Genomic DNA, 72,089 nt, shown 5'->3' on the forward strand with positions numbered 1-72,089 from the left:
TGAGTAACCACCACGCCGCATTTTGGTCCGACTCTCCTCTTTCAACAGACGAACGCCGTTACAGAGATCTGGTGACAGCTGCGCACACACCCTAAAATCTCTTCTTCTAGCCATGGTAGCCAAAATAATGGGTAACTGGGCATTATTATACATGACCCTAGGCATGATGGGATGTTTTTAATTGCTTAATTAACTCAGGAACCAGACTTGCAAAAAAAAGCACAATCTTTCAATATACTTTATCCTCATTTACAAGTGTTTCCTTTATTTTGGCAGTTACACTTTTTTTTGCGGCAAATTCCCAGAGCCCTGCATATGTATAGTGCACAAGCTGTTAGAGTTTTTATGAGGTGTGGGTTATAAAAGCGAGTCATTTCCCCTCTCTCCAGCATGGCAGTACTGCACAGATGCAGAAGCTTGGCAAAACAAACCTTTTGGACAGCAGGAAGCTGGCGAAGCAAAATCTTTTCACACATGGTAATGGAAAGATACCCTGATAGGTGGGGGGGCAGTGGGAGAGAGGGGTCAGGGAGAGAGGCTCAGGAGGGCCATGTGGGTTCTTCACAGGGAGAGGAAAGCTAGAAATAGACCCATCCACAGGAGGGACAGCATAGATCAGCCAAGCACAGAGCCCTAACCTGTACTACAGCAACACACGAACAGACACCTGACAGCATAGATCAGCCAAGCACAGAGCCCTAACCTGTACTACAGCAAGACACTCACACACCTGACGCACTCACCCTCTACATCAGGGATGGGCCACTGGCGGACCCGTTTTGTAAGCCCATGGACCAATAAAAATCGGAGTTTGGTTTTGTTGTGGCCGCCACCTCCATAAAAGTTGCCCCTCGCTGCTCTACATGATAATCAATAGCTTTCCAACAGAGACGGACATGGTTCACTGGAACATCAGTTGGGAACTGCATTCTACCAGAATGAGGTGATTTTTAATGATGCCTAGCTAAAGCATGCTGGAATGAAGGCAACATGGTGCAGATTACATGGCTGTCTAGCCTTCCTCCTAGATATGTGGAAAAACCTACTGCAAGCTGCTGGTGAAATGGCTCACTTAAAGTAAAGTGTCACAGCTCACTGCAGGAGCTTCAAAAACAGCTCTTACCCAATGTTCCCTCTCTCATCAGATGCTGCAGCACTGTTAGTCATTTACTACAATGGCATCTCAGCGCAGAGGAAAGGGACTAATCACAGAAACACAATAATGAGTCATTGATTACCATTACAGAAAATGCTTTATTCAGCAAACTTTGTTAAATGACTAACCGTGTTATTCACACACACTGCTCAGCTAGGCTTGGTCTCTTGTCACAGTGTGTTGTTAATCTCACAATGGTCATAATGTCTTTACCACACAGAGGAATAAAAAGGTAACAGAAAGGTTTGAATTTCTTATTCTATGGAATATTATTATCTTGTATCTTATGGTACAGTGTATTTACAGACAGACTACAGTTGACATGTTGACTTTTGTAAAGTTAACTATACAGGAGACCTTCAACTTGAAAGATATCCTTGTTCAGGAAAAATGTTTCAGAATAGTCTCTGGGGATGGTAATGTCTTAGGGCTGGAATAAATAGATCTGTAGTATACTGTAGTCCAGGAGGTCAGAGGTGTGATGGGGGCTGTAGTTTATCAGCGGCGTTGGTCTTTATCCAGCAGGTCCTTGGCCTCGTTGATCTTGGCGGCCATGTAAGGAGATCCACCTGGAGAGAGAACACACATCCGCTTCTCATCAATGCCTGTCTGTTTAATCCTCTTTTTTCCTCCCATTGTTCCCCCCCATCCCATCCCTCTCACCCCTCTATCCATTCCAGGTAAGAACAATATAAAACAGTCTACACATGGCATGCAAGCTGTTTCCCCAGGCATGAAAAAAACAACAACTCAGTGACATCTACTGTCTGGAGTAGAGGACTTCAGTAGGCTCAGTCATTAGCAGTCTAAGTCACATCCAATCACCTTTTATTGTGCTTTAACACACAGTGGAACACTAATCACTATGGAGCACAGGAAATGGGTGTATGCTGAGCTAGCACAAACTGAGGTTGGGTCGCATACTAATAGTCTTAAGTGACTTCCTCTCCTCGTCTCCTACCCCCACCACACTGCTCTGAAAACACATGATAGAAATTTGTGTGTGTTCTGAGGCAGAGTGGTCTGCTCAGCTCACAGGGTCAATGAGTACAGCATCCTGGGAGTAGTAGTCTGCTGTGTGACACTACCAAGACAGCCTGAGGGCACAGGTGTGTGTGTGTGTGTGTGTGTGTGTGTGTACAACACTTTCTTAGTAGCCATGTGTGTATACTGCCCCCCCCCCCGGTGGTGTGTTTTGTGTCAGCAGAAACAGAACTCTATGTGTGTTTAGGGTAATAAATGAGTGTTATTGTTTGCAGTGACAGAGAGCAGGGCCTGACGAAGGCCTCAACTAGTCTGCCAATCAGTCACTGACAAACACAGAGCCGGCCTGGCACGGCCTTCAGCACACTCACAGGGAAGGAAAGACACTAAAAACAGGGCTAGAGGCCGAGAGAGGCATAAATAGAAATTCTGAAATCGCGTCATCTTGCTCACTGGACCTTATTGGCTCAAATACAGGAAATAATGAGAGGTAATTAGCCAATCATTCCAATGCATTACTCTGAACAGGAATCGGTCCACTCTTCCCTGCCCAGACCTGGCTGACTGACAGACAGAGAAGCTGTGGGTTATTGCCCTCTCTTCTCCATCGATGTCCCAGTAACCAAACACATGAAAATGAACTATAATGGATACTGTGCTACCTCCTGGTACAGAACACAAAGCCATATCCAAGGATGACAGTATTGATGGATGTTCCTACAGGTGACCCTATAGAGCTTATAGCCCCATATTTCATCCCCTATTTATTCTTTGTCCCACTCTCTAACTCCTCCCTCTCCCTCTCTCTGTCACCTCAGCCCTTATCGCCCAGTCAGAGGAATCCCACAGGCCATTTCTCATTTCACACTGAGTAAAAACTACACACTGTGTGTGTGTGTGTCTCTCAGGAGAGGGAAAAACACTGTGGACGGGTATGTAAAACTAGCTGCTGTGTATGAGCGTGACTGTGTGTGTGTGTGTACACACCTCTCAGGAGAGGGAGACCGAGGGAGGCCATTAACCTTGATAGAGGAGAGGGGGCGAGTGCACAAGCCTGACGCTGGGAAAAACACCTTGTATATGGGTTCAATAAAGACAGGTGATATGGTGTTCACACAAGAACCAGTAATAGGAGATCATCACTGTATAATTAACTCAGTTGTCTCCAATCTGTTTTTTCTCATGTCCAGTAAATTGGGATTAAACTGTCAACTGACCTTTATCTGGGTGGTTGAGGACCATGATCCTCCGGTGGGCATCTCTCAACTTGGACTTGGTGCTGGTCGGGCTATAGGGGGGAGAGATACAGGATTGGGATTAAAAGAATGTACAAAATAGAGCTACACACAGATTTAGCACAGGATTACAGCACCATCTAGTGGTCAAATCACATTCACAAGTTGCAGTAAGAACATTGAGTTCTTCTGACTACTAAACTATTCAGGTGTTCTGCTCTCTTCTCCCTGATTGACAGTGTGAAATTTAACTAAACCAAAAAGAATGATGACTAATATAAACCCATCAAAGACACAGAGAAATCAAACACATCCTTAGCATGAACACAGACTGAAATAAACCATTGGGTACACACCCGCACAAACAGGCGAGCATGACACACACTTCCGCCAGTCTTACCTGATACCAAGGATGAGGCTGGCTTCTCGCTTAGTCATCTTCTGGTCAAACCCTCCTTTATAGTAGTGTGATGAGAAGGTCTGGAGAGAGAAGAGATGTTAGTACTGAAAGTGTAATATGCTTAGAGTTAGTGTAAATGCTTAGATGTTAGTGTAAATGCTTAGAGTAAGAAGGGTGGAAGTGCATTCTGTGGTACATAGGGTTCATTAACTCCCTTCGGTCAAGCACTGCCTCATTGTCACACAGTACACACTGGGAGAAACTGCCAGACACACGCAGTGTGAGGTCTGATCACTCATCCATCTCACGTCACACACTGCTTTATTTTCACACACACACACACACACGTACGTGAGAGAGGGCAGTGGGTGCATCACCCTGTCTGGGAGCCTTTGGTCTGTGGAGCCATAACTCAGGTGAAGCAGGGGAAACTGAAGACCATGAGTCAGTCCACCAACTACCCACCCTACAGACAGTCAGTGGAATAAGTACTATACCACAAACATTGGTGCTTGGTGACTATCTTATGGGGCAATTCATGAATCCCCCAGATTTGCAAATATGCGTCTGTAGCGTGGTGGGAGTTTTCAGCAAAACCAGCGGGTGTCATCGTTGATCATGCATAGTTTCAGAATACAGTGTACCAAGACATACTAACAATCAGTTGGAGTTCATTAGAAGTTGCTCAAAACAAACATATAGGTCTACATGGTTAGACACGTTTCAGGATTGTGATGAAACACATAACCAAGTTTGTGGGTTACTTACAGAGGTGGGCATCTTCTTAGCAGTCTGTGACAGGACTTGTCCTAGAGGCTTCCACAACTGGAAGGCATAACGACCTGAAACACAGTACATAATTATTGTCCTACACAAACAGACCCCTTTCTACTGGTCACCACAGTTATGTTCTTGTCCTGTATTATTTTTTTTCACCTTTATTTAACCAGGTAAGCCAGTTGAGAACAAGTTCTCATTTACAACTGCGACCTGGCCAAGATAAAGCAAAGCAGTGTGACACAACAACACAGAGTTACACATGGAACAAACAAAACGTACAGTCAACAACACAATAGAAAAATCTATATATAGTGTGTGCAAATGTAGTAAGATTAGGGAGGTAGGGCAATAAATAGGCCATAGTGGTGAAATAATGACAATTTAGCAATTTAACACTGGAGTGATAGACGTGCAGAAGATGAATGTACAAGTAGAGATACTGGGGTGCAAAGGAGCAAAAAAAACAAAAAACAATATGGGGATGAGGTAGTTGGGTGGGCCATTTACAGATGGGCTGTGTACAGGTGCAATGATCAGTAAGCTGCTCTGACAGCTGATGTTTAAGTTAGTGAGGGAGATACAAAAATCACTGAAGCTGGATTCATATCATTTGTTTGTTACGCCGGTGCTGGTTGAAATAGTTTTTTTTTTTTTATGGGGCTCTATCCTCAGATAATCGCATCGTATTCTTTAGCAGTAAATCCTTTTTGAAATCTGACAACGCAGTTGGATTAGCAAGATTCTAGGCACTTGTATTTTCAGGAATGTTTAATATGACAATTTATGTAGTGATCACGGTCGAATTTCAGCCCACTACCGGGTTCCATGCGCAGAGAGGTTAATATGAGTCTGGAAGGAGAGTTTACAGTCTAACCAGACACCTAGGTATTTGTAGTTCTCCACATATTCTAAGTCAGAACCGTCCAGAGTAGTGATGCTAGGCGGTTCGGTTGAAGATCATGCATTTAGTTTTACTTGCATTTGAGAGCAGTTGGAGGCCACGGAAGGAGTGTTGTATGGGATTGAAACTCATCTGGAGGTTTGTTAATACAGTGTCCAAAGAAGAGCCAGAAGTATACAGAATGGTGTTGTCTGCGTAGAGGTGGATCAGAGAATCACCAGCAGCAAGAGCGACATCATTGATGTATATAGAGAAAAGAGTCGGCCCGAGAATTGAATCCTGTGGCACTCCCATAGAGACAGCCAGAGGTCTGGACAACAGGCCCTCCGATTTCACACACTGAACTCTGTCTGAGAAGTAGTTGGAGAACCAGGCGAGTCAGTCATTTGAGAAACCAAGGCTGTTGATTCTGCCACTAAGAATGCGGCGATTGACAGAGTCGAAAGCCTTGGCCAGGTCGATGAAGACGGCTGCACAGTATTGTTTTTTTTTATTGATGAAGGTTATGATATCGTTTAGGACCTTGAGTGTGGCTGAGGTGCACCCATGACCAGCTTGGAAACCAGATTGCATAGCGTAGAAGGTACAGTGGGATTTGAAATGGTCAGTGATCTGTTCGAGAGCTACCCCCCTACTTTTTTCAATTTCCGCCTGAAGACATACCCGAATCTAACTGCCTGTAGCTCTGGCCCAGAAACAAGGATATGCATATTCTTGGTACCATTTGAAAGAAAACACTCTGAAGTTTGTGTAAATGTGAATTGAATGTAGGAGAATATAACAATCAATCTGGTTTACAATACAATGAAAGAAAAACACTCAGTTTTTTATTTTTATTGTTCTATTATCATCTTTAAAATGAACAAGATAAAACAAACATTCAGATAGGATGATGGGGACAATTTCAGTGAAAAACATAAGAGGGCAACAGTACTTGTGCAAAGTTTCAGAATGATAACTTCCAAAATGAGTGTGCTACATAACATTTATCATTAAGATTCTATTGCAACTTCGTATTTCGTCGTCCTAACGTAGTCTACACTGCTATCTGCCCAGCAGCTAGCCAGCTAGCAAACGTCCACCGTCTACCGAATAGCAGCACTGTAGAAACTATTACACTCAACTGAACGACTTGATTAGTGTAGTGTTAGCTAGCTACATAGTTGTCTTTGCTGTCTTCGTATCCAAGATAATTGTGTAGTTTAGAGCGTGTAGTCTTAGAGTGATTATCTTAATTTACCGAGGTTAGCTAGCCAGCTATTTGTCGTCCTTAACGTAGGAGACACTGCTAGCTAGCCAACAGCTAGCCAACGTCTACTGAATAGAACTTCCGCACTCAACAACCCGGTCGCATTCCGCTTCGCTCCACAGGTAGTATCACATTTTCATTTCATTTCATTACAGCACAACGGTTTGATTTGTTTGATCGTAGCTAGCTACATAGCTAGCTACATAGCCATCTGTGTATCAAAGATAATTGTGTAGTCTAGAGCGATTTTCTAGGTTAGCTAGCCAGCAATTGTCGTTCTTTTAACGCAACGTAACGTAATCAACACTGCTAGCTAGCCAGCTAGCCCCTGAATAGCAGCACTGTAGAAACTATTACACTCAACGGAACGACTTGATTAGTGTAGTGTCAACAACGCAGCCACTGCCAGCTAGCCTACAAAGTCAACAACGCAGCCACTGCCAGCTAGCCTACTTCAGCAGTACTGTATCATTTTAATCATTTTAGTCAATAAGATTCTTGCTACTTAAGCTTAACTTTCTGAACATTCGAGACATGTAGTCCACTTGTCATTCCAATCTCCTTGCATTAGCGTAGCCTCTTCTGTAGCCTGTCAACTATGTGTCTGTCTATCCCTGTTCTCTCCTCTCTGCACAGACCATACAAACGCTCCCACACCGCGTGGCCGCGGCCACCCTAATCTGGTGGTCCCAGCGCGCACGACCCACGTGGAGTTCCAGGTCTCCGGTAGCCTCTGGAACTGCCGATCTGCGGCCAACAAGGCAGAGTTCATCTCAGCCTATGCCTCCCTCCAGTCCCTCGACTTCTTGGCACTGACGGAAACATGGATCACCACAGATAACACTGCTACTCCTACTGCTCTCTCTTCGTCCGCCCACGTGTTCTCGCACACCCGAGAGCTTCTGGTCAGCGGGGTGGTGGCACCGGGATCCTCATCTCTCCCAAGTGGTCATTCTCTCTTTCTCCCCTTACCCATCTGTCTATCGCCTCCTTTGAATTTCATGCTGTCACAGTTACCAGCCCTTTCAAGCTTAACATCCTTATCATTTATCGCCCTCCAGGTCCCCTCGGAGAGTTCATCAATGAGCTTGATGCCTTGATAAGCTCCTTTCCTGAGGACGGCTCACCTCTCACAGTTCTGGGCGACTTTAACCTCCCCACGTCTACCTTTGACTCATTCCTCTCTGCCTCCTTCTTTCCACTCCTCTCCTCTTTTGACCTCACCCTCTCACCTTCCCCCTACTCACAAGGCAGGCAATACGCTCGACCTCATCTTTACTAGATGCTGTTCTTCCACTAACCTCATTGCAACTCCCCTCCAAGTCTCCGACCACTACCTTGTATCCTTTTCCCTCTCGCTCTCATCCAACACTTCCCACACTGCCCCTACTCGGATAGTATCGCGCCATCCCAACCTTCGCTCTCTCTCCCCCGCTACTCTCTCCTCTTCCATCCTATCATCTCTTCCCTCTGCTCAAACCTTCTCCAACCTATCTCCTGATTCTGCCTCCTCAACCCTCCTCTCCTCCCTTTCTGCATCCTTTGACTCTCTATGTCCCCTATCCTCCAGGCCGGCTCGGTCCTCCCCTCCCGCTTCGTGGCTCGACGACTCATTGCGAGCTCACAGAACAGGGCTCCGGGCAGCCGAGCGAAAATGGAGGAAAACGCGCCTCCCTGCGGACCTGGCATCCTTTCACTCCCTCCTCTCTACATTTTCCTCCTCTGTCTCTGCTGCTAAAGCCACTTTCTACCACTCTAAATTCCAAGCATCTGCCTCTAACCCTAGGAAGCTCTTTGCCACCTTCTCCTCCCTCCTGAATCCTCCTCCCCCTCCCCCCTCTCTGCAGATGACTTCGTCAACCATTTTGAAAAGAAGGTCGACGACATCCGATCCTCGTTTGCTAAGTCAAACGACACCGCTGGTTCTGCTCACACTGCCCTACCCTGTGCTCTGACCTCCTTCTCCCCTCTCTCTCCAGATGAAATCTTGCGTCTTGTGACGGCCGGCCGCCCAACAACCTGCCCGCTCGACCCTATCCCCTCCTCTCTTCTCCAGACCATTTCCGGAGACCTTCTCCCTTACCTCACCCCGCTCATCAACTCATCCCTGACCGCTGGCTACATCCCTTCCGTCTTCAAGAGAGCGAGAGTTGCACCCCTTCTGAAAAAACCTACACTCGATCCCTCCGATGTCAACAACTACAGACCAGTATCCCTTCTTTCTTTTCTCTCCAAAACTCTTGAACGTGCCGTCCTTGGCCAGCTCTCCCGCTATCTCTCTCAGAATGACCTTCTTGATCCAAATCAGTCAGGTTTCAAGACTAGTCATTCAACTGAGACTGCTCTTCTCTGTATCACGGAGGCGCTCCGCACTGCTAAAGCTAACTCTCTCTCCTCTGCTCTCATCCTTCTAGACCTATCGGCTGCCTTCGATACTATGAACCATCAGATCCTCCTCTCCACCCTCTCCGAGTTGGGCATCTCCGGCGCGGCCCACGCTTGGATTGCGTCCTACCTGACAGGTCGCTCCTACCAGGTGGCGTGGCGAGAATCTGTCTCCTCATCACGCGCTCTCACCACTGGTGTCCCCCAGGGATCTGTTCTAGGCCCTCTCCTATTCTCGCTATACACCAAGTCACTTGGCTCTGTCATAACCTCACATGGTCTCTCCTATCATTGCTATGCAGACGACACACAATTAATCTTCTCCTTTCCCCCTTCTGATGACCAGGTGGCGAATCGCATCTCTGCATGTCTGGCAGACATATCAGTGTGGATAACGGATCACCACCTCAAGCTGAACCTCGGCAAGACGGAGCTGCTCTTCCTCCCGGGGAAGGACTGCCCGTTCCATGATCTCGACATCACGGTTGACAACTCCATTGTGTCCTCCTCCCAGAGCGCTAAGAACCTTGGCGTGATCCTGGACAACACCCTGTCGTTCTCAACTAACATCAAGGCGGTGGCCCGTTCCTGTAGGTTCATGCTCTACAACATCCGCAGAGTACGACCCTGCCTCACACAGGAAGCGGCGCAGGTCCTAATCCAGGCACTTGTCATCTCCCGTCTGGATTACTGCAACTCGCTGTTGGCTGGGCTCCCTGCCTGTGCCATTAAACCCCTACAACTCATCCAGAACGCCGCAGCCCGTCTGGTGTTCAACCTTCCCAAGTTCTCTCACGTCATCCCGCTCCTCCGCTCTCTCCACTGGCTTCCAGTTGAAGCTCGCATCCGCTACAAGACCATGGTGCTTGCCTACGGAGCTGTGAGGGGAACGGCACCTCAGTACCTCCAGGCTCTGATCAGGCCCTACACCCAAACAAGGGCACTGCGTTCATCCACCTCTGGCCTGCTCGCCTCCCTACCACTGAGGAAGTACAGTTCCCGCTCAGCCCAGTCAAAACTGTTCGCTGCTCTGGCCCCCCAATGGTGGAACGAACTCCCTCACGACGCCAGGACAGCGGAGTCAATCACCACCTTCCGGAGACACCTGAAACCCCACCTCTTTAAGGAATACCTAGGATAGGATAAAGTAATCCTTCTCACCCCCCCCCTTAAAAGATTTAGATGCGCTATTGTAAAGTGGCTGTTCCACTGGATGTCATAAGGTGAATGCACCAATTTGTAAGTCGCTCTGGATAAGAGCGTCTGCTAAATGACTTAAATGTAATGTAAATGTAAGTCACCCAGGTGTCTCACACAAGTAGCCCAAATGTACCCAAGTGGCCAAATTGGTGAAGGTATACATTTTGAAAGAAATAACTATATACAAAATGGTATTCTAACACACACACAGTACAGGGAACATAAGGTTGAAAATATTATTATAGACCTGCTACACCTACTGTCTCTATTATATTATGACAGACCAGCTAGATCTACTGTCTTTATTATATTACAACAGACCAGCTGTATCTACTGTCTCCATTTCACTTCGGCCATTGTTGTGGGCCTGCCCTCCCCTCAACAGCCTCAAATAGGCTATTTCATTTCACAAATAATATTTTATATTACCAGTCCAAAACGGTGACATTGTTCCTCTTCTGCAGGCACGTTACAGATTATACACAGTGGCTACAACGGTGTCCTCTCCGTTCAAAAAATATTCCTATATTCGCTAAATGAATCGTCCTACAACAATCTCTGTCTCACTTTTCCGATCAATTTCTTCTAATATTGTGTGTACATCTGTATATCTAGACTTAGATTTAACTTTCCCTGACTTAGTCGCCATACTGATTGATATATAAACAGCTGAATCTGCACTGTGCGTAAAATGCGGAGCTCCTTCCGGAATAAAACTTCAATAGCGAATGACTCTCTTTACGCTTGAGTTTACGACATGGGTTGGTCTTCCAACACACAACCATTGCATATTGCCGCTTACCTCAGCTCATTGGCCATCTACCCAGCTAGATTTAAAGACGATCAGTGGTCATTGGGTTAAAATTACAGTCAATCAACGAAACAGTGGTCATATCATTGGTGCACAGTGATGTCATTACTTGTTGTCTTCAAATCTGTTTCTTTCAGTCAATACATCCCGCGAAATGGCCCATCAGGTTTGGTTGTGTTACAAACAAACCAGTTGATTGCAATGAAACCAAACATGACTGGAAAAGTCATGTTCTGTGTGGGATATTTACCTGGAATGTGTCGTCGAAAATGGAATGAGATGGAATTCACGACACAAGCGGTTCACAAAATGTTTCGTGTTAGGCTATAAAAACGTATTTTATCAAACAAAAGATCATTCATTGTGTAACAATGAGCATTGGAATTGCAAACAGATGAAGATCGTCAAAGGTAAACTATTTATTTTAATGCAGTTTGTGATTATGTTACGCCTGTGCTGGATGAAATAGTTTTTTTAATGGGGCTCTATACTCAGATAATCACATCGTATTCTTTCGCAGTAAATCCTTTTAAAAATCTGACAACGCAGTTGGGATTAGCAAGATTGTAGGCTTTCGATACATGTGAGACACTTGTATTTTCATGAATGTTTAATATGACTATTTATATAGCGATCACCGTATGTTGTGGAATTTCAGCCCGCTACCGGGTTCCGTGCTCAGAGAGGTTAACTCGGCTTTCGAAGATTTTAGAAAGGCAGGGCAGGATGGATATAGGTCTACAACAGTTTGGGTCTAGAGTGTCTCCCCCTTTGAAGAGGGGCCTGACCGCGGCAGCTTTCCAATCCCTAGGGATCTCAGACGATACGAAAGAGAGTTTGAATAGGCTAGTAATAGGGGTATAATTTTTGAAAAGAGAGGGTCCAGATTGTCTAGCCCAGCTGATTTGTAGGGGTCCAGATTTTGCAGCTCTTTCAGGACATCAGCTATCTGGATGTGGGTGAAGGAGAAATGGGGAGGTTTGGGCAAGTTGCTGTGGGGGGTGCAGAGCTGTTGACTGTGGTAGGGGTAGCCAGGTGGAAAGCATGGCCAGCTGTCAAAAAAATGCTTATTGCAATTCTCAATTATCATAGATTAATCGGTGGTGACAGTGTTTCCAAGCCTCAGTGCAGTGGGCAGCTGGGAGGAGGTGCTCTTATTCTCCATGGAACTTACAGTGTCCCAGAACTTTTTGGTGTTTATGCGGCAGCGTAGCCTAGTGGTTAGAGCGTTGGACTAGTAACCGGAAGGTTGCGAGTTCAAACCCCCGAGCTGACAAGGTACAAATCTGTCGTTCTGCCCCTGAACAGGCAGTTAACCCACTGTTGCCAATGTTCTTAACTGACTTGCCTGGTTAAATAAAGGTAAAATAAAAAAAATAAAAAAATAATTAAATGCTACAGGATGCAAATTTCTGTTTGAAATAGCTAGCCTTTGCTTTCCTAACTGCCTGTGTATATTGGTTCCTAACTTCCGTTAAAAGTTGCATATCGCAGGGGCTATTCGATGCTAATGCAATACGCCACAGGATGTTTTTGTGCTGGTCAAGGGCAGTCAAGTCTTGAGTGAACTAAAGGCTATATCTGTTCTTAGTTCAAGATTTTTTGAAAGGGGCATGCTTATTTAAGATGGTGAGGAAAACACTTTAAAAAGAATAACCAGGCATCCTCTACTGAAGGAATGAGGTCAATATCCTTCCAGGATACCCGAGCCAGGTATATTAGAAAGGCCAGCTCGCTGAAGTGTTTTTGGGAGCGTTTGACAGTGATGAGGGGTGGTTGTTTGACCGCGGCAATGAGGCAGTGATCCTGGTTGAAGACAGCAGAAGTGTATTTAGAGGGCAGGTTGATCAGGATGATATCTATGAGGGTGCCCGTGTTCAAGGAATTAGGGTTGTACCTGGTAGGTTCCTTGATAATTTGTGTGAGATTGAGGGCATCTAGTTTAGACTGTAGGATGGCTGGGGTGTTAAACATATCCCAGTTTAGGTCACCTAAGAGTACAAACTCTGAAGATAAATGGGGGGCAAATAATTCACATATGGTGTCCAGGGCACAGCTGGGGGCTGAGGGGGGGTCTATAACAAGCGGCAACAGTGAGAGACTTAATTCTGGAAAGGTGGATTTTTAAAAGTAGAAGCTCGAACTGTTTGGGCACAGACCTGGATAGTATGACAGAACTCTGTAGGCTAACTCCACCCCCTTTGGCAATTCTATCTTGGCGGGAAATGTTGTAGTTGGGGATGGAAATGTCAGAATATTCAGACACGGCTAGGACATCAGGGTTGGCGGAGTGTGCTAAAGCAGTGAATAAAAAAACTTAGGAATGAGGCTTCTGATGTTAACAGGCATGAAACCAAGGCTTTTACTGTTTCAGAAGTCAACTAATGAGAGCACCTGGGAGTAGGAGTGGAGCTAGGCACTGCAGGTCCTGGATTGAACTCTACATCACCAGACGAACAGAGGATGAGTAGGATAAGGGCACGGCTAAAGGCTATAAGGACTGGTCTTCTATAATAATAATAATAATAATAATGCCATTTAGCAGACGCTTTTATCCAAAGCGACTTACAGTCGTGTGCATACATTCTACGTATGGGTGGTCCCGGGAATCGAACCCACTACCCTGGCGTTACAAGCGCCATGCTCTACCAACTGAGCTACAGAAGGACTTCTATGTGTAACATGTATCAGAGTGTGTGTGTGTATGTGTGTACTGGGTCAGTGTTTGTGTTGGTAAGCTGCAGTCACTCTCCAAACCCACAGAGCCAGTCAGCATCTATACCCTGCCAAACATTCTCTGTTTATAAAGTCCACACACACAAGAAGTTAGCAGAAACCCCTCTGGAGGAGCTGGTTTCCAAGAGAAAAACACAAAACCACTCAGTCATGTATGAGAGCCATGCTGCTAAGCTCAGGGAGTAATCAGGGCATTATTTATAACCTGGTGACTGACATGTTCTGAGTGGGCGGTGTAAATCTACTGCTACACCTCCAGGCTGCCTGGAAGTTCTGTTTTCCTACAACTACAAAGCTGAAAGTCCATCAACTATGAAGGGACCGCACACACGCACGTGCATGGATGGCCTGCTGCTGGCCTTTCCATTTACATTGAGAGGATAATTAGACTGTGCTGTTCCTCAAAGCCGCCACGACAACTAACACTGACCTCACATTACCCGAACTCTGTGGCAACTGGCAGACCACACACTGCCTTACTATTAACCACTATACAAAACAGCTGTGCTGACTGACACTCTTGTACCAATGCGGATAATGGCATAGTGCCTATTCACTGCTGCGCTCTGGAACATGATATCTGTACTATCACTGTATAAAATGACAGGAATATACTGTTTTGTAAGACATCAAACTTTCTAAATCACATGGATGTGTGATTGGTTATATCACATTATCTGGCGTACAAAGATCTTTGGTGTCCATTACTGGACGTTAGAGGTTTGTCCATACAAACCGCTACAATAAATTCTTCAACTAACTTGGTATTGGCGGTACTCTCTTCGATCTCGATTCTGGAAAAACTTATCTTATACATGTATATAGTTGCAGGTGGTTCTACACACACCAGAGAAAACTCAGAAAGATAGTAAATCCATGTTTTGTATCAAGTGAGATATGCCTCTTGCATATGTGTAGTGTTGCATAGAAACAACTAGTTCCTGCAAAATGCTGTGAAATGCTAGATGTGGGCAGCTAAGATGGTGACGAACTGTCTTGCGTTACAAAACATGGATTTGCCACCTGCAACTGTACACTGACATTTGTGACTTGTTTCGGGAAACTAGGCATTTGTTGCACGTCATGACTTCACAGGCGAGACATTTGAACGTAAGCATTTAAAAAAAATCGAAATGCATGTTTTGGGGTAGAAATGGCTTCTGGAACATGTGAACATTCATGAGCTTTAATAACAAAAAGTTGTATGCCATCTGTACATGCAAATAAAATTGTTAAATTATGACCTTCCTGCTAGCCATGATTTGCTGAGGTTATTGATGGGCTGGACATGCCGAGAGAGGAGTTCGGATTGGTCTGCCATGTAGCATGCTTCTGTCTATAACATGCATGAGCTGCTCAGAATGCGTTGGTAAGCCTTTCTAATGCGACTTTTTAAAAATATATCACGAAGAACTGCAAAGGTGTTGCTAATGCTCTCCACTTTCTAGAGCACTGGTTCTCAATCTTGGTCCTGGGGACCCAAAGGGCTGCACATTTTTGTTTTTGCCGCAGCACTACACAGCTGATTCAAATGATCAACTCATCAAATGTCTTTGATGATTTGAAGCAGGTGTGTAGTGCTTGGGCAAAAACAAAGAATGTGCACCCCTTTGGATCCAAGGACCTGGATGAGAACCACTGTTCTGGAGGACAATCGTGCCATGCTGACTCTGAAAATTAATCAGGCAATGAGGAAATCTCTGACTTAGGTAAAAACATTTTCTTTGAACCAGACAGTCATATGAAATGGTGATCAAGTGTTGTTGTCACGGAAGAAGGTGACCGAGTTTTAAAATCAGTGGAATGCCCAGAGTTTGATCGCAGAGTTTGATAGCTAAGGAGATTAAGAAAATTCTGGTATTTGATTACAAATACGAGGAGGGAGTCAAAGTGAACACAAAGAAGGCTGTTGCATAAAACACCTGTCTCTGGATTACATCTTCAAACTAAGGGCAACCATGGCATCTGTGACAGAGGGAGAAGTGTTCATCCATGTATATGGGTAAGAGACTAGCTTACATGTTCAGAAATTATACATTTCTAATTTTGGTTGGAGTCATTAACTCATTTTTAAACCACTACAAATGTATTGTTCACAAACTATAGTTTTGGCAAGTCGGTTAGGACATCTACTTTGTGCATGACAAGTAATTTTTCCAACAATTGTTTACAGACAGATCATTTAACTTATAATTCACTTTATCACAATTCCAGAGGGTCAGAAGTGTACATACACCAAGTTGACTACACCTTTAAACAGCTTGGAAAATTACAAAAAATGTCATGGCTTTAGAAGCTTCTGATAGGCTAATTGACATCATTTGAGTCAAATGGAGGTGTACCTGTGGATGTTTTTCAATACCTGCCTTCAAACTCAGTGCCACTTTGCTTGACACCATGGAAAAATCTAAAGAAATCAGCCAACACCTGAAAACAATTGTAGACCTCCAAGTCTGGTTCATCCTTGGGAGCAATTTCCAAACGCCTGAACGACCACATTCATCTGTACAAACAATAGTACTTAAGTATAAACACCACGGGACCACACAGCCGTCAAACCGCTCAGGAAGGAGACGCGTTCTGTCTCCTAGAGATTAACATACTTGGGTGCGAAAAGTGCAAATCAATTCCAGAACAGCAGCAAAGGACCTTGTGAAGATGCTGGAGGAAACAGGTACAAAATTATCTATATCAACAGTAAAACGAGTCCTATACTGACATAATCTGAAAGGCCGCTCAGCAAGGAAGAAGCCACTGCTCAAAAACCACCATTTAAAAAAAGCCAGACTACGGTTTGCAACTGCACATGGGGATAAAGCTCATATTTTTTGGAGAAATGTCCTCTGGTCTGATGGAAAAAAAAATAGAACTGTTTGGCCATAATGACCATCGTTATGTTTGGAGGAAAAAGGGGGAGGCTTGCAAGCCGAAGAACACCATCCCAACCGTAAAGCACAGGGGTGGCAGCATCATGTTGTGGGGGTGCTTTGCTGCAGGAGGGACTGGTGCACTTCACAAAATAGATGGCGTCATGAGGAAAGAAAATTATGTGGGCATATTGAAACAAAATCTTAAGACATCAGTCAGGAAGTTAAAGCTTGGTCGCAAATGGGTCTTCCAAATGGACAATGACCCCAAGCATACTTCCAAAGATGTGGCAAAATGGCTTAAGGACAACAAAGTCAAGGTGGCCATCACAAAGCACTGACCACAATCCTGGAGAACATTTGTGGGCAGAACTGAGAAAGTGTGTGCGAGCAAGGAGGCCTACAAACCTGACACAGTTACACCAGCTCTGTCAGCAGGAATGGGCCAACATTCTCCAAACTTATTGTGCGAAGCTTGTGGAAGGCTACCCGACACGTTTGACCCAAGTTAAACAATTTAAAGGCAATGATACCAAATACTAATTGAGTGCATTTAAACTTCTGACCCACTGGGAATGTGATGAAAGAAATAAAAGCGTAATTAAATCCTTCTCTACTATTATTCTGACATTTCACATTCTTAAAATAAAGTGGTGATCCTAACGGACCTAAGACATGGAATTTTTTTTACTAGGATTAAATGTCCGGAAAAGTGAAACTGAGTTTAAATGTATTTGGCTCAGGTGTATGTAAACTTCCGACTTCAGCTGTATTTGTATCTCAGAAAGCCATTTGCTTTGCTAGTTATAGCCTAATGTTAGCTAGCTAACATTTTAATCGAGTTGGTTAGCTTTAGCTACCTGCAGATTTAAGCATGGTAGTAATGTTATGAGTTGGGATTATGGTTCATTGTTTAACTAGCTACATGTCTAAACAAAAGACTCCTATGCAAGTAACGATTTCACTGTACTGTTTACGCCTTCTGTATCCTGTGCATGTGACAAATAAATGTTGATTTTATTTGAAATTATGTGTTTACCAGAGATGGTAATGTAAAGCACAACATGATCTGCACCAAAGTAAAATTAGGATATAACATTAGGCCAATGAGTGTCCAAGTTCTAAAATTATCCGGTAGAATGCCCTGCGTTTATTTCATCAATCTCAAAACTGTAAATTATTTTCTGTAATTAGCTCATCATTAACTTGTAAATAAGATAAAGTTAAGATGTTTCAGCTCTGATATGGTCATTATTTGAATTGGCTAGCCAGCTAACTTAACATTAGCTAACAAGCTAGAAATGAACAAAAACATTGTTTACAAAGTTGCCTTTAGTTGCCTGGTTTGTTAGACTGACATTACTAAATTAATTTTATAACGGATGGGTTTATTGGTGTGGTACAGCAGTGATGCCATTTTGGACCACCAGGCTGCTGATGTCATGCAGCGCGTCTTTTTTATCGGATGACTATAAAATGTTCATAATGTCACTGCGACAACTGTCTACAGACATGTCGATAGACGTAGTATTAACCACACTTTAGTCTTGAAATATTTGGTTGTTTAGTACACTACCATACTCACTGTTTAACACATGTATATCCTTAAAGAGATGGGTGGGGCTAAGGCTTAAGAGGGTGTGAACACTGATAAATGGCTGTAGACAAAAAAGAACTCTCCAGTAGGTTTACAAAAACATTCAAGGGCCATTTTCTCAAGTGTGGTTACAAGTTTATCAACTTTCAAAGCATAATTACTTACCCACTGTTCCTCAACTGTAGTGTATGATATACCATTTTCTAGCTCCGGGTCTCTACTTTTATCGAAAGTTTAAAAAAAAAAAACACAATTTCAAATGTTCTACATAAGATCGAGCCGGTCGAGAACGAAGTGATTATCGCCAATACCAGGTTAGTTAAAGAATTTATGGCAGCGGTTTGTATGGGCAAACTTGTAATTAACACCAAAAATCTTTGGTTATATCACATTATCCGGCATACAAACTGTAGGAAGGTGTGTGTGTGTGTGTGTGTGTGTGTGTGTGTGTGTGTGTGTGTGTGTGTGTGTGTGTGTGTGTGTGTGTGTGTATATTATACTATTTCTTACCTGCAAAGCCTGCAGCAGCAACACCAAGGCCAACCGCTATCAGAGTACCACCCTGAAGATACAGAACAATATCAATACAACAATCCATGAGTCAACAGTGGTGTAAAATACTTAAGTAAAAATACTTGAAAGATCTACTTAAGTAGTTTTTTGGGGGTATCTGTACTTTACTACTTATATTTTTGACAACTTATACTTTTACTTTACTATAATCCTAGAGAAAAGCATGTACTTTTTACTCCATACATTATGCCTGACACACAAAAGTATTCACTACAAATCTTTTTAATACTTAGCAGGACTGGAAAATTGTTAAATTCGCGCACTTCACAAGAGAACATCCCTGGTCATCCCTACTCCCTCTGATCTGGCAGACAAACTAAACACACAAGCTTCGTTTGTAAATTGTCTGAGTGTGCACTTGGCTATCCGTAAATACAATTTAAAAAAATTAAATGGTGCGGACTGGTTTGCTTAATATAAGGAATTTGAAATGATTTCTACTTTTACTTTTGATACTTATGTATAATTTTAGACTTACTCAAGTACTATTTTACTGGGTGACTTTTACTTGAGTCATTTTCTATTAAGGTATATTGACTTTTATTCAAGTATGACAATTGGGTACTTTTTCCACCAGTCAACAACAACAAAAATTAACGCAGTTTTCATTGCAAGCCTGAGTCACTCAGCCGACTGATTACATCACAGCCTGTTATATGACATTCATGTTACTGGCGATTGCTAGATTCATCCCCGTGATGACACAACCGACCTTCTGTTGCTAGTACTGTAACTATCCACCAGCTAATTGCTAGTAAATAGAAGGTTCTGGCATTAGCTAGCTCGCTATCTTAGCTGCAGGCCTGTGAAATAACCAGCGCTTGTTATCCACCAAATATTCAAACAACAAAATATACTTACAAGTCTTTTGTCGATTTCTGTTTCACTCCTGATTTTAGATTGAGAATTGTATTCAGCATATCGCATAGTTTCTCCTTCAATAGATACCCTGCTACCAGCATTTGCCATGATGCCGCTGTCACTTGAAGGACACAACTATGGAGCGTCTGAGCGGACAACCAGTGTCAATTGAAAAAAACATTTCGTAATACATAACGACCGGGTGATCCACTTTGCACAATATTGTGGAAATCTGGAACATTTTAATAAATCATCGAACCACATAAAAACAAACTAATTAAATGTTACAACATATATAGGTTACATAGTGGGATAATTCGCATAGATGGCAGTAGCCTAATACATTTTCTATTTGCTCCAAGGGAATTGTATTCTTGCCTAACATTGATTATGAAAAAGGTTGAATTAGGCTATTACTGTTATATATATATATATTACGATTATGCTTCCGTTGTAAAAATAAAAAGATTATGATAAACTTTCATAACGCGTTGGGCTGTTCAATAGGGCGGCGCACAATTGTCCCAGTGACGTCCCGGTTAGGGGAGGGTTTGGCAGGGGAAGGCCGTCTTTTTAAAATTCGAATTTGTTCTTAACTGACTTGCCTAGTTAAATAAAGGTTCAATAAAAAAATAAAAAATAAACATCTATGGGTGATGCTCGTTTTTGGATAGAGAAGTTCCCAATACACTTGTTGTTATTTTATTTTTTTCTTCATTTTTTGTAATTATTTGTTAGTGTTTTCTTGTATTTTTTTTTTTTTTCAATACACGTGTTTGCCACAGGGGACGTCCAATAACTACACCGGTGTTTTACTGATAAGGCAAGTCGGTAGGATATAGGCTGTAATGGACTACCAGGGGTATTAGAGGAATAATATAATAAATTATACAAATTCAGGAGCTAATCAGAGAACAGTAGACAGTTGGAAAATAATGAATGGCACGGACCCGGCGATGCCAATGCTAACCCACCTGACAACGCAAACACAGCAGGATAAAACTCAGCCTCGACAGTGAGTAGGCTAGCCACAATATATCTATCTTCATTATTGACTTATTCCGTAACAGCTATGTTTTCAAATGTTTCAAGGGGACATCCAATAGTCATTCGGGATATTACGGATATAATATTATCTTCTTCAACTGCAGTATCAAAAAAAGGGCGAAAAATGTATCAGGTGATGTATTCTTATGTAAAAATTATGGAAGATAAATTATTATATTAAATAAGTATATAACATTACATTCCGCATACAGTTTCGTTTTATGCTCCTTTCCCGTCATAATATTCCAGTATTTCTGGTTCCAATGATGGGGAAGGGATAGGTGTCCGTATGCGCACATTGACAAACGTTTTTGTTATTTTTGGGTGTACAAGAACAGTGTGTGCATGCGTTAATGAGTTTCAGTACCACACCTCTGGACTGGTAAACCCCCTTGGCATTTAAGATTATGAGGCTTATTAAATGTCTAAGTAGGGGGAGGCATTTACATTACCCTCTCTCTCCTCCCTCTCACCTAGTTCAGATGGGTTCACCATGATATCACCCATTGAATCGCGACGGAGTAAACTACACATGAGTAAGTCTCATCATAGCATTGTTATGATATCTCCCCATCTATCCCTTCCTCCACACCTCCATGTACAGTATACCTCTATTACCCCTCCTTCCCTCCATCCCTCCCTCTAGTCTTGTTACCGGTAATAGTAGTAGTAATAAAATATTGTAATGTACTCACCATCCTGTCTAAACCTGCAGTGGTTCAGAAAGAAGAGGAGAACATACAGAGAAGCGAGGTACACACACGTATGCACGCACGCACACATGAATAATATAATCTTCTAATACATGTATCTGTATAAGGCAGTACTGTGAGGCCAGGGAGAGGCACCTGGTGGAGTTAAGCCAGGCTAAACTGCAGAAACAGGTATTCCATCGTCACATTTTAAAGTAAAGACTTAATTATTAGATTATGTCCAGAGAAATTGTATATACCATCCCACTTGTGCAATGGGCATGGAATGTAAAACACTCACATTCTACTCATCTTTTAATGATGCCTTCTAAATAGCCTTTAACAGACAGAATTAGTAAATTGTCTACTTGTGTTGTGTGTTAAGCTGAGAAAAGAGGAGATGAACCGGCAACGGAGACAGGCAGAGGAAAAGGAGTATGAGAGGATGAAGGCTAAACAGCAGGAGAACGTCAGAGAGTGTTAGCAATGTACAAATAAATCACTTATTTACTGTCACTGTATTGTTCTTTTGGTATTCTCTCTGTAATACCATTTCAAGCCAATAGAGGTCACTGCAGACAGCTGGCACACTGAAACAATCCTAGATATGGTGATTGAATGAGAGAGAAAGAGAGAGACGGAGAAAAAGGTATCCACACCCATAGGAGAGTTCCCATGAATTACATGTTATAGCAGAGAGAGCTGTTTGACATGCTTGGACCTGGCCTCCTGAGTGTCGCAGTGGTCTAAGGAGGTGTCACTATAGACACGGGTTCGATCCCAGGCTGTGTCACAGCTGGCCATGACTGGGAGACACATGAGGCTGCGTGAGGCTGCGAGCAATTGTCCCAGTGTTGTACAGGTTATGGGAGGGGTTGGCCAGCCAGGACTTCCTTGTCCATTGCGCTCAAGTGACTCCTTGGGCTCCTGCAAGCTGACCCTGGTCGGCAGCTGGACGGTGTTTCCTCTGACACATTGGTGCGGCTGGCTTCCAGGCTAAGAGTGTCAGGAAGCTGTGCGGCTTGGCAGGGTCGTGTTTTGGAGGACGCATGGCTCTTGACCTTTGCCTCTCTTGAGTCCGTAGGAGAGTTGCAGCAATGGGACAAGGAGAAAAAGGGGTAAAAAAATAAATAAAAAATACATATTTGGCTGGCTCTCTCTGGTTAATACTGACAGAGCTTTCCTACAGTTTATTTTAATAACTCTGGTACCATTTTCATAAATATGTGGTGAATTTTCAAAGCCAGTCTTGCATTCAAACATTTCATTGTGCATTAATTTTGTTTATAGACATCTTTCATGATACAACCATTGATCCAAAATATTTGTTTATAATGAGTACATTGGTTTAATTACCAAAACAGAACATAATGATATCTTCTCAATTTAGTTATTTTAATAATCCAGTTAATCCAATAGCAAACTCATTTGAAAGAAGCATAATGTTTAGCAGGCACTAGTTTGCATCAAGCTTGTCTTGAGCATTTGGCCATAGGTTCTCATCAAAATCGCATTAAATATCCACATTTTTCATGCACCAGGGGAAACATCTTTTGGCATGGTGAATCCAAGCCTTACATTGGTCTGGATTGAAATCATTGCATGCCTCATCCAATGCCTGTAAGTGGGTGGTACGCTCATGGGGATCTTCTACCTGTATAGTAATTGTATTGTACATATTTATTGTAGTGGTCATGTCTGTGGCTCAGTTCATTAGAGCATGACACTGGCAACCCCAGAATTGTGGGTTTAATTCCCACTGGGGTCACATACCAAATTGTATTTTTATTTATTGAACCTTTATTTAACTAGGCAAGTCAGTTAAGAACAAATTCTTGTTTAAAATGACGGCCTTCCCCGGCCAAACCTGGACGACGCTGGGCCAATTGTGCACCACCCTATGGGACTACCGTGGTGTATGTGATACAGCCTGGAATCAAACCAGGGACTGTAGTGACGCCTCTTGCACTGAGATGCAGTGCCTTAGACCTCTATATCGGGCAATATCATTTCAATAAAGCAATGTGATCCCCCACCCCCATCAAAAATACCCCAGCAACTTCATTTTGGATGCATGTTTACTGTATAGGGGATGCATTTCTTTCTTGTTTAGGACTTTCTGGATAATTGGTATTATATTCTATTACTGCACTGTAGGAGCTAGAAACACAAGCATTTTGCTGCACCTGCTGTAACATCTGCTAATCTGCGTACCTGACCAAGACACTTTGGTTTGTAACATACAGTACATCTCTGATCTTGTAAATATCCCATATTTTTTTTACTGTGAAGTAAAATAATAGTCATCAAACTAGTTCTCAAAATCTGTAGAAGACAAAACAGTTTACATGTCAAATCTATAGGTTTACCAAACGTTTAAGTGATTATGAATTAAGAGCCGTCGGCTTATGTAACAGTAAAATGTATTTTAACAAAAGATAAGAGAATCACATCAAAAGTAATGTGAGCATTGCATATGGCAATTCTTTTTTACATTTTATATTAACATGTACTGCAATGGGAAACATGTATTTCTAGATGAAACACTGATTAAGTTTGGTGAAAAAAAGGGACTGTATGATTTCGTGTGTTTTACTTAGTCAGTTGAAAATGTGCTTAAGAGTTTTGAAACAACTGCCTTTTTGATGATTTGTTTTTAGTTTTGTACCAAGAGTTGTGATGTACCACATACTTGTGAAAATTGCATAACAAAAAGTGGTTAGAGCGTTGGACTAGTAACCGGAAGGTTGCAAGTTCAAATCCCCGAGCTGAGCAGGTACAAATCTGTTGTTCTGCCCCTGAACAGGCAGTTAACCCACTGTTCCTAGGCCGTAATTGAAAATAAGAATTTGTTCTTAACTGACTTGCCTAGTTAAATAAAGGTAAAATAAAAATAAGTATTCAGATCCTTTACTTTGTTGAAGCACATTTGGCAGCGATAACAGCCTTGAGTCTTCTTGGGTATGAAGCTACAAGTACATCTGTATTTGTGGAGTTTCTCCAATTTTTCTCCGCAGATCCTCTCAAGCTCTGTCAGGTTGGATGGGGAGTGTTGCCACCGCACAGCTATTTTCAGGTCTCTCCAGAGATGTTCGATCAGGTTCAAGTTCGGGCTCTGACTGGGCCACTCAAGCCAATTCAGAGACTTGTCCTGAAGCCACTCCTGTATTGTATTGGCTGTGTGCTTAGGATCGTTGTTCTGTTGGAAGGTGAACCTTCGCCTCAGTCTGTGATCCTGAGCGCTTTGGAGTAGGTTTTCTTCAAGGATCTCTATGTCCTTTGCTCCGTTCATCTTTGGCTCGATCCTGACTAGTCTCCCAGTGCCTGCCACTGAAAAATATCCACACAGCATGATGCTGGCACCACCATGCTTCAACGTAGGGATGGTGCCAGGTTTCTTCCAGACGTGATGCTTGGCATTTAGGCCAAAGAGTTCATCTTTGGTTTCTTCAGACCAATCTCATGGTCTGAAAGTCCTTTAAGTCCCTTTTGGCAAACTCCAAGACGGGCTGTCGTGTGCTATTTATTGAGGAGTGGTTTCCATCTGGCCACTCTACCATAAAGGCCTGATTGGTGGAGTGCTGCAGAGATGGCTGTCCTTCTGGAAGGTTCTCCTATCTCCACAGAGGAACCCTGGAGCTCTGTCAGAGTGACCATCTGTTCTTGGTCACCTCCCTGACAAAGGCCCTTCTCCCCCGATTGCTCAGTTTGGCCAGGCAGGCAGCTCTAGGAAGAGTCTTGGTGGTTCCAAACTTCTTCCATTTAAGAATGATGGAGGGCCTATGTTCTTAGGGACCTTCAATGGTGCAGAAATGTTTTGGTCCCTTCCCCAGCTCCGTGCCTCGACACAATCCTGTCTCTGAGTTCTACGGACAATTCCTTCGACCTCATTGGTTTTTGCTCTAACGTGCACTGTCAACTGTGGGACCTTATATAGACAGGTGTGTGCCTTTCCAAATCATGTCCAATCAATTGAATTTACCACAGGTGGACTCCAAGTTGTAGAAACATGTCAAGGATGATCAATGGAAACAGGATGCACCTGAGCTCAATTTCAAGTCTCATACTTATGTAAATGTTTGACTTTTTATACGTTTGCAGTAAAAAAAATAAGTTTTTGCTTTGTCGTTATGCGGTACTGCGTGCCTATTGATGAGGGATTTTAAAAAATCATTTTAGAAGAAGGCTGTAACGTAATAATGTGGAAAAAGGGAAGGTGTCTGAATACTTCGGAATCCACTGTATTATTGTAGGTGCGTAGGAGAAAAAACAATCAGTATAAAGCAGAAACATTGCACTTTAATGGATGTTTATTTGAAAGTACAGAGTGTCATATGCAGGCATCTCTTCTCTAAAAGCATACTAATATGAACCACGAGCCCTAAAGCACCACACACAGTTTTGTTTTGGAACCTTGACTACTCGAACAAACCCCTCTGGAGGAACAGTTCTGTTTGATGTCTCACCACTGGCCCGAGAACAACTAACATGGCACAACAACACACTTGGAGAACTGTACAATACAAACATGTAGAAACACTACAGACAGTGGGAGCAGGCTAGAGTTCAGGGGTAGAGAGAGGATAGGAGGTTACAGAGAACAGACTATCAGACCCTACAGAAAGAGATGGGACAGAGGATAGGAAAAAGGATGAGGACAGTAATAGTCAGACCAGGACAAACAAACTTAAACAACATCCTGCTGTGGGGAGAATCAGGAGTGTCTGCAGAAATCACAGTGATTTCACAGCTGTAACGTGTGTGTGTGTGTGTGTGTGTGTGCATGTTCTTCAAGAGGACAGAGCAGCTCGTTCAGAGGGTGGAGAGGTCAGACGCAGCTCCAGTGGCATCGACTAGTGCCTCACACACATCACCCTTGGTAAGACTGCTGTGTGTGTATCCTCGACAGGGCCCTGGGTTCAGGCCTGTCTCGGAGCTGTGGCTGTGAGGCTGGGGGATAATTTATACCAATGGATCCGTCTGATCCGTTAGTAAACATGCTCTAGCGCTCTCATCAATTGGGGTGGAGTGGTGATAAACTCAGCCCCAGAACGGTTGGTCTAGCCCAGCCCAGGGAGAGTACCGCTACTATTATCCACTGGTCAGAGCCAGAGGACACTGTGTGTGTGTGTGTGTGTGTGTGTGTGTGTGTGTGTGTGTGTGTGTGTGTGTGTGTGTGTGTGTGTGTGTGTGTGTGTGTGTGTGTGTGTGTGTGTGTGTGTGTGTGTGTTAGAGAGAGCCAGGGCACAGAGGGGCTTTGGAGGGTATGATTGCATTTGAGTAAGTATAAATAAATACGCACTAGAAACCTTGCAATTTCTGTCTCTATCTCCCTTAATCTCTGTGTCTGTCTTTCTTTCTTTACCCTCACACTCCTCTTCCTAGCTGTTTCTCCATCTCTCTCTATCACCCCCCTATTTTCAGAATTTGATGGTTAGAGGAAGGGAGTTAGTGGGCTGAGAGGCTCACAGAGTTCAAGGGACTTCCCAGAGTTCACAGAAAGTACATAGAGATGGATAGAGATAGAAAGAGAGAGAGAGCGAAATGAAGGGAGAGAGGAGAGAGCAGGAGTCTACATAGAGACCAAGGGTGGAATAACCTGCATAGTTCCTGTGAAAGTACCTGGAAGGAAGCCAGGCTGTCAGCCAATGAGAGACGAGGATGCAGGAAGACCTGCCAATCACAGAGGTCATCCATGCTATGTCATCCAGGTTGCTATGTCATCCAGGTTGCTATGTCAACCAGCTCCATAACAACCAATCAATCTACCTGGGGAGGAAGGATAGACAGACCACAAGCATCATAGCTCAATGTGTGTAACATACTATTAGTAACATTTAGTGTGCTAATAATAATACTGTTCATGTTTCCTCTGGTTTCAGGTGTTGTGTCATGGTGATGCTGCAGACAGAGGAGAGCAGAAAAGAAGGGCCCCAGGGCAGGGTTTGAGTATGTGTTGTTAGGGAGGGGTTTCATACTGTACCGACCGACAACGGTATTATGTGGCAACCAGTGGTGTAAAGTACTTTAGTAAAAATACTTGAAAGTACTACTTAAGTAGGTTTTTGGGGTATCTGTACTTTACTATTTATATATTTGACAAGTTTTACTTCACTACATTCCTAAAGAAAATAATCTACTTTTTACATCATACATTTTCCCTGACACTCAAAAGTACTCGTTACATGTTGACAGTTTAGCAGGACAGGAAAATGGTATAATTCACACACTTATCAAGAGAACATCCCTGGCTATCTCTACTGCCCCTGATCTGGCGGACTCACTAAACACATGCTTCATTTGTAAATGATGACTGAATGTTGGAGTGTGCCCCTGGCTATCCATAAATAAATACAATTTAAAAATGTTGCCGTCTGGTTTGCTTAATATAAGGAATTTGAAACAATTTTTACATTTACTTTTGATACTTCCGTATATTTAAAAGCAAATACTTTTGGCACACGCAGCTCCTGTGGTAGATAGACAGACAAGGGAAATGTTTTCGTGTGTGGCTTTTCTCATTGTTGGACAAGTTATTCTCTTTTCCATTATTCCTCACATTATTGTGAGAGTTAGCAGTGCCAGGAGGGAGGGGGAGGGAGGGAGGGAGGGAGGGAGGGAGAGAGAGAGAGGGAGGGAGGGAGGGAGAGAGAGAGGAGGGAGGAGAGGAGGGAGGGAGGGAGGGAGGGAGGGAGGGAGGGGGAGGGAGGGAGGGAGAGAGAGAGAGAGAGGAGAGAGGAGGGAGGAGGGAGGGAGGGAGGGGGGAGGGAGAGGGAGGGAGAGAGGGAGGGAGGGAGGGAGGGAGAGAGGAGGGAGGGAGAGGGGGAGGGGAGAGAGAGAGGGAGAGGAGAGAGAGAGAGGAGGGAGGAGAGAGGAGGGAGGGAGAGGGGGAGGGAGAGAGAGAGAGAGGGAGGGAGGAGAGAGAGAGAGAGGGAGGGAGGGAGGGGAGGGGGAGGGAGAGAGAGAGAGAGAGGAGGGAGGGAGAGAGAGAGAGAGAGAGAGAGAGAGAGAGGGAGGGAGGGAGGGAGGGAGGGAGGGAGGGAGGGAGGGAGGGAGGGAGAGAGAGAGAGAGAGAGAGAGGGGAGGGAGGGAGAGGGAGGGAGGGAGGGAGGGGAGAGAGAGAGAGGGAGGGAGGAAGGGAGGGAGAGAGAGGGGGAGGGAGGGAGGGAGGGAGAGAGAGAGAGGAGGGGAGAGAGGGAGGGAGGAGGGAGGGAGGGAGGGAGAGAGAGAGAGAGGGAGGGAGGGAGGGAGGGAGAGAGAGAGAGAGAGAGAGAGAGGGAGGGAGGGAGAGAGGAGGGAGGGAGGGAGGGAGGGAGAGAGGAGAGAGGGAGGGAGAGGGAGGGAGGGAGGGAGAGAGAGAGAGAGAGAGGAGGGAGGGAGGGAGGGAGGGAGGGAGAGAGGAGGGAGGGAGGGAGGGAGGGAGGGAGGGAGGGAGGGAGGGAGGGAGAGAGAGGAGGGAGGGAGGGAGAGAGAGAGAGGGAGGGAGGGAGGGAGGGAGGGAGGGAGGGAGGGAGGGAGGGAGGGAGGGAGGGAGGGAGAGAGGGAGAGAGAGGGAGAGAGAGAGAGAGAGAGAGAGAGAGAGAGAGAGGAGGCAGGGAGGGAGGGAGAGAGAGAGGAAGGGAGAGAGGGAGAGAGAGAGAGAGAGAGAGAGAGAGAGAGAGAGAGGAGAGGGAGGGAGGGAGGGAGGGAGGGAGAGAGAGAAAGAGGATAGGGAAAGAGGGTTACCAGAAGAGAAAGGGGGATTCCTCTCACTGAAGTGTAGTAGAACCCAAAATAACAGTAACATCACTACAGTAGGTTACAATACCCTTGTCAGCTCTGTGGAGACAGTCAGACAGACAGACAAACGGAGTAATGTGTGTAGTAGTAGAGATCCTACATTCTATTCATATATTCTCTACTGGTTTTCTCTGAGAACATGGTACACTCTTAGAAAAAAGGTGCTATCTGGAACCTAAAATAGTTATTTGGCTGTCCTCATAGGATAACCATTTGAATAATTATTTTGGTTCCAGGTAGAACCCTTTTGGTTCAAAGTAGAACCCTTTCTTGTTCCATGTAGAACCCTTTTCACAGAGGGCTCTACATGGAACCCAAAAGGGTGGTACCCTAATGGTTCTCCTCTTGGGACAGCCAAAGAACTCTTTTGGAACCCTTTTTTCTAAGAGTGTAGTGAAGGTGTGTCAGGATGTCTGTGTGTGTTCCTGCTTCACTCTCCACTGAACTAGTCCTCTGGAGGTGCTCCAGACTACAGTACAGGATCCATCCAAGCTAAAACAACGTCACAGACACAGTGATCAAAGACTCCGAACAGGAAGGGGAGAGCCGGGGGAAGAGAGTGTGGTTGATGTGGTCTCTACAGTGTTACTGGGGGATTTGTTGTTCTATCAGAGACGGCAGACTAATATTCTCATGTCCTTTAGTGAGGAGTGTGTGCACTCCCCAGAGGAGTCTGAGGACAGAGAGCCTGACTCCAACACACAACATACTGTATCCCTTCATCCTTTCAGATTCCCCCTCGCTCTCTCTCACTCTTTCACTCTCTATTCAATTTCAATTTAAGGGGCTTTATTGCATGGGAAACATATGTTTACATTGCCAAAGCAAGTGAAGTAGATCTCTGTCTATCTCTCACATTCTCTCTCTCTCTCCCTCTCTCTCTGCCTGTGTTGAAGCAGAGGCCTTTTTAAACCCACCACCCCCACATTTGGGGGACTCTTTTTTGTTATCAAAACATTTATTATTATTTTACTTTGCAAATATATTTTTTTGCTTGAAAACGTCTTTTTTGTTGTTGTCTTTTTTTCTTCTCTTTTTGGCGTATTTCTTTCCTTGTCTTTTTTTCTTCTCTTTTTGGCGTATTTCTTTCCTTGTCTTTTTTTTCTTCTCTTTTTGGCGTATTTCTTTCCTTGTCTTTTTTTCTTCTCTTTTTGGCGTATTTCTTTCCTTGTCTTTTTTTTTCTCTTTTGGCGTATTTCTTTCCTTGTCTTTTTTCTTCTCTTTTGGCGTATTTCTTTCCTTGTCTTTTTTTTTCTTCTCTTTTGGTGTATTTCTTTCCTTGTCTTTTTTTTCTTCTCTTTTTGGCGTATTTCTTTCCTTGTCTTTTTTCTTCTCTTTTTGGCGTATTTCTTTCCTTGTCTTTTTTCTTCTCTTTTTGGCGTATTTCTTTCCTTGTCTTTTTTTCTTCTCTTTTGGCGTATTTCTTTCCTTGTCTTTTTTTTCTTCGTATTTCTTTTTGTCTTTTTTTTCTTTCCTTGTCATATTTTTCTGTCTTTTTTCTTCTTCTTCTTTTTTGGCGTATTTCTTTCCTTGTCTTTTTTCTTCTCTTTTGGCGTATTTCTTTCCTTGTCTTTTTTTTTTCTTCTCTTTTTGGCGTATTTCTTTCCTTGTCTTTTTTCTTCTCTTTTGGCATATTTCTTTCCTTGTCTTTTTTTTCTTCTCTTTCGTATTTTTTTTTCTTTTTTCTTTTTGGCGTATTTCTTTCCTTGTCTTTTTTTCTTCTCTTTTTGGCGTATTTCTTTCCTTGTCTTTTTTTTCTTCTCTTTTTGGCGTATTTCTTTCCTTGTCTTTTTTTCTTCTCTTTTTGGCGTATTTCTTTCCTTGTCTTTTTTTTCTTCTCTTTTTGGCGTATTTCTTTCCTTGTCTTTTTTTCTTCTCTTTTTGGCGTATTTCTTTCCTTGTCTTTTTTTTCTTCTCTTTTTGGCGTATTTCTTTCCTTGTCTTTTTTTCTTCTCTTTTTGGCGTATTTCTTTCCTTGTCTTTTTTTTTGGCGTATTTCTTTCCTTGTCTTTTTTTTCTTTCTTTTTGGCGTATTTCTTTCCTTTTTTTCTTCTTCTTTGTATTTCTTTCCTTGCGTATTTCTTTTTTTCTTCTCTTTTGGCGTATTTCTTTCCTTGTCTTTTTTTCTTCTCTTTTGGCGTATTTCTTTCCTTGTCTTTTTTCTTCTCTTTTGGCGTATTTCTTTCCTTGTCTTTTTTTCTTCTTTTTGGCGTATTTCTTTCCTTGTCTTTTTTCTTCTCTTTTTGGCGTATTTCTTTCCTTGTCTTTTTTCTTCTCTTTTGGTATTATTTCCTTGTCTTTTTTTTCTTTCTTTCCTTGTCTTTTTTCTTCTCTTTTTGGCGTATTTCTTTCCTTGTCTTTTTTCTTCTCTTTTGGCGTATTTCTTTCCTTGTCTTTTTTTTTTCTCTTTTGGCGTATTTCTTTCCTTGTCTTTTTTTTCTTCTCTTTTGGCGTATTTCTTTCCTTGTCTTTTTTTTCTCTTTTTGGCGTATTTCTTTCCTTGTCTTTTTTTCTTCTCTTTTGGCGTATTTCTTTCCTTGTCTTTTTTTTCTTCTCTTTTTTTTATTTTTTCGTATTTCTTTCCTTGTCTTTTTTTTCTCTTTTGTATTTCTTTCCTTGTCTTTTTTCTTCTCTTTTGGCGTATTTCTTTCCTTGTCTTTTTTTTCTTCTCTTTTTGGCGTATTTCTTTCCTTGTCTTTTTTTCTTCTCTTTTTGGCGTATTTCTTTCCTTGTCTTTTTTTCTTCTCTTTTTGGCGTATTTCTTTCCTTGTCTTTTTTTCTTCTTCTTTTTTCAATCATAGTCATTTAATAGCATTGATAGACATTACAAATAACCATCCCACAATAGGAAAGTGGGAGCTAAAGGTTCATGGTCCCACAGACTACATGCCACAACTCCCCCAGAACACCCCACCCTCTCCACTACCCGCTTCCTTGTGTTCCTCTCCTTCTGACCACCTGACTCCTTGAGTCCAGGAGTACAGGGAGGGGTGGGGAGGAGAGAGGAGGAGAACACAGCAAGACAGCTGAAGAAGGGGGAACAGAGGATGAAGGTACCTTGTCAAATATATATATATTTTTAATCTAATTTATTGTACATTTACAATGATATAAGGATATGGTCAATGGCCAGATGGTTTTTCCCAAAATGACTTACAGTTAACACACATATGTTGACTATATGTTAACTAGGCAGGAAACAAACCATTGCTAACATGTTAACTGTGAATGTAGCCTAAGCAGAAATCAAAGCATCAAACTACACTCCAGTATACAAAGCAGTTCTAGTCGATCAACTAACAGTTCAGCCACAACATTTATCAGTCTATGATTATTGTTGCATCAGTCTAGTACTCATAATATGGCTTTATGAAGAGCCATACTAGGAGATACAAGTCTTTAAGTCAAATATTAACCCTAGTTGCTGTTATTGTAAATATTGTTATCAGCACTATTGTTAGAGTTCAGCCTTTGATGTCAATAGCCTTTGATGCTGTATGAGATACCTTTAGATTGACAGGTTTAGTCCCCTTTGCCCCCCTCTCTCCCTCTCTCTGTCTGTCTGTCTGTCTGTCTGTCTGTCTGTCTGTCTGTCTGTCTGTCTGTCTGTCTGTCTGTCTGTCTCTCTCTCTCTCTCTCTCTCTCTCTCTCTCTTTCTCTTTCTTGTCTTTCTGACTGATTTTTCTCTCTGTCTTCCTCTCCTCTCTCTGTGTGTTAGTCTCTCGCTCTCATGTTCTTCCCCTCAGAGTGACATCTTGGGAGATAAAGAGAGAGCTCAGGAGGAGAGGAGGAGCGAATTGAGAAGATGTGCACCTATTTACAATAATGATAAAAACATAATTTAATTGTTGAGTTATCTGTTTAGACATCCCTTGTATATTTTGATCCAGCAGTTGGCTGGATGGCCTGTAGTTTTCTGATATTATTTATTGATACCTGTAAAGGAGGTGTGGCTTGCAGCATTACAAACATTAGCATAGAAACGTACTGAATACATTCCAGAAAAACATTCAAACATTTTATAATACACAAGTGATTATGTGTTGTTGCAGGGGGATATCAGCCTTATTGGACCGACTGCAGGGTGGGGGCACAGGGGTTGGATAGGGGCAGATGGAGGTACAGCTCCCCCTTGTGGCCGGTGGAAGAAGACAGCAGAGTCTGATAGACCCATAGCCAGACCTCCAGACCAGAGGACACCTTCACATTCCCTGACCCAGCACACAACACCTCAGAGTGGCGAGAGGAGACCGGTAAGACCCACACGCATGCGCACACAAACATTTACACACACTTGTACACTGGGTACCATTAATTACAATGTGCCAGTAAGGGAGTAAAATTCTTTGCCATTCAGTTTGACATTCTGGTGTCTCTGAGCCAAGCTGTCAGTGTGATTATGTCAGAGAGAGAGAGTGGTGAATGAGCTGGCATGCTGTGTGATTGAGAGCTGGCTGCTTTGCGTGTGTGCACGAGCCATTTCACAGCACTAAGCTAGATGTTGTGGGGTTTGGTTTCCCATGCCACCCCAACTCAACCACTGTGGACCATTTTGACCCCTGCCCCCTATCTACAAAAAAATACAGTGTGACGAAAATAAAATCCCAAATGAAATTCTGAAACAATGTGTTAGAGAAATACCGGTAGTCAGGGTTTGGAACACTGCCTAGAGATGCTGTCTGTTGGCATTATTTACTGTTCTATGTGCCATGGCATGCAGTCCTTAGATCAGACATGTCTTGTGTGTGTGTGTGTGTGTGTGTGTGTGTGTGTGTGTGTGTGTGTGTGTGTGTGTGTGTGTGTGTGTGTGTGTGTGTGTGTGTGTGTGTGTGTGTGTGTGTGTGTGTGTGTGTGTGTGTGTGTGTGTGTGTGTGTGTGTGTGTGTGTGCGTGTGTGCGCAGAAGACTGAATTCCTTAAATGAACCCGTCTGTGACAGCAGCCAACGCCCACATAGCAGGACAAAAGCAGATGTTCTGTAGACTAGAGTTACCTCATATTAAAGGTACACTTTGATTCACTTCCCACGTTCCTGGGCTTGTGGACACCCTTTCAAGTTAGTGGATTCGGCTATTTTAGCCTCACCCGTTACAGACATGTGTATAAAATCGAGCACACAGCCATGCAATCTCCATAGACAAATATTGGCAGTAGAATGGCCTTACTGAAGAGCTCAGTGACTTTCAACGTGTGACCGACCGTCATAGGATGCCACCTTTCAAACAAGTCAGTTTGTCAAATTTCTGCCCTGCTAGAGCTGCCCCGGTCAACTGTAAGTGCTGTTATTGTGCAGTGGAAATGTTTAGGACAACAACGGCTCAGCAGCGAAGTGGTAGGCCACACAAGATCACAGAACGGGACCGCTGAGTTCTGATGTGCACAGCGCGTAAAAATCATCTGTTTTCTATTGCAACACTCACTACTGAGTTCTAAACTGCCTCTGGAACCATTTTCAGCACAATAACTATTCGTAGGGAGCTTCATGAAATGTGTTTCCATGGCAGCTGCACACAAGCCTAAGATCACCATGTGCAATGCCAAACATTGTCTGGAGGGTTGTAAAGCTTGCCGCCAATGGACTCTGGAGCAGTGGAAACATGTTCTCTGGAGTAATGAATCACGCTTCACCATCTGGCAGTCCAACGGACTAATCTCGGTTTGGCAGGTGCCAGGAGAGCGCTACCTGACCCAATGCATAGTGCCAACTGTAAAGTTTGGTGGAGGAGTAATAATGGTCTGCGGCTGTTTCTCATGGTTTGGGCTAGGACCCTTAGTTCCAGTGAATGGAAATCTTATCGCTGTAGCATACAATGACATTCTAGATGATTCTGTGCTTCCAACTTTGTGGCAAAAGTTTGGGAAGGCCCTTTCCTGTTTCAGCATGATGATGCTCCTGTTCACAAAGCAAGGTCTATACAGAAATGGTTTGTTGAGATCGGTGTGGAAGAACTTGACTGGCCTGCGCAGAGCCCTGACCTCAAACCCATCAAACACCTTTGGGATGAATTGGAACGCAGACTGTGAGCCAGGCCTAGTCGTCCAACATCAGTGCCCGACCTCACTAATGCTCTTGTGGCTGAATAGAAGCAAGTCCCTGCAGCAATGTTCCGACATCTAGTGGAAAGCCTTCCCAGAAGAGTGGAGGCTGTTAAAGCAGCAAAGGGGGGACCAACTCCATATTCATGCCCATGATTTAGGAATGGGATGTGTCTACATACCTTTGGTCATGTATTTCTGTTGGATTTCACTGTTCAGTTCAGGAACAGTTCAGTTTAGGAACAGTTCAGGACCTACTGCTGCTTGTCATTACCATCTGCTAAATACTTTTGCTCTCACAGCCACACACACCACAGCCCTGAAGACTTGTGTTAGTTACCCAAGGTATTGCCTAGGCTTTAGCTCAGTGGGCGTATGCAGGAGACCTTGGTCTGGTTTGAACCCAGCTGCCATCATAGTCACACATAGTTATCTGTCTGTCGGTGCAGAACTGACTTTGCCTGGCCACACTATCTCAGCCATCATATCTGGCTAACCAGTGACATGCATCCTCTCCATCCATCCAGCAGCAGACTGTCAACTGGCTCTAATGGCTCAGGGGTTTGGAGCAGGGGGCTGGCAATGCTAAGGTTGTGGGTTCAATGCTAGATTTGTGGGTTCAATGCCAGGGTTGTTGCTTTCTACTGAATACAGCCATCTGCTTGCATCCAGTAGCTGTAAATGGCCATGTTCAGCAATCACCCTTATTAGGGTGTAATGTACAGAGTACAGTTGTCAACTGGATTTGGAGGAAAGTTTTATGTTGGCTAAATGGCCATAGTGATTAGGATGTTAGGAGGATGGTAGTCCTTCACCAACCTGACAGTCCCAATATCCTCCTGGTTGGATGATGCCCTCTCCCTCCAGGCTCCTTACACTACCCTGCAGTCTGCCCAGGTGTGTGTGTGACCAACCAGGTACACTCTTAGAAAAAAGGGTTCCAAAAGGGTTCTTCAGCTGTCCCCATAGGAGAACCCTTTTGGGTTCCATGGAGAACCCTCTGTGAAAAGGGTTCTTCCAGGAATGAAAAGGATTCTACTGACCAAAAAGGGTTCTTCAAAGGGATCTCCAATGGGGACAACCAAAGAACCTTTTTAGGTTCTAGATAGCACCTTTTTTTTCTACGAGTGCACCGGCAGAGTGTGGTTACTTTGGGAGAGCCAGGCTGGCAGAACGACTGTGGAAGATGATCAGTGTTTTCTATTCTCTCTCTCTCTCTCTCTCTCTCTCTCTCTCTCTCTCCATCCCACTCTCTTTCTCTCATTTCCAGTCATCTGTCCTTCCAAGCTGAACCACATGACCCAGCAGAGAGCATCTTTGGAGTGTCCTGTCTGACTGAGATGAACGGGCTTGGTCTGGGATGAGACTGTCATCCTAATGTCTCGTCTGTGTGAGTGCCTGTGTGGGATCAGATGAGACTGTCATCCTAATGTCTCGTCTGTGTGAGTGCCTGTGTGGGATCAGATGAGACTGTCATCCTAATGTCTCGTCTGTGTGAGTGCCTGTGTGGGATCAGATGAGACTGTCATCCTAATGTCTCGTCTGTGTGAGTGCCTGTGTGGGATCAGATGAGACTGTCATCCTAATGTCTCGTCTGTGTGAGTGCCTGTGTGGGATCAGATGAGGCTGTCATCCTAATGTCTCGTCTGTGTGAGTGCCTGTGTGGGATCAGATGAGACTGTCATCCTAATGTCTCGTCTGTGTGAGTGCCTGTGTGGGATCAGATGAGACTGTCATCCTAATGTCTCGTCTGTGTGAGTGCCTGTGTGGGATCAGATGAGACTGTCATCCTAATGTCTCGTCTGTGTGAGTGCCTGTGTGGGATCAGATGAGACTGTCATCCTAATGTCTCGTCTGTGTGAGTGCCTGTGTGGGATCAGATGAGACTGTCATCCTAATGTCTCGTCTGTGTGAGTGCCTGTGTGGGATCAGATGAGACTGTCATCCTAATGTCTCGTCTGTGTGAGTGCCTGTGTGGGATCAGATGAGACTGTCATCCTAATGTCTCGTCTGTGTGAGTGCCTGTGTGGGATCAGATGAGACTGTCATCCTAATGTCTCGTCTGTGTGAGTGCCTGTGTGGGATCAGATGAGGCTGTCATCCTAATGTCTCGTCTGTGTGAGTGCCTGTGTGGGATCAGATGAGACTGTCATCCTAATGTCTCGTCTGTGTGAGTGCCTGTGTGGGATCAGATGAGACTGTCATCCTAATGTCTCGTCTGTGTGAGTGCCTGTGTGGGATCAGATGAGACTGTCATCCTAATGTCTCGTCTGTGTGAGTGCCTGTGTGGGATCAGATGAGACTGTCATCCTAATGTCTCGTCTGTGTGAGTGCCTGTGTGGGATCAGATGAGACTGTCATCCTAATGTCTCGTCTGTGTGAGTGCCTGTGTGGGATCAGATGAGACTGTCATCCTAATGTCTCGTCTGTGTGAGTGCCTGTGTGGGATCAGATGAGACTGTCATCCTAATGTCTCGTCTGTGTGAGTGCCTGTGTGGGATCAGATGAGACTGTCATCCTAATGTCTCGTCTGTGTGAGTGCCTGTGTGGGATCAGATGAGGCTGTGGCGTTTAGAAAATAAAGCAGGACTCTGTGTGTCTGTCATCGTTTCTCATTACAAGGAACATTCACTCCAAAACTTTTCAAAAGGTTTCATAACTCATAAATGAGTCTAAAGTCGAGTCAATTTCCACGCCATCTGTTGCGCAGATCCTGCTGTATGCAGAATAAATATCCAGCTTTTATTTAGGGTTTGATAGGCCAGGGTATGGTATGTCTGTCTCCTAAACCCCGTCGTTCAGAGACCTAAAGGATCACACTGTGTGTGGCATAAAACTCCACGAGAGGAGTTGTCTCGCTTTCCCAGGCTTGTCAAGAGACCGCAACAAAGGCTTTCTTTGTTAACTAATATGAAAGGAAAAATCATAAATATGGATGATTGTTAAAAGTAGTCATTATATGAACAACTGTCTTATAAACACTGAACTGTCTGTGTTTTTCTCCTGTAGATCCAGACTTTGAGTGGGTTGTGCTGAAGCTTCAGAATAGCTTCTTGTTCTGTGAGAGATCTTTTCTGGAGGACATCATCATTCAGTGTAACGGGCCTATGACTTACTTATCTAGTGTTGCAGAGACTACCAACAGGCTTGTGTGCTAGTCTAATGACAACCCTTGTCATTCAGTGTTTCCAACATGTACATGGGTAACTTCAAGGGTACCTACTCTGTCATTAAGTATAACAGAGATAATCAATTTGACTGCAAATTCTTTTTACAACACTTTCTTTTGTGTGATAAGAAAAATCAGCTTTTTAGCCATTATTAGTGTTAACTTTTAGTACTCTATCTTTGTCATATCTTAGTAATAATAATATTGCGAAATAATAATAATAATAATATTGTGATACTAGATAATGTCTTCGCACAACAATGACTCATATTTTCCATTGTCTCTGACAGTGATTTAGGACGATGTGCGTTTTACAAAATAACTGTAGGTCACTGGGATGAGTCAGCATCTCTATATGCATTTGGCTTTTAACAAGTTCAATGTGTTGCGATGGAAACATCTGTCCAGGAAGAGATGCTGTTTTCTGTTTGTCTGCATAAAGACTAATCCCAATAATATGTTGACTATCCATTACCAAGGCTTCCTGACTGGAACAATGGACATCAATGGACTGTTTCTTTAATGTCTCCTATTAGATCATGTATTAGGTCTTTATGATCAGTGTGATCTCTTGTTTTTACTGTTTCCTTGTTTGAATCAGTATTGTAATGTTTGGGTCAGCTATCCAGGGCTGTGTTTAATAAATGGGTGTTAAAATCAAATCAACATTTATTTGTCACATGGGCCGAATACACCGGGTGTAGACTTTACCGTGAAATGCTTATGAGCACTTCCCAACGATGCAGAGTAAAAAAGTGAATACACAAGAATGATGCTATATACAGGGAGTACGACATCAATATGCAGCGGTACAAGGTATTTGAGGTGCGACACTGCACGGTTGAAGAAGCTTTGTCGTTCTATGATTCTGCACTTTGTTTTATTTAAGAGTACTTCCAAACAGGTCTTTGTCGTTCTATGATTCTGCACTTTGTTTTATTTAAGAGTACTTCCAAACAGGTCTTTGTCGTTCTATGATTCTGCACTTTGTTTTATTTAAGAGTACTTCCAAACAGGTCTTTGTCGTTCTATGATTCTGCACTTTGTTTTATTTAAGAGTACTTCCAAACAGGTCTTTGTCAGTTGACTCAGAATAGAACAACATAGAAGCCAGTTGTTTGTAAAAACAGATCAAGGTTTGTAAAAGTGGTCAAACTTGTCAGTTTGACAGAGAATGTCACTTCCACTCATTATTTATCACACAATAGCAATGTCATCACCTTTATATAAAGGAACAGAACAAAGAACAGAGTGGTACTTTCACATGGCACAGGGTTGTGTTACTGCCAACCAAAATCCCCCTCAGTCGTAATGGAAGTACTCATGGTAAATGTGACAGCACAAAGTCTTCAGAGATGACCTGGAGATCTTCCTGTTCTCAGCTTTACTGTGGTGATGGGAGTACACCTGAACACATCTGCCATGGTTGAAGCAGCGTGTGTGTGTGTGTGTGTGTGTGTGTGTGTGTGTGTGTGTGTGTGTGTGTGTGTGTGTGTGTGTGTGTGTGTGTGTGTGTGTGTGTGTGTGTGTGTGTGTGTGTGTGTGTGTGTGTGTGTGTGTGTGTGTGTGTGTGTGTGTGTGTGTGTACTGTATATATTTTCCAATGTGTTTTTGTTTGCTATATGTGTGCGTGTCACAAAGTGACAGAGGGAAAAACGAGTCCTCTGTCCCTAGATGAATGTTGTGTGCACATACAGTTGACTACATCGTGGTACAAACCACCACCCTCAGTATAATCAAACCAGTATTGCACAAAGCTTTGTCTTGATGAGACCATGCTATAACAAGGTATCACATGATGCTCCTCGGGCGGTGTGTGTGTATCTGTTACAGGATCACACGCACATGCGCACACACACACACACACACACACACACACACACACACACACACACGCACGCACGCACGCACGCACGCACACACACACACACACACACACACACACACACACACACACACACACACACACACACACACACACACACACACACACACACACACACACACACACACACACACACACACACACACACACACACACACACACACACAGTAAGCAGTACCAGCAGACTGGATGATGTGTATGATCGCTGACAGGCCTTGCATGCACAGGCAACATGTGGGATGGTTAGCAACAAAGAAGAAAGAAACTAGACCCAAAACTAGTCAATAATGACAAAAACAAAATTACTCTCAGGGATATTAAATGTAGTTAGCCTTAACGTAATTGTACCTGGATGCATTTATTTGACAAAAAGTGATATTATATCTCCTCAACTCTCACTGTACAGTATCTTGATGATGTCTTTCAAACCGCTTGACTCATAGCAACTAGCCCTCTTCTCATTACACTCCGGTGTGCTTCTCCTCTGACCCAGAATCAGGGCAAGGGGGAAAAGGAAGAGACTGACAGTTGTGGAGGTAGCAAGGAGGAAAGCACACCAGGGTGTAATACTGAAAAGAAGGACTTTTTTCACCATTATGTCTATCACAGGAAAGGGCTGAAAATCTTAATATATGCATCCTTAGAAATAAGGTTCATGAAATCAATACCTTGCTAACATCAGATAACATTCATATATCAGCCATTTCTGAGACTCACTTAGATCATTTGTTTGACGATACAGCAGTAGCAATACAAGGATATAACATTTGTAGAAGAGATAGAAATGCTTATGGGGGAGGTGTTGCTGTATATATTCAGAGTCATATCCCTGTAATACTTAGAGAAGATCTTATGTCAAGTGTTATTGAAGTGTTGTGGTTGTAGGTTAACTTGGCACATCTAAAGCCTTTTCTTTTGGGGTGTTACTATAGGCCACCAAGTGCTGACAGTCAGTATCTAAATAATATGTGTGAAATGCTTGATAGTGTATGTGATGTAAACAGAGAGTTCTACTTTCTTGGAGACCTGAATATTGAATGGTTTTCATCAAGCTGTCCGCTCAAGAGGAAGCTTCTTACTGTAACCAGTGCCTATAATCTGGTTCCGGTTATTAATCAACCTACCAGGGTGTTTGCATGGAACTTCCTTCCAGCTCATATTGCTCAAATAAACAGCATACCTGGTTTAAAAAAACAGATAAAGCAACACCTCGCGGCACAACACCTCTTCCCTATTTCAAATCAAATCAATCTTTATTTGTCACATGCGCCGAATACAACAAGAAGAAGAAGAAGAAGAAGAAGAAAATATTTACCAAGTAGACTAAAATAAAAAGTAATAATAAAAAGTAACACAACAAGAATAACAGTAATGAGACTATATACAGGGGGCACGGGTACCGAGTCAGTGTGCGGGGGTACAGGCTAGTTGAGGTAATCTGTACATTGTCCCCTCGGGGCGAAGTGACTATGCATAGGTAACAAACAAACAGCGAGTAGCAGCAGTGTACAAAAGGGAAGGGGGGGTCAATGTAAATTGTCCGGTGGCGATTTTATGAATTGTTCAGCAGTCTTATGGCTCGGGGGTAGAAGCTTTTGAGGAGTTTTTTGGTCCTAGACTTGGTGCTCCGGTACCACTTGCCGTGCGGTAACAGAGAAAAAAATCTAGAACTTGGGTGCCTGGAGTCTCTGATTTTATGGGCTATCCTCTGACACCGCCTATTATAAAGGCCCTGGATGGCAGGAAGCTTGGCCCCAGTGATGTACTGGGCCGTTCGGACTACCCTCTGTAGCGCCTTACGGTCAGATGCCGAGCAGTCGCCATACCAGGCGGTGATGCAACCGGTCAGGATGCTCTTGATGGTGCGCTGTAGAACCTTTTGAGGATCTGGGGACCCATGTCAAATCCTTTCAGTCTCGTGAGGGGAAAAAGGTTTTGTCGTGTCCTCTTCACGACTGTCTTGGTATGTTTGGACCATGATAGTTCGTGATGTAGACACCAAGGAACTTGAAACTCTCGATCCGCTCCACCACAGCCCCGTCGATGTTAATGGGGGCCTGTTTGGCCCGCCTTTTCCTGTAGTCCATGATCAGCTCCTTAGTCTTGCTTACATTGAGGGAGTTCTCTGACCTCGTACCTATATGCCGTCTCATTGTTGTCGGTGATCAGGCTTACCACTGTTGTGTCGTCAGCAAACTTCGTGGGTGAACAGTCGTGGGTGAACAGGGAGTACAGGAGTGGACTAAGTACACACCCCTGAGGGCCCCCAGTGTTAAGGATCAGCGTGGCAAACGTGTTGTTGCCTACTCTTACCACCTGGGGATGGCCCGTCATGAAGTCCAGAATCCAGTTGCAGAGGGAGGTGTTTAGTCCCTGAGTCCTTAGCTTAGTGATGAGCTTCGTGGGCACTATGGTGTTGAACGCTGAGCTGTAGTCAATGAAAAGCATTCTCACATAGGTGTTCCTTTTGTCCAGGTGAGAAAGGGCAGTGTGGAGTGCGTGATTTGTGGATCTGTTTGTAACGGTTTTCTAGGTGTGAAGGAGAGTCGGACCAAAACGCAGCGTGTAGATTGCGATCCATGTTTAATGAACAAAACGTAACACGAATCTAAAATACAAACACTACAAAACAAAGAACGTAACAAAAACCGAAACAGCCTATACTAGTGTAAACTAACACAGACAGGAACAAGGACACTAAGGACAATCACCTACGACAAACTCAAAGAATATGGCTGCCTAAATATGGTTCCCAATCAGAGACAACGATAAACACCTGCCTCTGATTGAGAACCACTCCAGACAGCCATAGACTTTGCTAGATCCCCCCCACTAGCTACAATCCCAATATATACACACCAAAACCCCAAGACAAAACACACCACAATACAAAAACCCCATGCCACACCCTGGCCTGACCCAATACATAAAGATAAACACAAAATACTTCGACCAGGGCGTGACAGAACCCCCCCCCCTAAGGTGCGGACTTCCGAACGCACCTCAAAACAATAGGGAGGGTCCGGGTGGGCGTCTGTCCATGGTGGCAGCTCCGGCGCGGGACGTGGACCCCACTCAGTCAATGTCTTAGTCCCTTCTCCTCGCGTCCCTGGATAGTCCACCCTCGCCGCCGACCATGGCCTAGTAGTCCTCACCCAGAACCCCACTGGACTGAGGAGCAGATCGGGACTGAAGGACAGCTCGGAACTGAGGGGAAGCTCGGGAGTGAGAGAAAGCTCGGGAGTGAGAGAAAGCTCAGGAGTGAGAGGAAGCTCAGGAGTGAGAGGAAGCTCAGGCAGGTAGATAGATCTACCAGATCCTGGCTGGCTGGCAGATCCTGGCTGACTGGCGGATCTGGCGGATCCTGGCTGACTGGCGGATCCTGGCCGACTGGCAGATCCTGGCCGACTGGCAGTTCGGGCAGATCTGGAAGAGTCTGGTTGACTGGCAGATCTGGAAGATTCTGGTTGACTGGCAGATCTGGAAAAGTCTGGTTGACTGGCAGATCTGGAAGAGTCTGGCTGACTGGCGGATTCTGGCAGACTGAAAGATCTGGCTGCTCCATGCTGACTGGCGGCTCTGACTGCTCCACGCTGACTGGCAATTCTGGCTGCTCCATGTAGGCTGACAGTTCTGGCGGCTTCTTACAGAATAGCAGCTCTGGCGGCTCCGTGCAGACTGGCAGCTCCTTGCAGACTGGCAGCTCCTTGCAGACTGGTAGCTCCTTGCAGACTGGCAGCACCTTGCAGACTGGCAGCTCCTTGCAGACTGACAGCTCTGGCTGCTTCATGTAGACTGACAGCTCTGGCTGCTTCATGCAGACTGACAGCTCTGACTGCTCCATGCAGGCTGGCAGCTCTGGCTGCTCCACGCTGACTGACAACTCTGGCTGCTTCATGCAGACTGACAGCTCTGACTGCTCCATGCAGACTGACAGCTCTGACTGCTCCATGCAGGCTGGCAGCTCTGGCTGCTCCATGCAGGCTGGCAGCACCTTGCAGACTGGCAGCTTCTTGCAGACTGGCAGCTCCTTGCAGACTGACAGCTCTGGCTGCTCCATGCAGACTGACAGCTCTGGCTGCTCCATGTAGACTGACAGCTCTGACTGCTCCATGCAGGCTGACAGCTCTGGCTGTGCTGAACAGACAGGAGACTCCAGCAGTGCTGTAGAGGAAGAAGGCTCTAGCTGCGCTGAACAGGTGGGAGACTCTGGTAGCGTAGGAGAGGAGAAAGGCTCTGGCTGTGCTGAACAGGCAGGAGACTCCGGCAGCGCTAGAGAGGAGGAAGGCTCTGATAGCGCTAGACAGGCGGGAGACTCCGACAGCGCTGGAGAGGCGAGGGGTACTGTAGGCCTGATGCGTGGTGCTGGCACTGGTGGAACTGAACCGAGGACACGCACAGGAAGCCTGGTGCGGGGAGCTGCTACCGGAGGGCTGGTGTGTGGAGGTGGCACAGGATGGGCTAGACTGTGAAGGCGTACTGGAAATCTTGAGAGCAGTGCTGGCACAAGACATGCAAGGCTAGGGATGTGCACAGGAGGCCTGATGCGTGAGGCTGGCACCAACTTCACCAGCCGACTAACACGCACCTCAGGACGAGTATGGAGCGCTGACCCAGATGCCATCAAATCCCTGACACGTTCCGTCGGGCGAATTCCATGCAAAAAGCACCAACACAGCAACTCCCTCATTTCTCTCTCCTCCAATTTCCCCATTAACTCCTTCACAGTCTCTGCTTCGCTCACCTCCAACACCGGCTCTGGTTCTGGTCTCCTCCTTGGCTCCTCACGATAAACAGGGAGAGTTGCCTCAGGTCTGACTCCTGACTCTGCCACACTCTCCCTGAGCCCCCCCCGCTGACTCTCAGGCTTTCTTCCGAGTCGCTGTGCTGCCTCCTCATACCGGCGCCTCTCCGCTCTCGCCGCCTCCAGTTCTTCCTTGGGGCGGTGATATTCTCCAGGCTGAGCCCAGGGTCCTTTACCGTCCAGTTCGTCCTCCTCTTTGGGCTGCTCCTGTTGCCTGTTCTGCTGCTGCACCTTTGGGCGGCTACACTCCCCTGGTTTAGCCCAGGGTCCTCTCCCGTCGAGGATTTCCTCCCATGTCCAGAAATCCTTATTGCGCATCTCCTCTTTGGGCTGCTCCTGCCTGTTGACACGCTGCTTGGTCTGTTTAGGGTGGGTGATTCTGTAACGGTTTTCTAGGTGTGAAGGAGAGTCGGACCAAAACGCAGCGTGTAGATTGCGATCCATGTTTAATGAACAAAACGTAACACGAATCTAAAATACAAACACTACAAAACAAAGAACGTAACAAAAACCGAAACAGCCTATACTAGTGTAAACTAACACAGACAGGAACAAGGACACTAAGGACAATCACCTACGACAAACTCAAAGAATATGGCTGCCTAAATATGGTTCCCAATCAGAGACAACGATAAACACCTGCCTCTGATTGAGAACCACTCCAGACAGCCATAGACTTTGCTAGATCCCCCCCACTAGCTACAATCCCAATATATACACACCAAAACCCCAAGACAAAACACACCACAATACAAAAACCCCATGCCACACCCTGGCCTGACCCAATACATAAAGATAAACACAAAATACTTCGACCAGGGCGTGACACTGTTGGGGCGGTATGCGAATTGGAGTGGGTCTAGGGTGTCTGGGAGGATGCTGTTGATGTGAGCCATGACCAGCCTTTCAAAGCACTTCATGGCTACCGATGTGAGTGCTACGGGGCGGTAATCATTTAGGCAGGTTGCCTTTGCTTCCTTGGGCACAGCGACTATGGTGGTCTGCTTAAAACATGTAGATATTACAGATTTGGTCAGGGAGAGGTTGAAAATGTCCGTGAAGACACCTGAAAGTTGGTCCACGATGCTTTGAGTACACGTCCTGGTAATCCGTCTAGCCCAGCGGCTTTGTGAATGTTGACCTGTTTAAAGGTTTTATTCACATCGGCTACCTAGAGCGTTATCACACAGTCATCCAGAACAGCTGGTGCTCTCGTCCGTGCTTCAGTGTTGCTTGCCTCGAAGCAAGCATATTTGACCTAGATAGTTTGTGTGTATGCATTAATATGTAGGCTAAGTGTGCCTTTCAAAAAATGTATGTATTTCTGTCTTTGAGCTGTTCTTCTCTACTGATGTTCTGTATCATGTAATTCTGTATTATGTTTCATGTTTTGTGTGGACCCCAGGAAGAGTAGCTGTTGCATATGCAACATCTAATGATCCTAATAAAATACCAAATACCAAAGATGGATGGAGTGAGGGAGCTAGCGTGGAGGGAAAGATGGAGGGAGTGACAGAGGTAGCAGGGAGGGAAAGATGGAGGAGTGAAGAAGGTAGCAGGGAGGGAAAGATGGATGAGTGAGGGAGGTAGTAGGTAGACATTAGGGAGGGAATATATTCCTGTCCAATCTGACCTTTATATCTGACAGTGTGAGACTCAACCACTTTTCCCAGGGCTTCAAAGTTGATTTAGCTCCTCTCTCTCATATCCAAACTACATACACACACACCCACAGGCACACATGCACACACACATACACACACATTGCTGCTCACCCAGTGCTCACCCAGTCTACAGTGGGAGGTTTTAGCATTATAAAGTGTGACGCCAGCCCCTCCTGTGCTCTGGCCTGATTAATCTCTGTTCAATAACAACATGGAGCAGCTCCCTCTCTCTGGTGTCAATCACCCTGCCAGTGTGTGTGTGTGTGTGTGTGTGTGTGTGTGTGTGTGTGTGTGTGTGTGTGTGTGTGTGTGTGTGTGTGTGTGTGTGTGTGTGTGTGTGTGTGTGTGTGTGTGTGTGTGTGTGTGTGTGTGTGTGTGTGTGTGTGTGTGTGTGTGTGTGTGTGTGCCCCTGCATGCATGTGTATCTGTGCATGTTTACTCCCATGAAATAGGACTCTAGTTTGAAATTGAAAAGTGGAATTTGAAAAAAAAAATGATAATGAAGAGAACTTGAAAGATCTTCACCTCTCCACCCCCACAGCTAGCCGTCACAGCTGCTGAAACTATCAGAAAAAGCAGGTTGTCATGACGTTGGCTTGATGGGGGAAGGTTATGACCCCCATAAATACCTTTCCCCTTTTCCCTCTCTCTACTCTACCGATGTGACTATTGAAAATCCCTTTGTTAACATGGAGAGTCTGGTGACATCGAAAGATGGGAAATGGAACCATATTTCGGTAATCCAACCAGTTGAAAATATGGGTTGGTACTTAATGAATATGATCTTAGATCAGTTGTTGTCTGAGACATTATTACTAATGACAGGATGTCATAAACTGTATCTTGGAAAGTAGACACATTCTAGTTCACATGGAATTGTTGTGCAATTTAAATGTTTAAATATGAAACTATTTGTGAAAAGATTAAATGTAATTTTAGCTTCTTAATGAGAGAACGGTTTGTCAGAAGAACACTACTCTGCTCACTCAGAGGCCCCGCCCATGTGAACAGACACTGGGTGTAAACTATGAAACACGGCCCTATCTCCCAATCCTATATAAGCCCCTTGACGAAAATGTAACTTTCTGTTCCGAGGACGTTAGGGCGACGGTCCTACGTTAAAAGGGCTCAGATAACCTAACGAAATCAGCATTGAATTTCAACGTGAAGATGACGGACAATGACTATACCAGCCAGAATATAGCATGAGCTTAAAACTATGGCAACTTGGTATGAACTTTGAACTCTTATTCACTCCAGAAGTAATACCTCCTAGCCGTTGAGTTAGCAGCAGTCGCTGTAAACATGGGCTAGGAAAGGACGGACGAAGTATTCATTCTACCACGCTCCAGTTCACCACTAGACACTCTTCAGAGGACCAGAGATCCATAAAGAACAAACCGGCCTTCCATCGACAACCAATCTACCGAAGCGCAGCTCAGAGTAAATATTGATTGCATTCTCCTTTTTCAAATGGCCGGTTATTTAGACTGCATAAGATTCTGTATTTACGATAGCATAGCTTCTCTCTTTTTTACTCAGTCTTCCTGCTCTTTCACTCAAACCCAACCCCCTCTCTTTGTGTAACCAGCTGTCGTATCTATCTGTTCCGTCAACTAGGGACATTTTCCTTTATGACATAATTTGTAATCAATGTATGATACATTCTGTGTATATGTAATTCTGTGTAATTATTTTGTATTTAGTAAATAAATAATTAAACCAAATTTTGTATTGCTGATTCAACTTATTAGCCAGGGCTCGTGAAGATTACCAAGAATGTACAACTTTCAGATGAGACTAAATAAAGTGATGATTAAATATTGACTGCTATTGAGGTAAAAGATTACCAGGTCTTTAAGAGTTAATTCGGAAGATAATAGCTCTATAAACATTATTTTGTGGTGCCCCGACCTTCTAGTTAATTACGTTAACTTGATTAGCTTAATCAGGTAATATTAATTACAGAGAAATTATTCTATAGAATAGCATTTCATATCACTTAATCCGGCATAGCCAAAGACACAACAAGGTCAATGCTTGCCCTCCACTAAACAGAAAAGGTTTAATTGTGAAAGGGCTGCATAATGGCCATAAGTATCCATAGCAAATCAGCATTTAATCTCCTCAATATTAGCTGGTACGCACTCACACACTCATGCACCCCAGTATGAGTAAGGGGATTCCCCATGGGTGGTTCCCACTCTGAATGAGGTCACATCATTATACTGGCAGAAAACACAATAAAGGCTATCAACCACACACAATACACACATACAGATACACCCCTACAGATCTGGATCATATTAAATGTCAGTTTCTGAAATACAAAATATATTGATATGTCAGAAATCATTAAAAAAAAAATTAGTTTGGACTATTAACCTAATGTTTTTATGTTTTAGTTTGGACTTCTAACCTAATGTTTCTATGTTTTAGTTTGGACTATTAACCTAATGTTTTTATGTTTTAGTTTGGACTTCTAACCTAATGTTACTATGTTTTAGTTTGGACTATTAACCTAATGTTTTTATGTTTTAGTTTGGACTTCTAACCTAATGTTTCTATGTTTTAGTTTGGACTTCTAACCTAATGTTTCTATGTTTTAGTTTGGACTATTAACCTAATGTTTTTATGTTTTAGTTTGGACTTCTAACCTAATGTTTCTATGTTTTAGTTTGGACTATTAACCTAATGTTTCTATGTTTTAGTTTGGACTATTAACCTAATGTTTCTATGTTTTAGTTTGGACTTCTAACCTAATGTTTCTATGTTTTAGTTTGGACTTCTAACCTAATGTTTCTATGTTTTAGTTTGGACTATTAACCTAATGTTTTTATGTTTTAGTTTGGACTTCTAACCTAATGTTTCTATGTTTTAGTTTGGACTTCTAACCTAATGTTTCTATGTTTTAGTTTGGACTATTAACCTAATGTTTTTATGTTTTAGTTTGGACTATTAACCTAATGTTTTAGTTTGGACTATTAACCTAATGTTTCTATGTTTTAGTTTGGACTATTAACCTAATGTTTCTATGTTTTAGTTTGGACTATTAACCTAATGTTTCTATGTTTTAGTTTGGACTATTAACCTAATGTTTCTATGTTTTAGTTTGGACTATTAACCTAATGTTTCTATGTTTTAGTTTGGACTATTAACCTAATGTTTCTATGTTTTAGTTTGGACTATTAACCTAATGTTTCTATGTTTTAGTTTGGACTATTAACCTAATGTTTTTATGTTTTAGTTTGGACTATTAACCTAATGTTTCTATGTTTTAGTTTGGACTATTAACCTAATGTTTTTATGTTTTAGTTTGGACTATTAACCTAATGTTTCTATGTTTTAGTTTGGACTATTAACCTAATGTTTCTATGTTTTAGTTTGGACTATTAACCTAATGTTTTTATGTTTTAGTTTGGACTTCTAACCAAATGTTACTATGTTTTAGTTTGGTTTCTATGTTTTAGTTTGGACTATTAACCTAATGTTTCTATGTTTTAGTTTGGACTATTAACCTAATGTTTCTATGTTTTAGTTTGGACTATTAACCTAATGTTTCTATGTTTTAGTTTGGACTATTAACCTAATGTTTTTATGTTTTAGTTTGGACTATTAACCTAATGTTTCTATGTTTTAGTTTGGACTATTAACCTAATGTTTTTATGTTTTAGTTTGGACTTCTAACCTAATGTTTCTATGTTTTAGTTTGGACTATTAACCTAATGTTTTTATGTTTTAGTTTGGACTTCTAACCTAATGTTTCTATGTTTTAGTTTGGACTATTAACCTAATGTTTTTATGTTTTAGTTTGGACTATTAACCTAATGTTTCTATGTTTTAGTTTGGACTATTAACCTAATGTTTCTATGTTTTAGTTTGGACTATTAACCTAATGTTTCTATGTTTTAGTTTGGACCTAATGTTTCTATGTTTTAGTTTAACCTAATGTTTCTATGTTTTAGTTTGGACTATTAACCTAATGTTTCTATGTTTTAGTTTGGACTATTAACCTAATGTTTCTATGTTTTAGTTTGGACTATTAACCTAATGTTTCTATGTTTTAGTTTGGACTATTAACCTAATGTTTCTATGTTTTAGTTTGGACTATTAACCTAATGTTTTTATGTTTTAGTTTGGACTATTAACCTAATGTTTCTATGTTTTAGTTTGGACTATTAACCTAATGTTTCTATGTTTTAGTTTGGACTATTAACCTAATGTTTCTATGTTTTAGTTTGGACTATTAACCTAATGTTTCTATGTTTTAGTTTGGACTATTAACCTAATGTTTCTATGTTTTAGTTTGGACTATTAACCTAATGTTTCTGTTTTAGTTTGTTTCTATGTTTTAGTTTGGACTATTAACCTAATGTTTTATGTTTTAGTTTGGACTATTAACCTAATGTTTCTATGTTTTAGTTTGTTTTGTTTTAGTTTGGACTATTAACCTAATGTTTCTATGTTTTAGTTTGGACTATTAACCTAATGTTTTTATGTTTTAGTTTGGACTATTAACCTAATGTTTCTATGTTTTAGTTTGGACTATTAACCTAATGTTTTAGTTTTATTAACCTAATGTTTTATGTTTTAGTTTGGACTTCTAACCTAATGTTTCTATGTTTTAGTTTGGACTATTAACCTAATGTTTCTATGTTTTAGTTTGGACTATTAACCTAATGTTTCTATGTTTTAGTTTGGACTATTAACCTAATGTTTCTATGTTTTAGTTTGGACTTCTAACCTAATGTTTCTATGTTTTAGTTTGGACTTCTAACCTAATGTTTCTATGTTTTAGTTTGGACTATTAACCTAATGTTTTTATGTTTTAGTTTGGACTATTAACCTAATGTTTTTATGTTTTAGTTTGGACTATTAACCTAATGTTTCTATGTTTTAGTTTGGACTATTAACCTAATGTTTTTATGTTTTAGTTTGGACTATTAACCTAATGTTTCTATGTTTTAGTTTGGACTATTAACCTAATGTTTTTATGTTTTAGTTTGGACTATTAACCTAATGTTTCTATGTTTTAGTTTGGACTATTAACCTAATGTTTCTATGTTTTAGTTTGGACTATTAACCTAATGTTTTTATGTTTTAGTTTGGACTATTAACCTAATGTTTTTATGTTTTAGTTTGGACTATTAAACCTATGTTTTAGTTTGGACTATTAACCTAATGTTTTATGTTTTAGTTTGGACTATTAACCTAATGTTTCTATGTTTTAATGACTATTAACCTAATGTTTTAGTTTGGACTATTAACCTAATGTTTTCTATGTTTTAGTTTGGACTATTAACCTAATGTTTTTATGTTTTAGTTTGGACTATTAACCTAATGTTTCTATGTTTTAGTTTGGACTATTAACCTAATGTTTCTATGTTTTAGTTTGGACTATTAACCTAATGTTTCTATGTTTTAGTTTTGGACTATTAACCTAATGTTTTAGACTATTTGGACTATTAACCTAATGTTTCTATGTTTTAGTTTGGACTATTAACCTAATGTTTTTATGTTTTAGTTTGGACTATTAACCTAATGTTTCTATGTTTTAGTTTGGACTATTAACCTAATGTTTCTATGTTTTAGTTTGGACTATTAACCTAATGTTTCTATGTTTTAGTTTGGACTATTAACCTAATGTTTCTATGTTTTAGTTTGGACTATTAACCTAATGTTTCTATGTTTTAGTTTGGACTATTAACCTAATGTTTTTATGTTTTAGTTTGGACTATTAACCTAATGTTTCTATGTTTTAGTTTGGACTATTAACCTAATGTTTCTATGTTTTAGTTTGGACTATTAACCTAATGTTTTTATGTTTTAGTTTGGACTATTAACCTAATGTTTCTATGTTTTAGTTTGGACTATTAACCTAATGTTTCTATGTTTTAGTTTGGACTATTAACCTAATGTTTCTATGTTTTAGTTTGGACTATTAACCTAATGTTTCTATGTTTTAGTTTGGACTATTAACCTAATGTTTCTATGTTTTAGTTTGGACTATTAACCTAATGTTTCTATGTTTTAGTTTGGACTATTAACCTAATGTTTCTATGTTTTAGTTTGGACTATTAACCTAATGTTTCTATGTTTTAGTTTGGACTATTAACCTAATGTTTTTATGTTTTAGTTTGGACTATTAACCTAATGTTTCTATGTTTTAGTTTTAGGACTATTAACCTAATGTTTCTATGTTTTAGTTTGGACTATTAACCTAATGTTTCTATGTTTTAGTTTGGACTATTAACCTAATGTTTCTATGTTTTAGTTTGGACTATTAACCTAATGTTTCTATGTTTTAGTTTGGACTATTAACCTAATGTTTTGTTTCTATGTTTTAGTTTTAGGACTATTAACCTAATGTTTCTATGTTTTAGTTTGGACTATTAACCTAATGTTTCTATGTTTTAGTTTGGACTATTAACCTAATGTTTTTATGTTTTAGTTTGGACTATTAACCTATTAACCTAATGTTTCTATGTTTTAGTTTGGACTATTAACCTAATGTTTCTATGTTTTAGTTTGGACTATTAACCTAATGTTTCTATGTTTTAGTTTGACTATTAACCTAATGTTTCTATGTTTTAGTTTGGACTATTAACCTAATGTTTCTATGTTTTAGTTTGGACTATTAACCTAATGTTTTTATGTTTTAGTTTGGACTATTAACCTAATGTTTCTATGTTTTAGTTTGGACTATTAACCTAATGTTTCTATGTTTTAGTTTGGACTATTAACCTAATGTTTCTATGTTTTAGTTTGGACTATTAACCTAATGTTTCTATGTTTTAGTTTGGACTATTAACCTAATGTTTCTATGTTTTAGTTTGGACTATTAACCTAATGTTTCTATGTTTTAGTTTGGACTATTAACCTAATGTTTCTATGTTTTAGTTTGGACTATTAACCTAATGTTTTTATGTTTTAGTTTGGACTATTAACCTAATGTTTCTATGTTTTAGTTTGGACTATTAACCTAATGTTTCTATGTTTTAGTTTGGAGTTTTGGACTATTAACCTAATGTTTCTATGTTTTAGTTTGGACTATTAACCTAATGTTTCTATGTTTTAGTTTGGACTATTAACCTAATGTTTCTATGTTTTAGTTTGGACTATTAACCTAATGTTTCTATGTTTTAGTTTGGACTATTAACCTAATGTTTCTATGTTTTAGTTTGGACTATTAACCTAATGTTTCTATGTTTTAGTTTGGACTATTAACCTAATGTTTCTATGTTTTAGTTTGGACTATTAACCTAATGTTTCTATGTTTTAGTTTGGACTATTAACCTAATGTTTCTATGTTTTAGTTTGGACTATTAACCTAATGTTTCTATGTTTTAGTTTGGACTATTAACCTAATGTTTCTATGTTTTAGTTTGTTTTAGTTTGGACTATTAACCTAATGTTTCTATGTTTTAGTTTGGACTATTAACTATTAACCTAATGTTTCTATGTTTTAGTTTGGACTATTAACCTAATGTTTCTATGTTTTAGTTTGGACTATTAACCTAATGTTTCTATGTTTTAGTTTGGACTATTAACCTAATGTTTCTATGTTTTAGTTTGGACTATTAACCTAATGTTTCTATGTTTTAGTTTGGACTATTAACCTAATGTTTCTATGTTTTAGTTTGACTATTAACCTAATGTTTCTATGTTTTAGTTTGGACTATTAACCTAATGTTTTATGTTTTAGTTTGGACTATTAACCTAATGTTTCTATGTTTTAGTTTGGACTATTAACCTAATGTTTCTATGTTTTAGTTTTGGACTATTAACCTAATGTTTCTATGTTTTAGTTTGGACTATTAACCTAATGTTTCTATGTTTTAGTTTGGACTATTAACCTAATGTTTCTATGTTTTAGTTTGGACTATTAACCTAATGTTTCTATGTTTTAGTTTGGACTATTAACCTAATGTTTCTATGTTTTAGTTTGGACTATTAACCTAATGTTTCTATGTTTTAGTTTGGACTATTAACCTAATGTTTCTATGTTTTAGTTTGGACTATTAACCTAATGTTTCTATGTTTTAGTTTGGACTATTAACCTAATGTTTCTATGTTTTAGTTTGGACTATTAACCTAATGTTTCTATGTTTTAGTTTGGACTATTAACCTAATGTTTCTATGTTTTAGTTTGGACTATTAACCTAATGTTTCTATGTTTTAGTTTGGACTATTAACCTAATGTTTCTATGTTTTAGTTTGTTTAACCTATGTTTTAGTTTGGACTATTAACCTAATGTTTCTATGTTTTAGTTTGGACTATTAACCTAATGTTTCTATGTTTTAGTTTGGACTATTAACCTAATGTTTCTATGTTTTAGTTTGGACTATTAACCTAATGTTTCTATGTTTTAGTTTGGACTATTAACCTAATGTTTCTATGTTTTAGTTTGGACTATTAACCTATGTTTTTATGTTTAACCTAATGTTTTAGTTTGGACTATTAACCTAATGTTTCTATGTTTTAGTTTGGACTATTAACCTAACCTAATGTTCTATGTTTTAGTTTGGACTATTAACCTAATGTTTCTATGTTTTAGTTTGGACTATTAACCTAATGTTTCTATGTTTTAGTTTGGACTATTAACCTAATGTTTCTATGTTTTAGTTTGTGTTTTATGTTTAGTTTGGACTATTAACCTAATGTTACTATGTTTTAGTTTGGACTATTAACCTAATGTTTCTATGTTTTAGTTTGGACTATTAACCTAATGTTTCTATGTTTTAGTTTGGACTATTAACCTAATGTTTCTATGTTTTAGTTTGGACTATTAACCTAATGTTTCTATGTTTTAGTTTGGACTATTAACCTAATGTTTCTATGTTTTAGTTTGGACTATTAACCTAATGTTTTTATGTTTTAGTTTGGACTATTAACCTAATGTTTCTATGTTTTAGTTTGGACTATTAACCTAATGTTTCTATGTTTTAGTTTGGACTATTAACCTAATGTTTCTATGTTTTAGTTTGGACTATTAACCTAATGTTTCTATGTTTTAGTTTGGACTTCTAACCTAATGTTTCTATGTTTTAGTTTGGACTATTAACCTAATGTTTCTATGTTTTAGTTTGGACTATTAACCTAATGTTTCTATGTTTTAGTTTGGACTTTAACCTAATGTTTTATGTTTTAGTTTGGACTATTAACCTAATGTTTCTATGTTTTAGTTTGGACTATTAACCTAATGTTTCTATGTTTTAGTTTGGACTATTAACCTAATGTTTCTATGTTTTAGTTTGGACTATTAACCTAATGTTTCTATGTTTTAGTTTGGACTATTAACCTAATGACTTTCTATGTTTTAGTTTGGACTATTAACCTAATGTTTCTATGTTTTAGTTTGGACTATTAACCTAATGTTTCTATGTTTTAGTTTGGACTATTAACCTAATGTTTCTATGTTTTAGTTTGGACTATTAACCTAATGTTTCTATGTTTTAGTTTGGACTATTAACCTAATGTTTCTATGTTTTAGTTTGGACTATTAACCTAATGTTTCTATGTTTTAGTTTGGACTATTAACCTAATGTTTCTATGTTTTATGTTTTAGTTTGGACTATTAACCTAATGTTTCTATGTTTTAGTTTGGACTATTAACCTAATGTTTCTATGTTTTAGTTTGGACTATTAACCTAATGTTTCTATGTTTTAGTTTGGACTATTAACCTAATGTTTCTATGTTTTAGTTTGGACTATTAACCTAATGTTTCTATGTTTTAGTTTGGACTATTAACCTAATGTTTCTATGTTTTAGTTTGGACTATTAACCTAATGTTTCTATGTTTTAGTTTGGACTATTAACCTAATGTTTCTATGTTTTAGTTTGGACTATTAACCTAATGTTTCTATGTTTTAGTTTGGACTATTAACCTAATGTTTCTATGTTTTAGTTTGGACTATTAACCTAATGTTTCTATGTTTTAGTTTGGACTATTAACCTAATGTTTCTATGTTTTAGTTTGGACTATTAACCTAATGTTTCTATGTTTTAACCTAATGTTTCTATGTTTTAGTTTGGACTTTTAATGTTTCTATGTTTTAGTTTGGACTATTAACCTAATGTTTCTATGTTTTAGTTTGGACTATTAACCTAATGTTTCTATGTTTTAGTTTGGACTATTAACCTAATGTTTCTATGTTTTAGTTTGGACTATTAACCTAATGTTTCTATGTTTTAGTTTGGACTATTAACCTAATGTTTCTATGTTTTAGTTTGGACTATTAACCTAATGTTTCTATGTTTTAGTTTGGACTATTAACCTAATGTTTCTATGTTTTAGTTTGGACTATTAACCTAATGTTTCTATGTTTTAGTTTGGACTATTAACCTAATGTTTCTATGTTTTAGTTTGGACTATTAACCTAATGTTTCTATGTTTTAGTTTGGACTATTAACCTAATGTTTCTATGTTTTAGTTTGGACTTCTAACCTAATGTTTCTATGTTTTAGTTTGGACTATTAACCTAATGTTTCTATGTTTTAGTTTGACTTTAACCTATGTTTTATGTTTTAGTTTGGACTTTTAATGGACTATTAACCTAATGTTTCTATGTTTTAGTTTGGACTATTAACCTAATGTTTCTATGTTTTAGTTTGGACTATTAACCTAATGTTTCTATGTTTTAGTTTGGACTATTAACCTAATGTTTCTATGTTTTAGTTTGGACTATTAACCTAATGTTTCTATGTTTTAGTTTGGACTATTAACCTAATGTTTCTATGTTTTAGTTTGGACTATTAACCTAATGTTTCTATGTTTTAGTTTGGACTATTAACCTAATGTTTCTATGTTTTAGTTTGGACTATTAACCTAATGTTTCTATGTTTTAGTTTGGACTATTAACCTAATGTTTCTATGTTTTAGTTTGGACTATTAACCTAATGTTTCTATGTTTTAGTTTGTTTAACCTATGTTTTATGTTTTGTTTGGACTATTAACCTAATGTTTCTATGTTTTAGTTTGGACTATTAACCTAATGTTTTTATGTTTTAGTTTGGACTATTAACCTAATGTTTCTATGTTTTAGTTTGACTATTAACCTAATGTTTCTATGTTTTAGTTTGGACTATTAACCTAATGTTTCTATGTTTTAGTTTGGACTATTAACCTAATGTTTCTATGTTTTAGTTTGGACTATTAACCTAATGTTTCTATGTTTTAGTTTGGACTATTAACCTAATGTTTCTATGTTTTAGTTTGGACTATTAACCTAATGTTTCTATGTTTTAGTTTGGACTATTAACCTAATGTTTCTATGTTTTAGTTTGGACTATTAACCTAATGTTTCTATGTTTTAGTTTGGACTATTAACCTAATGTTTCTATGTTTTAGTTTGGACTATTAACCTAATGTTTCTATGTTTTAGTTTGGTTTCTACTAGTTTGGACTATTAACCTAATGTTTCTATGTTTTAGTTTGGACTATTAACCTAATGTTTCTATGTTTTAGTTTGGACTATTAACCTAATGTTTCTATGTTTTAGTTTGGACTATTAACCTAATGTTACTATGTTTTAGTTTGGACTATTAACCTAATGTTTTTATGTTTTAGTTTGGACTATTAACCTAATGTTTCTATGTTTTAGTTTGGACTATTAACCTAATGTTTCTATGTTTTAGTTTGGACTATTAACCTAATGTTTCTATGTTTTAGTTTGGACTATTAACCTAATGTTTTTATGTTTTAGTTTGGACTATTAACCTAATGTTTCTATGTTTTAGTTTGGACTATTAACCTAATGTTTCTATGTTTTAGTTTGGACTATTAACCTAATGTTTCTATGTTTTAGTTTGGACTATTAACCTAATGTTTCTATGTTTTAGTTTGGACTATTAACCTAATGTTTCTATGTTTTAGTTTGGACTATTAACCTAATGTTTCTATGTTTTAGTTTGGACTATTAACCTAATGTTTCTATGTTTTAGTTTGGACTATTAACCTAATGTTTCTATGTTTTAGTTTGGACTATTAACCTAATGTTTCTATGTTTTAGTTTGGACTATTAACCTAATGTTTCTATGTTTTAGTTTGGACTATTAACCTAATGTTTCTATGTTTTAGTTTGGACTATTAACCTAATGTTTCTATGTTTTAGTTTTAGTTTGGACTATTAACCTAATGTTTCTATGTTTTAGTTTGGACTATTAACCTAATGTTTCTATGTTTTAGTTTGGACTATTAACCTAATGTTTCTATGTTTTAGTTTGGACTATTAACCTAATGTTTCTATGTTTTAGTTTGGACTATTAACCTAATGTTTCTATGTTTTAGTTTGGACTATTAACCTAATGTTTCTATGTTTTAGTTTGGACTATTAACCTAATGTTTCTATGTTTTAGTTTGGACTATTAACCTAATGTTTCTATGTTTTAGTTTGGACTATTAACCTAATGTTTCTATGTTTTAGTTTGGACTATTAACCTAATGTTTTATGTTTTAGTTTGGACTATTAACCTAATGTTTCTATGTTTTAGTTTGGACTTTAACCTAATGTTTCTATGTTTTAGTTTGGACTATTAACCTAATGTTTCTATGTTTTAGTTTGGACTATTAACCTAATGTTTCTATGTTTTAGTTTGGACTATTAACCTAATGTTTCTATGTTTTAGTTTGGACTATTAACCTAATGTTTTTATGTTTTAGTTTGGACTATTAACCTAATGTTTCTATGTTTTAGTTTGGACTATTAACCTAATGTTTCTATGTTTTAGTTTGGTTTTACTATTAACCTAATGTTTCTATGTTTTAGTTTGGACTATTAACCTAATGTTTCTATGTTTTAGTTTGGACTATTAACCTAATGTTTCTATGTTTTAGTTTGGACTATTAACCTAATGTTTCTATGTTTTAGTTTGGACTATTTAATGTTTTTATGTTTTAGTTTGGATTAACCTAATGTTTCTATGTTTTAGTTTGGACTATTAACCTAATGTTTCTATGTTTTAGTTTGGACTATTAACCTAATGTTTCTATGTTTTAGTTTGGACTATTAACCTAATGTTTCTATGTTTTAGTTTGGACTATTAACCTAATGTTTCTATGTTTTAGTTTGGACTATTAACCTAATGTTTTTATGTTTTAGTTTGGACTATTAACCTAATGTTTCTATGTTTTAGTTTGGACTATTAACCTAATGTTTCTATGTTTTAGTTTGGACTATTAACCTAATGTTTCTATGTTTTAGTTTGGACTATTAACCTAATGTTTCTATGTTTTAGTTTGGACTTCTAACCTAATGTTTCTATGTTTTAGTTTGGACTATTAACCTAATGTTTCTATGTTTTAGTTTGGACTATTAACCTAATGTTTCTATGTTTTAGTTTGGACTATTAACCTAATGTTTCTATGTTTTAGTTTGGACTATTAACCTAATGTTTCTATGTTTTAGTTTGGACTATTAACCTAATGTTTCTATGTTTTAGTTTGGACTATTAACCTAATGTTTCTATGTTTTAGTTTGGACTATTAACCTAATGTTTCTATGTTTTAGTTTGGACTATTAACCTAATGTTTCTATGTTTTTACTTGGACTATTAACCTAATGTTTCTATGTTTTAGTTTGGACTATTAACCTAATGTTTCTATGTTTTAGTTTGGACTATTAACCTAATGTTTCTATGTTTTAGTTTGGACTATTAACCTAATGTTTCTATGTTTTAGTTTGGACTATTAACCTAATGTTTCTATGTTTTAGTTTGACTATTAACCTAATGTTTCTATGTTTTAGTTTGGACTATTAACCTAATGTTTCTATGTTTTAGTTTGGACTATTAACCTAATGTTTCTATGTTTTAGTTTGGACTATTAACCTAATGTTTCTATGTTTTAGTTTGGACTATTAACCTAATGTTTCTATGTTTTAGTTTGGACTATTAACCTAATGTTTTCTATGTTTTAGTTTGGACTATTAACCTAATGTTTCTATGTTTTAGTTTGGACTATTAACCTAATGTTTCTATGTTTTAGTTTGGACTATTAACCTAATGTTTCTATGTTTTAGTTTGGACTATTAACCTAATGTTTCTATGTTTTAGTTTGGACTATTAACCTAATGTTTCTATGTTTTAGTTTGGACTATTAACCTATGTTTGTTTGGACTTTAATGTTTAACCTAATGTTTTAGTTTGGACTATTAACCTAATGTTTCTATGTTTTAGTTTGGACTATTAACCTAATGTTTCTATGTTTTAGTTTGGACTATTAACCTAATGTTTCTATGTTTTAGTTTGGACTATTAACCTAATGTTTCTATGTTTTAGTTTGGACTATTAACCTAATGTTTCTATGTTTTAGTTTGGACTATTAACCTAATGTTTCTATGTTTTAGTTTGGACTATTAACCTAATGTTTTGTTTCTATGTTTTATGTTTTAGTTTGGACTATTAACCTAATGTTTCTATGTTTTAGTTTGGACTATTAACCTAATGTTTCTATGTTTTAGTTTGGACTATTAACCTAATGTTTCTATGTTTTAGTTTGGACTATTAACCTAATGTTTTAGTTTGGACTATTAACCTAATGTTTCTATGTTTTAGTTTGGACTATTAACCTAATGTTTTTATGTTTTAGTTTGGACTATTAACCTAATGTTTCTATGTTTTAGTTTGGACTATTAACCTAATGTTTCTATGTTTTAGTTTGGACTATTAACCTAATGTTTCTATGTTTTAGTTTGGACTATTAACCTAATGTTTCTATGTTTTAGTTTGGACTATTAACCTAATGTTTCTATGTTTTAGTTTGGACTATTAACCTAATGTTTCTATGTTTTAGTTTGGACTATTAACCTAATGTTTCTATGTTTTAGTTTGGACTATTAACCTAATGTTTCTATGTTTTAGTTTGGACTATTAACCTAATGTTTCTATGTTTTAGTTTGGACTATTAACCTAATGTTTCTATGTTTTAGTTTGGACTATTAACCTAATGTTTCTATGTTTTAGTTTGGACTATTAACCTAATGTTTCTATGTTTTAGTTTGGACTATTAACCTAATGTTTCTATGTTTTAGTTTGGACTATTAACCTAATGTTTCTATGTTTTAGTTTGGACTATTAACCTAATGTTTCTATGTTTTAGTTTGGACTATTAACCTAATGTTTCTATGTTTTAGTTTGGACTATTAACCTAATGTTTCTATGTTTTAGTTTGGACTATTAACCTAATGTTTCTATGTTTTAGTTTGGACTATTAACCTAATGTTTCTATGTTTTAGTTTGGACTATTAACCTAATGTTTCTATGTTTTAGTTTGGACTATTAACCTAATGTTTCTATGTTTTAGTTTGGACTATTAACCTAATGTTTCTATGTTTTAGTTTGGACTATTAACCTAATGTTTCTATGTTTTAGTTTGGACTATTAACCTAATGTTTCTATGTTTTAGTTTGGACTATTAACCTAATGTTTCTATGTTTTAGTTTGGACTATTAACCTAATGTTTCTATGTTTTAGTTTGGACTATTAACCTAATGTTTCTATGTTTTAGTTTGTTTTAGTTTTTGGACTATTAACCTAATGTTTCTATGTTTTAGTTTGGACTATTAACCTAATGTTTCTATGTTTTAGTTTGGACTATTTAATGTTTCTATGTTTTAGTTTGGACTATTAACCTAATGTTTCTATGTTTTAGTTTGGACTTCTAACCTAATGTTTTCTATGTTTTAGTTTTTGTTTTAGTTTGGACTATTAACCTAATGTTTCTATGTTTTAGTTTGGACTATTAACCTAATGTTTCTATGTTTTAGTTTGGACTATTAACCTAATGTTTCTATGTTTTAGTTTGGACTATTAACCTAATGTTTCTATGTTTTAGTTTGGACTATTAACCTAATGTTTCTATGTTTTAGTTTGGACTATTAACCTAATGTTTCTATGTTTTAGTTTGGACTATTAACCTAATGTTTCTATGTTTTAGTTTGGACTATTAACCTAATGTTTCTATGTTTTAGTTTGACTATTAACCTAATGTTTCTATGTTTTAACCTAATGTTTCTATGTTTTAGTTTGGACTATTAACCTAATGTTTCTATGTTTTAGTTTGGACTTTAACCTAATGTTTCTATGTTTTAGTTTGGACTATTAACCTAATGTTTCTATGTTTTAGTTTGGACTATTAACCTAATGTTTCTATGTTTTAGTTTGGACTTCTAACCTAATGTTTCTATGTTTTAGTTTGGACTATTAACCTAATGTTTCTATGTTTTAGTTTGGACTATTAACCTAATGTTTCTATGTTTTAGTTTGGACTATTAACTAATGTTTCTATGTTTTAGTTTGACTTTCTAATGTTTTAGTTTTAGTTTGGACTATTAACCTAATGTTTCTATGTTTTAGTTTGGACTATTAACCTAATGTTTCTATGTTTTAGTTTGGACTATTAACCTAATGTTTCTATGTTTTAGTTTGGACTATTAACCTAATGTTTCTATGTTTTAGTTTGGACTTCTAACCTAATGTTTCTATGTTTTAGTTTGGACTTTAACCTAATGTTTCTATGTTTTAGTTTGACTATTAACCTAATGTTTCTATGTTTTTAGTTTGGACTATCTAACCTAATGTTTCTATGTTTTAGTTTGGACTATTAACCTAATGTTTCTATGTTTTAGTTTATGTTTTAGTTTTGGACTTCTAACCTAATGTTTCTATGTTTTAGTTTGGACTATTAACCTAATGTTTCTATGTTTTAGTTTGGACTATTAACCTAATGTTTCTATGTTTTAGTTTGGACTAATCTAACCTAATGTTTCTATGTTTTAGTTTGGACTTTAACCTAATGTTTCTATTTTATGTTTCTATGTTTTAGTTTGGACTATTAACCTAATGTTTCTATGTTTTAGTTTGGACTATTAACCTAATGTTTCTATGTTTTAGTTTGGACTATTAACCTAATGTTTCTATGTTTTAGTTTGGACTATTAACCTAATGTTTCTATGTTTTAGTTTGGACTATTAACCTAATGTTTCTATGTTTTAGTTTGGACTTCTAACCTAATGTTTCTATGTTTTAGTTTGGACTATTAACCTAATGTTTCTATGTTTTAGTTTGGACTATTAACCTAATGTTTCTATGTTTTAGTTTGGACTTCTAACCTAATGTTTCTATGTTTTAGTTTGGACTATTAACCTAATGTTTCTATGTTTTAGTTTGGACTATTAACCTAATGTTTCTATGTTTTAGTTTGGACTATTAACCTAATGTTTCTATGTTTTAGTTTGGACTATTAACCTAATGTTTCTATGTTTTAGTTTGGACTTCTAACCTAATGTTTCTATGTTTTAGTTTGGACTATTAACCTAATGTTTCTATGTTTTAGTTTGGACTATTAACCTAATGTTTCTATGTTTTAGTTTGGACTATTAACCTAATGTTTTTATGTTTTAGTTTGGACTATTAACCTAATGTTTCTATGTTTTAGTTTGGACTTCTAACCTAATGTTTCTATGTTTTAGTTTGGACTTCTAACCTAATGTTTCTATGTTTTAGTTTGGACTTCTAACCTAATGTTTCTATGTTTTAGTTTGGACTTCTAACCTAATGTTTCTATGTTTTAGTTTGGACTTCTAACCTAATGTTTCTATGTTTTAGTTTGGACTATTAACCTAATGTTTCTATGTTTTAGTTTGGACTATTAACCTAATGTTTCTATGTTTTAGTTTGGACTTTAACCTAATGTTTCTATGTTTTAGTTTGGACTATTAACCTAATGTTTCTATGTTTTAGTTTGGACTATTAACCTAATGTTTCTATGTTTTAGTTTGGACTATTAACCTAATGTTTCTATGTTTTAGTTTGGACTATTAACCTAATGTTTCTATGTTTTAGTTTGGACTATTAACCTAATGTTTTTATGTTTTAGTTTGGACTATTAACCTAATGTTTCTATGTTTTAGTTTGGACTATTAACCTAATGTTTCTATGTTTTAGTTTGGACTATTAACCTAATGTTTCTATGTTTTAGTTTGGACTATTAACCTAATGTTTCTATGTTTTAGTTTGGACTATTAACCTAATGTTTCTATGTTTTAGTTTGGACTATTAACCTAATGTTTCTATTTTTTAGTTTGGACTATTAACCTAATGTTTCTATGTTTTAGTTTGGACTTCTAACCTAATGTTTCTATTTTTTAGTTTGGACTATTAACCTAATGTTTCTATGTTTTAGTTTGGACTTCTAACCTAATGTTTCTATGTTTTAGTTTGGACTATTAACCTAATGTTTTTATGTTTTAGTTTTGACTTCTAACCTAATGTTTCTACGAATCCGATTGAGACAGATTAAGACACATAGTGACACGGTTTTCTAATTTCCATTCAACCGAGGCGCCGTCCTGCCAACTCCTTCATTCTCTACTCTAGAGAATATGAAGACAAAGTCCAAGCAATGAGAGCTTGTTGAGCACACACACACCCACCCACACACCCACGTACGTGCAAGTGCACACACACACACATACGCACACACTTGACCCTGTTTCATAGCGCGTCCGTTTCAAAGACAGATCCTCATTCAAAGTGAGTAATGTAATTATGATGCATAAGCCAGTTCATTACTCTATCAAATCCCAGAGCATTGACTAGAATGTAATAGAGAAGTGTAATACTATCTCTATTTCCTCTTCCAGTGTGTGTGTGTGTGTGTGTGTGAGAGAGTGTGTGTGTGTGTGTGTGTGTGTGTGTGTGTGTGTGTGTGTGTGTGTGTGTGTGTGTGTGTGTGTGTGTGTGTGTGTGTGTGTGTGTGTGTGTGTGTGTGTGTGTGTGTGTGTGTGTGTGTGTGTGTGTGTGTGTGTGTGTGTGTGTGTGTGTGCGTGTTTGTTCTTGAACTCTATGATCTTGGTGCTTGGCTCTCTGAAGCAGCAACAGGACTGAAAAAGCATACCATGCAATCTGTTGCTGCAATAATCCATGAATGTCTTTCAAATGAAATAGAATGTGAATAATATAGCCTAAATGCACTATTATCAACCCCAAATGTTAGTTAGAAATCAAATCCCTCCTTCAGTAAATATAGCTGTAGGCCAAGGTTCCCCAACTGGCAGCACTATTTGGCCCCCCAAGTTTTCTGAGCAAAAAAAATAAAAGACTGTCAAAACAGCAGCAAATCAGCTCCAAGTGATTTTAATTTTGGAAATCTGTTCCAAAGTATTTCTAAGCCTAAAAGGTGATCGTATACAAATGTAACCAAGGTTTAAAATGATGTTTTAATCCAATTTTATATATGTTTGGGCAGTCAATTCTTGCAGTCAATTTGCAGTCTACATATTATTTGTAATTATCTTCCCACCCCTGACTATCTGCTCAAGAAAAAAATGTCCCGTGGCTGAATCTAGTCGATGATCCCTGCTGTAGGCTTTGGAAATACAGTGGACATCATTTTCCAATTGCTGTTGTTTGTTCTGATTGTTTTGGTGATAACACGGTTCTGATACCCCTTCTATGGTCTGTTTATGTGTTGCAGGTCTTCAGAATGAGTTTTCACACTAATAAATACATGTTTTGGCTGGCTGGCTGGCTGGCTGGCTGGCTGGCAGGCAGGCAGGCAGGCGGATAGAGAGAGAGAGAGGTTGAACCCTGGCACCAGCCAGCTTCTTGATCTCTCTCTCTCTCACAAAGGTGTGACTTAGTTATCTTCTGCTCTCTCCTGCTGAACTTTGAAAGAATACAAATACTATTTGAACCCAGGTCTGATCATTATATTGAGTGCCTTGAATTCTCTCTTGTGGCGTAAAGACAAGAAAAGCATAAACAACTCACAGTACAATGAACCCACAACCACCATTGGTCAGCTCGCTCTTCCCAAAACATCCCCTCCAATAAACTCACTGACTTCATTTATCCGCTCCACAGGACTGTGACCTGATCGTGACTTGATCGTGTCTTGACCAAGCCTGTGGTCACTCTGTGTCTCTGTAGTATCCTCACTTATGAGTCTGAACTCCCAACAAAGCTTTGTTTTATACCAGCTTAATCAGCCTAGGAGCCTGGGAAACACACACACATGCATACGCAATAACACGCTGATACACAATCATACATAATTACTACACAATGCTCCCATAAAAACTGCTGCTGTTGCGTAAAGGCCAATTCAGGGCAATATGTAATTGTGGTCTTCCTCCCCTACAGGTCTCTATAGACCATGTCTCTCCAAGTCCGCTATGCACACACCACACACACACACACACACACACACACACACACACACACACACACACACACACACACACACACACACACACACACACACACACACACACACACACACACACACACACACATATATTCTACACACAAAGACAACAAAGTGTTCCCTCCACTGGACCCATCCCATAATTATCACATAAATCATGGAATATTGCAGGATAATTGTATTGTCCACATGTAGGATTTTGAGACAGTTTTCTACATCAGAAAAATAATCCTGCAGAAACAGGAAATTCAAATTATTATGTGGATTATAATTCATGGTTATTTATGTAGTGGTTGATACATTTATGTAGGGGTTGATACAAGTCTGACATTTACAAATTTCAAAAGTGTTTTTAAACCTCAAATATACTACAAGTGTTACATTTCCCGCATTGCAGAAAAGTTATCCTGAAACAGGGTGATCAAATTAAAATCCTACACCTGTATGTGTTCCAGTGATGTAATAACATGACAGGGGACTGGTATGATATAGAAATATCTACGTTTTTCACATGGTAAGTGTATTTTGTGTGTGTGTGTGTGTGTGTGTGTGTGTGTGTGTGTGTGTGTGTGTGTGTGTGTGTGTGTGTGTGTGTGTGTGTGTGTGTGTGTGTGTGTAAGTGTCTTTTACTTGGCAATAAAGCCTGTGTTCCAGAAGTTGCTGTGAATTTTTAATTACTTAATTGGAAACTACTTGTAAGTAAATAAATTACTGTGCCTTCACCTACTGTGCCTTCACTGACTCTTCTGTTGACAACATGCACATCACTTGCTGATTGGCAGCATACTGAAGCAGCGGCAGCCTATCAAAAGATATTATTAAGCTTGTACAATGTCAGTTATGCAGTCTTGTTGAAGGCTTGCATAAGTGCATGTGATACCAGAGTGCCATACAATATTTAATTTACAGTTAATCACCATGTAATTTTTATACACACTTTCCTACCAGACTATGAGGCCAGTAAGTGTGACAGATTAGCTACAGTAAGTAACTGCTCATTTTACCAGCTGCCTTTTAAAGGAACATTTCACACGTTTTCAATGTCATATTCATGATCTGCAGCACCACCCTAACATTATGTGACAATAGCATGTTTTCATGTGTTGTAATAAAAAAGATAAAGGATAGAAAAAAGATAAGTGCGTTCAATTACAGTGTCTTCAGAACGTATTCAGACCCCACATGTTGTTACGTTACAGCCTAATTCTAGAAATTGATTACATTTTATTTTGCAAATTTATAAAAAAACAAAAACAGAAATACCTTATTTACATAAGTATTCAGACCCTTTGCTATGAGTCACAAAATTTAGCTCAGGTGCATCCTGTCTATATAAGGTCCCACAGTTGACAAAAACTAAGACATGAGGCCGAAGGAATTGCCCTTAGAGACAGGATTGGTTCAAGGCACAGATCTGGGAAGGGTACCAAAACAATTCTGCCGCATTGAAGGTCCCCAAGAACACTGTGGCCTCTATCATTCTTAAATGGAAGAAGTTTGGAACCACCAAGACACTTCCTAGAGCTGGCCGTCGGCCAAACTGAGTAATCGGCGAGATGGGCCTTGATCAAGGAGGTGACCAAGAACCCGATGGTCACTCTGACAGAGCTCTAGAGTGCCTCTGTGGAGATGGGAGAACCTTCCAGAAGGACAACCATCTCTGCAGGACTCCACCAATTAGGCATTTATGGTAGAGTGGCCAGAGAAAAGCCAATCCTCAGTAAAAGGCACATGACAGTCCGCTTGGAGTTTGCCAAAAGGCACCTAAAGACTCTCAGACCATGAGAAACAAGTTTCAACACTTTGGCCTACGGTAAAGCATGGTGGTGCCAGCATCATGCTGTGGGGGTGTTTTTCAACGGCAGGGACTGGGAGACTAGTCAGGATCGAGGCAAATATGAACGGAGCAAAGTTCAGAGAGATTCTTGATGAAAACCTGCTCGAGAGCACTCAGGATCACAGACTGTGGCGAAGGTTCACCTTCCAACAAGACAACTATCCTAAGCACACAGCCAAGACAACGCAGGAGTGGCTTCGGGACAAGTCTCTGCATGTCCTTGAGTGGCCCAGCCAGGTCCCGGACTTGATACCCGATCGAACATCTCTAGAGAGACCTGAAAATAACTACGCTTCCCATCCAACCTGACAGAGCTTGAGAGGATTTGCGGAGAAGAATGGGAGAAACTCTCCAAATACAGGTATGCCAAGCTTGTAGCATCATACCCAAGGAGACTCAAGGCTGTAATTGCTGCCAAATGTGCTTCAACAAAGTGCTGAGTAAGGGGTCTGAATACTTATGTAAATGTGATATTTCAGTTTTTAAAATTTTGTTAAATTCGTTAATATTTCTAAAAAACTATTTCTGCTTTGTCATATTGGGGTATTGTGTGTAGATTGATGAGGGGGGGAAAACGATGTAATCAATTTTAGAATACGGCTATAACCTAACAAAATGTGTAAAAAGTCAAGGGGTCTGAATACTTTCCGAAGGCACCGTGTATCATTGGTGTTCATTCCCTACTAATTGGTTAATGATGTCATTGCAAACACTTACTCTATATCTTTTTTAATACAAAAACATTGAAACACCCTTTTCACACATGTTGGGGTGGTGCTGCAGATTCTGAATATGAAGATGAAAAATGTAGAAATGTCCCTTTAAGAAACTGGAAAATCCACAGTAAACTCTTAACAGTGCAGCACTTGCTTATCACAAGGTCTTACAAAAATTGCAGAACTATTAGTATCAAAAGATGTGCTCAGCCTTCATCAACATAACAATAGAACCACTTGAACTGGTAAAACATTTCCACTGATGGTTGGCACAAATACAACATAGTTTAGACTATGTCCCCAAATGTGCAGCCAGCACATTGCCCCCAACAGCTGTGTCAATACAGTAAAAGTTGTTTCCACTATTTTCACCGTAACGCAGTAGCTGGTAACTTACGATAAAATGACAGGATTTTCTTTTGGGTGCTGTGTGTGCCATAAGCGCATCTAAAGTATCCTGTAAGTTTGAATGCATTTGCAAGTGAGGCATGCCAAGTTAATTGCAGGATGGGTCAAAAAGTACCCAAGTGCATTGTGATTGGCAGTAAATATAGAGCAAAACACGAATACAGTATCCTTTAACTGTAGAAATGTACTGTAAAAAGACTGTGAAATGTACAATTGTCTAATTACTGTAAAAATAAACATACACAATGTAGTCAAAGTCTGTTGAATATGTACAGTGCTTTCAGACCCCCTGACTTATTCCATATTTTGTTGTGTTACAACCTGAATCCCAAATTGATTAAATGTATTTATTTTTCTCACCCACCTACAGGCAATATATATTTTTCTCACCCACCTACAGGCAATATATATTTTTCTCACCCACCTACAGGCAATATATATTTTTCTCACCCACCTACAGGCAATATATATTTTTCTCACCCACCTACACACAATATATATTTTTCTCACCCACCCACACACAATATATATTTTTCTCACCCACCCACACACAATATATATTTTTCTCACACACCCACACACAATATATATATTTTTCTCACCCACCTACACACAATATATATTTTTCTCACCCACCTACACACAATATATATATTTTCTCACCCACCTACAGGCAATATATATTTTTCTCACCCACCTACAGGCAATATATAGTTTTCTCACCCACCTACAGGCAATATATATTTTTCTCACCCACCTACAGGCAATATATATTTTTCTCACCCACCTACAGGCAATATATATTTTTCTCACCCACCTACAGGCAATATATATTTTTCTCACCCACCTACAGGCAATATATATTTTTCTCACCCACCTACAGGCAATATATATTTTTCTCACCCACCTACAGGCAATATATATTTTTCTCACCCATCTACACACAATATATATTTTTCTCACCCACCTACACACAATATATATTTTTCTCACCCACCTACACACAATATATATTTTTCTCACCCACCCACACACAATATATATTTTTCTCACCCACCTACACACAATATATATTTTTCTCACCCACCCCACACAATATATATTTTTTCTCACCCACCCACACACAATATATATTTTTCTCACACAATATATATATTTTTCTCACCCACCTACACACAATATATATATTTTTCACCCACCTACACACAATATATATTTTTCTCACCCACCTACACACAATATATATTTTTCACCCACCTACACACAATGTATATTTTACTCACCCACCTACACACAATATATATTTTCTCACCCACCTACACACAATATATATTTTTCTCACCCACCTACACACAATATATATTTTTCTCACCCACCTACACACAATATATATTTTTCTCACCCACCTACACACAATATATATTTTTCTCACCCACCTACACACAATATATATTTTTCTCACCCACCTACACACAATATATATTTTTCTCACCCACCTACACACAATATATATATTTTCTCACCCACCTACACACAATATATATTTTTCTCACCCACCTACACACAATATATATTTTACTCACCCACCTACACACAATATATATTTTTCTCACCCACCTACACACAATATATATTTTTCTCACCCACCTACACACAATATATATTTTTCTCACCCACCTACACACAATATATATTTTTCTCACCCACCTACACACAATATATATTTTTCTCACCCACCTACACACAATATATATTTTTCTCACCCACCTACACACAATGCCCCTTAATGAAAAAGTTAAAACATCTTTTTATTTTTTTTTCAAATGTATTGAAAATTAAATACATAAATATCTAATTTACATAAGTATTTACACCCTTGAGTCAATGCCTTTGGCAGCAATTACAGCTGTTAATATTTCTAAGTAAGTCGCTAAGAGCTTTACACACCTGGATTGTGCAAAAATGATTTATTATTATTTTCAAAATTCTTCAAGCACTGTCAAATTAGTTGATCATTGCTAGACAACCATTTTCAGGTCTTGTCTTAGATTCATTTTTGTTTGCATAGCATTTCCTGTGAAATCGAATGTGATCCTTTCAATCCACATGTG

At 39.7% G+C, this 72,089-nt stretch overlaps 2 protein-coding genes across 9 annotated transcripts; one reads left to right on the top strand and one right to left on the bottom strand.

The window, feature by feature from the left end:
- Nucleotides 1-1,234: 1,234 nt before the first annotated feature.
- Nucleotides 1,235-19,982, bottom strand: LOC118386275 (dnaJ homolog subfamily C member 15-like). The gene is made up of 6 exons (XM_052522502.1): nt 19,736-19,982; nt 18,812-18,863; nt 4,544-4,617; nt 3,776-3,855; nt 3,358-3,428; nt 1,235-1,725 (listed from the first exon to the last, which is right to left on the bottom strand). The coding sequence occupies exons 1-6, from the start codon at nt 19,841-19,843 to the stop codon at nt 1,655-1,657; spliced, it is 456 nt and encodes a 151-aa protein (XP_052378462.1). The 5' UTR covers nt 19,844-19,982; the 3' UTR covers nt 1,235-1,654.
- A 123-nt stretch (nt 19,983-20,105) lies between these two features.
- On the top strand, nt 20,106-27,843 carry LOC118386276 (epithelial-stromal interaction protein 1-like). 8 transcript variants are annotated; one of them, XR_004826179.2, is made up of 7 exons: nt 20,106-20,750; nt 21,260-21,318; nt 21,498-21,535; nt 21,603-21,666; nt 21,860-21,962; nt 26,270-26,353; nt 27,357-27,843. XR_004826179.2 is itself a non-coding variant. In XM_035773896.2 (7 exons), the coding sequence occupies exons 1-5, from the start codon at nt 20,671-20,673 to the stop codon at nt 21,956-21,958; spliced, it is 336 nt and encodes a 111-aa protein (XP_035629789.1). In that variant the 5' UTR covers nt 20,106-20,670; the 3' UTR covers nt 21,959-21,962; nt 26,270-26,353; nt 27,357-27,843. The 8 variants fall into 8 exon arrangements, 6 of the variants coding, with proteins under 6 accessions (XP_035629789.1, XP_035629791.1, XP_052378463.1 ...); XM_035773896.2 differs by having other exon boundaries at nt 21,607-21,666; XM_035773898.2 differs by lacking the exon at nt 21,860-21,962 and adding an exon at nt 20,828-20,915 and having other exon boundaries at nt 20,348-20,750; nt 21,607-21,666.
- Nucleotides 27,844-72,089: the final 44,246 nt, after the last annotated feature.

Source organism: Oncorhynchus keta, chromosome 7 (assembly GCF_023373465.1).
Source record: "Oncorhynchus keta strain PuntledgeMale-10-30-2019 chromosome 7, Oket_V2, whole genome shotgun sequence".
Classification (NCBI taxonomy): Eukaryota; Metazoa; Chordata; class Actinopteri; order Salmoniformes; family Salmonidae; genus Oncorhynchus; species Oncorhynchus keta.

What these genes read in the sequence shown, in the direction of transcription:
- LOC118386275 (XM_052522502.1), bottom strand. Translation starts at nt 19,843, where the DNA reads ATGGCAAATGCTGGTAGCAGGGTATCTATTGAAGGAGAAACTATGCGA. An exon ending in CAGAAATCGACAAAAGACTT is followed by an intron (nt 18,864 to 19,735) that starts GTAAGTATATTT and finishes CTGTATCTTCAG; the next exon opens with GGTGGTACTCTGATAGCGGT. An exon ending in AGCCTCATCCTTGGTATCAG is followed by an intron (nt 3,429 to 3,775) that starts GTAAGACTGGCG and finishes TCCCCCCTATAG; the next exon opens with CCCGACCAGCACCAAGTCCA.
- LOC118386276 (XM_035773894.2), top strand. Translation starts at nt 20,671, where the DNA reads ATGAATGGCACGGACCCGGCGATGCCAATGCTAACCCACCTGACAACG. An exon ending in GATAAAACTCAGCCTCGACA is followed by an intron (nt 20,751 to 21,259) that starts GTGAGTAGGCTA and finishes CCTCTCACCTAG; the next exon opens with TTCAGATGGGTTCACCATGA. An exon ending in AGAACATACAGAGAAGCGAG is followed by an intron (nt 21,536 to 21,606) that starts GTACACACACGT and finishes TGTATAAGGCAG; the next exon opens with TACTGTGAGGCCAGGGAGAG.